The 52947-nt window shown below is 37.7% G+C and overlaps 2 protein-coding genes, 1 long non-coding RNA gene and 1 pseudogene across 4 annotated transcripts; all 4 read left to right on the top strand.

Annotated features, from left to right (window-relative positions):
* The first annotated feature begins 17514 nt into the window (after window positions 1–17514).
* On the top strand, window positions 17515–17943 carry LOC147517239 (uncharacterized). Its single transcript, XM_086593531.1, has one exon. The coding sequence runs from the start codon at window positions 17515–17517 to the stop codon at window positions 17941–17943; it is 429 nt and encodes a 142-aa protein (XP_086449657.1).
* A 1121-nt stretch (window positions 17944–19064) lies between these two features.
* LOC147517238 (uncharacterized) lies at window positions 19065–19559 on the top strand. The gene has a single exon (XM_086593530.1). The coding sequence runs from the start codon at window positions 19065–19067 to the stop codon at window positions 19557–19559; it is 495 nt and encodes a 164-aa protein (XP_086449656.1).
* Window positions 19560–26839: 7280 nt separating this feature from the next.
* On the top strand, window positions 26840–28344 carry LOC147517237 (U-box domain-containing protein 70-like; annotated as a pseudogene).
* Window positions 28345–40964: 12620 nt separating this feature from the next.
* LOC147517236 (uncharacterized) lies at window positions 40965–46080 on the top strand. Of its 2 annotated transcripts, none has more exons than XR_015211392.1 (4): window positions 40965–41389; window positions 41557–41639; window positions 43520–43620; window positions 45439–46080. It is a non-coding gene; the product is annotated as an uncharacterized LOC147517236 (long non-coding RNA). The 2 variants fall into 2 exon arrangements; XR_015211391.1 differs by lacking the exon at window positions 45439–46080 and adding an exon at window positions 43793–44816.
* The last annotated feature ends 6867 nt before the right edge of the window (window positions 46081–52947 follow it).

The raw sequence follows: 52947 nt of genomic DNA, 5'->3' as shown, positions 1-52947 counted from the left end.
ATAACCCCTCTTCTTGGTCTTAGGGGAAGCTTTGGGCAACCTTTCTTTGGGAGGAGGCAGACGGTAGAAGGGGCCTTGGTACTTGCCGAAGTATTTGAGAGATGGGTCCAGAATGAGAGGGGTGCCTTTTTCCAAATCGATACATAGAATGTCGCACTGGTCACTTCCTAGTTCGCGGAGTGATAAGAGCCCAAAACTGTAGTTTTAATCCCTTAATAATCATACTGTTAGACCAATTATGTGAATAATAAGTAAGAGTTAATACTGATTACGTGTTTTTATGCATTTCAGGCTTCAAAGTCCATTATGTGCAGAAATGTGCCACATTAGCGAGATAAAGGAGCAAAAGCCAGCAGAACTTCCGAATGCCATAAGTTAGATTCATTATTGTTCAAATTAAGTAAATCTAAATTTCTTACATTATGTTTAGTTTAGATTCAATGGGAAATGTTAGATTGATGATTCAAGGCTAAACCTCCATTAGAGGGGTTGATGAAGCCTTGATGAAAACTTAGTTGTTTAGTATAGAAACGTTGTAGCATCTATTCCACTCTAGAAGGTCGTGTTTAAGCCATGAGAATGGGTGGGCTTACCTCACATGCTAGTTAGTACTTGGTAGAAATGCCATGAACACTAGGGATTAGACTCGAATTCTTGCCGCGTGAAAACGTAAGAATCGAGATACCACAATCTGTACTAGGTCATTAAGTTGGATTCGAGGTGGATTCGATTCCCTCTATTTCCTTTATCTAGAGTCAAACAATAGTATTTCCATAGCATTTGTAGTTAATTTATAGTAATCATCTTAATTAAGTATCGTAGTATAATATTTAAGTAAAGCTCTCATTGACTTAAGAGCGACTAGTTAGACTTAGAAAACCATCCATGCTAGGGAACTAGGAGTGGAACGAACTTCGTACTCCATTTAGTGCAATTCGCATTGAGAGTAGAAGATTTGATAATTAGACACGTAAAAGAAATAGTTTAGTTTACTTACGTAGTGAATCAATAGTTCATTTCGTAGGATAACTACTCATTTTATATCAATAGCTTTTAACCTAGTATCAAATGTGCCCTTAATTTATATCCTAATTACTGTAGAATACGGTTATCAAGCTATTGTTTTTACGGGTTATCAAATGGCGCCGCTGCCATCTTAATCTCGTTCAAGACAAGAATTCAATTTCTTGAATCCAAGGGGCAATCCCCCATTTTCTACCCACCCACCCTTTTAATTTTTCATTCTTATTTCTTGAATTTTCGGAACTGTTCACTGTTTCAGCTTTAGGGGCTGCGGATTCACAGAGAAAAACACTGCGGTGAAGGTATTTCTAAATTTTCGAAAATTCTGAAAATATTCATACATAATATTTAATGTGTTGTTGATTTACTAGAATATTTTCAGATTTTTCAAAGTTGGTTTACCTTGTGAAAAAATACGATCTTTACAGTGCTGCATTTCAGTTTTCACACCGTATGTTCTTGAAAAACAGACGAATAAGGTTACTTAGGGAGTTCTAAAAATTCTATAATTTTTACAGGAGTATCTATCCTAATCCAGGAGTTTGTAGTAAAAATTTGATGAGTTTTTGATTTGTTTTGACCTCCTAAATAGTAGAGTGTTTCCAGTGTGTTTCTGCAGTGTTGCAAACACTTAATATCTGGAACACCATCCAATAAGGAGAGGTTGTAGACATCCAATTGCTCTAAATTTTTTACAGGAACAACTAGAATCTGTCAGGAGTCTCCAGTAAAAATTTGGAAATTTTTGGATTTGTTTTGATGGGCTAACCATTCGGTTGTTTGTATTGTGTCCGAAAACGGTTTCGCAAACTTTGGAGGGCTGTAGAGGGACTTTCACTGCTCCGATCGATCTGAAATTTTACAGGCTACTTGATAGACGTCTTAGAAAATTACTGTAAAAATTTCAGATTTTTTGGAGTACGATAAAAGGCCTAAAACTTGAAAACCCTGGAGCGCCCCCGCCCATGTTGAGCGCGACCCGCCCTTATTCACTGTAATTTCAACTTACCTTGAGCGCGCCCGCGCCCAACCCGCGCCCTACCCGCGCCCAACAAGGAAAATTCATCCGAACAGTCCAATTTTCATAGGTAAATGCATATTTTTATTCCTTAAAGTTATTAAGTGTTTCTAACTTGTTAAATACACTTAAATCGGCGTATACAAGGCGCTATTCAAACGGCGTAGCAAGGGAGCCATTCAGTACTCCTTCTTCCACTCCTCGCCTCTTACGTGGGAGGAGTTTTAATTCTAGTATAATCGGGCTTGTTTTTCGTAGAAATAAATACAACACGCCTATCTAGAATTTCACACACTACATTTGCATCAATGGCTAAAGAACAAGAGACTCCTCTCTCGATTTTTATAAAGCCCTAAACGATGGCCCTAAGTCGGTGCATCGTTCTTGCAAACTTAGTGGGGATTTTTTGAATCCCCTAATATATTTAACTTGTTACCGGTTTTCATGGTTCAGACCACGAGAAGCCTTACCAAAGACATCGCGTAGGATAGACCAAGTTCTCACTACATTCCATCATCCTAGCGTAAGTCGGATCAAGTTAAACTTAGGGTGTTTCCTTTCACCCTAGCCGACAAAGCGGCGTCTTGGTTAGCTGCCCAAACGCCAAACTCTGTGGACTCATGGGCTCAACTTGTTCAATTGTTCATGGAACAGTTTTACCCACCACTGAAGGCGGATGAAATGCTTCACAAAATTCATTTCTTCACCCCCGAATCCTCATGAATCCTTTCGGAGGCACGGAATCGTTTCAATCGATCTTCTCATTGAATGCCCGATCATAATCTTCTGCGAAAAGACAAGCTTTGTTCGTGCTTTCTTCAAAGGGGGCTTTCACATTATCATAAGGAGGTTCTAGATATCATGTCCGGGGGTAGTTTTCTTAGTAAAGGAGCCTTGGAAGCTTATAAATTCTTAGAAGATCAATCTAAGAGGAACAACAATTGGGGAGGTAACGATTCCTCCCGGCTCCTCTCCTTCTTCTCGTGAGGTTAAACATGATCCCGAGCTTTAAAACTCTTATCGATGCCCTCACTAAAAGGTAGATGCCATCTCTGTTCAACAACAACCCACTCCAATCATGAACATTAACTCTACTTTCGTTGTAATGTCTCGTTCTAGTCTTGAGCATTCCGACTTCTATTGTCCTCTTGTCTATGCACAAACACCACCACAACCATCACACTTCAACCAGGTTAACTTCAATATCAAGGACAAGGGAACTTAGGTGACCAGGAATAGAGGTTTAGTACCCATAACCCGGAACTATCAACATCAAGACATGAACGCCAACAAGCTTTAATTCAATACAACCATCTACGGACAAAGTAGTAGTGACCTTGTTGGAGAAACAAAATCAAATTATGCAACAAAACTCCAACTTGATGAAAGATCGGCATGATCAAAACTCTAATATGATGAAACAAACGATGCAAATGATGCGGTCTTTGTGCCAAAAGGTTATTGACATGTCTTCTAACTAAAATAATAACCAAACCGGCGTGTTTCCAAGTCAAGCGATTACCTAATCCTAAGTCAACAAACACCGCCTTTGAAATAAAACGGTATTTACGGTAATGGTAATATAAACCAAAGGGGGACCTACAGTGGTGATCACTACCCTTCGCTCGAGTTCGAGTAGTTGATAACCAAGTGACTATGCCTAAAGATTACCCGCAAAACTAAAAATGATACCATACCAAATACTATAATAATAAACCGAAGACCCTACAACCGTAGAAGTACCCGGTTAAACCACAACCAAAAGGGAAAACATTACAAGACCCAATAATAGAAAGTGAAGACCCTACACCTGTAGAGGTTCCAATATGGATACCTAGATGGAAAACGGATAGAGATAAAGCAAAGCCTAATAATACTTTTATCCCTTACATTAAAAATAGCGATAAAGCACCATATCCCCAAAGACTAGTTGTGTTTAAAAATGGCGAGAATTTTGATGAGATTAGGGAAGTGTTTAAAAATTTGACTATAAACCTACCTTTTCTAGAAGCTATAAAAGTCTACCTAGACACGCTAAGTTTCTAAAAGAGTTGTGCACCAAGAAGAGGAAAACCAACATACCCCACGAAGCATTCTTAACTGAACAATATCCCTCTTTATCCGAACATAACGAGAATTGTTAAGTACAAGGACCACAGGTCGATCCTCTTGTCAATGCACCTTAGGTGATACCTTCATAACAACTGCTTTTATTAGACACGGGGCGGAGTGTTAACTTACTCCCTTTTTATTTATATAAACAACTAGGTCTAACAAAACTTCAACCAACCAAAATGACTTTGCGGTTAGCCCGATCGTTCTATTAAGTATCCCGAGGGTGTAGTTGAAAATATTCTCGTTAAAGTTCAGGATTTTTTACTATCCAGCCGACTTTGTTATTCTTGACACGAAGTTGCTCATGATTCCATTCCCATCATCTTAGAAATCGTCCTTTCTTGGCAACCGCCAATGCCCAAATCAATTGTCGGGATGGCTCAATGACTCTTTCTTTTGGAAATCTTTACGTAGAAGTTAATATGTTTAGACAAAAACAAGGACAACTAGGTTTGCCTGTAGAAGGGGAAGTGAAGTCCATTGAGAGTTTTGTACCTCACATTAGTCGCGGTGACACTTTAGTCCCCACACTAGTAGATACCCCTCTTATGGAAGAAGACAAGGATCACAATTTCTACTCCCTAGGCGTAGATAACATCAAGGAGGATTTCCTTCCGACTCTTTTGCAACCCTTCTTTGCGCCTCGCGAGTTCTCTCCAATTGACATCCATTCATCTCTTGGCCATGGCGGAAGAAGAATTTTTTGCCCTTTATCCCAGATTCTTCTTACCCACCTATTGAGGAATGTCTTGCATATCTCAAGGCCTCGATGATATAGACTTAAGAACACTAGTTGAACACCATTCACCCACCTCACATCCTCATGTCACTCATTCACCTTCCATCACGAATGTTCCTCGCCGCTTACCTTTTCAAAGAACCATTGAGTTTGTACTTGACCTTGGCGTTTCTCCTATGCTTCATAACTATCTAAAACCAACTGGTGAAGAAGTAACACCCAAGGATAAGCCACGACACTTTTTCATTTTTTCCATTTTCCCATTTTTTCCTTCTCACACTTATCCACATTCCAAGTATTTTCCAAAACCATTCATTTACTCCACGATCATTCACTTGGACACCTTCTCATTCCACTAAGCTACATCATAGGAAATCTTGGTGCTTAATTCTGTTTGATGGTGCATTCCATGTTAATTATTTGTGGAAAGACCCACAACTTTTTAGATTATTGATATATGGGAAACTGCATGTAAATACATATATATCACTTTAAGTCTAGGGAATCTGACTTTAAAAGACCCACGTTTTAAAACAAATTTTTACAAACCTGTTTTCAAAAATTTGTTTGGGGAATAAGTGTTTGGTTTTCCATTCTTGATCACTCAAATTCCTATTCTTACCCCCACCTCACTCCCTTGAAGAGTAGTTAGATTTCTTCTTGTTTGTCGTTTTGATGTTGTTTTTTATTATTTTTAGTAGATAGGATGTTACGTTGTTAAATTCCGTAGTTAACTTTGAATTTGGTAGTTAAATGTTGTTTGAATTTCAATTTTAATATAATGTGGTTCTTTTCAAATTGTGCATAGATTTTATTGTTAATCCCACCTTCCCGAATTGTTTGGGGGTGGTATTATTTATTCTATCATGATTTGTAGAAGATCCTCCATTTTAGAGTTTGTTTTGGAGTGAAGGTTGAGAATATTGTCGTAATTGGCATACCTATAATTAGATGTGGTGGTAGGATGAAATATAAGAGAGTTTAGAAGTTACTAGTCTAAATCCGATTATAAAAGATACTAGGGTTGTTTTAGAATCAAGAATATGAGTTGTTTCCGTTTTGGGTTCGAAATTTTATTGTTTCGGAAATTGCCTTAAAAGTTTTTTTTTTTTTTTTTTTCCTACCGATTCGTTTTAACAATTCAAAACCTATATAAACTTCCTTCTTTCTACACTAACAAACCACAATACATTCCACCATCATCCCGCCCATCCACTCCAAGTTTTACTTTCTTTTTCATCTAAACTCCGGTTTCAGCCCCCGAGGCCAGCCGCCAGCATCGAGCGGCGCTGCGCCCTTCACATTTTGGAAAATTTAGTTAGAAGCCCGGCGCCCACAAAGCCGAGCGACCATACTCATCTCTTCGACCTAGAAGCGCCCAGCTGCAAGCTTGAGCGACCAGCGCTCAAACACTGGAATTCTAAAACTTGAGAAACAGCGCCAAAATTCTATCGAGGCGGCACCGGCTATCGACTTCCGTGGACCAGAAAAATTCCAATTTTCTCTTGGTAGTTTCAGATCATTCACAGCTATTCCAGGCGTAATTTTGAGATGACATCTCCTACATTGATACGGAACAATCTTTTCGAAGATTTGTTTCAAAGCACTACTTATGGTGCTTGGTTTCATGAGGTGATCACACGTAGGCTAGGAACCGCTTATGGTTCTTGCTAGAAATTGTTCTTGGACTTGCCATGCCCACTGAAATACAAGACCCATGATGCTATTGGGTAGATAATATTCATGTCTACACTTATGACTTTTTGCATGAGGCTTATGGGTCCGACAATTTCCGTGTAGAGGACCAAGGGACATATAATGTAGCCCTTGGTAACTTGTCCCTTAATGTGATACGGTAATGTTCTTTATCATGCTAAACATATTAGGGGAGTGACATTTTTCTTCTGCGAATAATGCCACTTGCGATGTTTTCCTTGCTTTAGGCGAGGGAACGCTGCTATATGACCTTCCTAAGACCTTAATGTCTAGTTTAGCACGAGCCCATAGCATGAGGCATAAGTATCTTCTTATGCCTATATTAGTTTGCCGTATTATACTATGTTTCTTCCCTGTTTTTTTGTGCCCCTTTCACGGACTGGGTTGGGGTCGACATTGTGAGACCCACCAATTCTATTATTCGATCTTTCCGTGCAATGACTTGGCAAGGGTGGAGGATACAACCTCATCAGGTTGCACCTTACACCCCATCCGACCAAGTGGCGCTTAACAGGTTGGCATCCGTAGATGATAAATGGCGGCAAGCTTGGCAAATTATAATGGCATGGCAGGATGCGAAGGAACCTCACTTCTTTATAGAAGAGGAGGATGATGAGTAAACGCTGGAGTGGAGGTAAGTTTTTTAGTTTCAGTTAGTAATGCGCTTATGTCCCAAACAATTTAATTACGCTAACCCCATAATGGGTGGAACTCTTTATAGAGTTGCATCGGTTTTTGTATTTCCTATATTAGTATGTTCTAACCTTGTGTTGCGGATGTTCCGAATTTCCGCGCCGTTTCCATGGTATTTTTCTACCCTCTTTATTTAAATGCTTTGAGGACAAAGCATGCTTTTGTTTGGGGGCATAGAAACACGTGTAATTAAGACATCTGTTAGGATATAGATAGGTATAATATGCACTTGTTTTCTAGTTAAAATTTCAAAAACTCAAAAATAAAAATAAAAAAGTATGCTATACACTTAGGAATATTAGTATTGTTTTCTTTCTCTATGCTCTTAACAATCTAGAAGTCTCAATTAGCTTTTGCATCGGAATAATAGTTAGGAACTTAGGTTAATATGTAGGTAATAATCTTTGCATCTATCTATAAATATATTACATGAGTATCTATGATTGTTTGGCGATAAGTTTCAAAATCTAGGCTAGAGTACTTATTCTACAAATCCTGTGAGAATATAGCCTAAAAGCCTTATATGAAGTGAAACATTTGAGAAATGACACAAGGGAGAAGTAAAATCCGATAGAGAAATCACACGCGTCCACTTGCTTGATCACTAAACCATATCCTAAAAGCGAGAATTTAGGCCCTCTTTGGATCGATATAGCCAAATTCAAACCTATGAATTATTGTCCGCTAGTAAGCCCCTCGAGCCTTTCTTTAGCCTTCCATAAACCACAATTCCTTTACCCCTGTTACAAAACAAAAAAAATAATAAAAAAATAATAAATCAACCTACCCAATCTAGAATAAGTCCGAGAATAGAATGAGTGAAGAAAGAAGAAGAGAAAAACACATTGTAAACAAAAAAAGTTAGTTAATTGCTTGAGAAAATAAAGAAAAGAAGTTTCCATCCAAAAAAAAAAAAATAAAATAAAATAAAAAAAAAAAAAAAAAAAAAAAAAAAAAAGAATAAAAAGCCAAAGAAAAAAAAAAAAAAAAAAAAATGGCTAAGGATGGAAACAAAGTGTAGAAAAAAAAGTAAATAACAAGGTTTTCTCTAGTTACATAATATGAAGACTCTATTATCTCAGACTTGTCCTTTTTGAATATCCATTTCCTTCCTTCTTAAACCATCTCCTAATCCCATGACACCTAATAAAGACCTCTAGCTCAATTAGGAATAGGTTAGTGGGATAGTAAGTGGCAGATGTGTTTGATCGACCCCGGCTTCCTTTGTTGTCATTGAGATTGTAAGGTAAAAATGTGCCCACTGCTTGCTTTGGAGTAGCTTAAACTTGAGTGGAAAAATCAGTGGTTTTTGTCTTGACATTTATGTGAGGACCTACTTAAGGGCGCTATTCGAAGTTTTCGAAACGGACCTGCTATTACATTTCATAGTATTACTCATTGTTATATGTTTATTTTAGATGATTGATTATTATGCATATATTAGCTTAGGGTTCTGACTGGGTTATTCTTATGTATTTGCTAGTGAGACGTATAGATAGTTGAGACATGAATGAGAAAACAATAGTTTTATTTCTTAGTCGTTGTAGTATAGATGAAGTTTGTGAGTACCTTCACTCGGAAAACTCTCCGCGAGGCTATAACTTCGTCCACTAGGGAATTCCTAGTGGTTTAAGGCCTTGTTGCATATGGTCAATGCAATCGCACTCAGCGAAACGAGAGTAGTTAGAACTCCATTTTTGGTCACTTATTCTAATTTCTCATCTTTGCTTGAGGACAAGCAAAATGCTGTTTGGGGGTGGTTTGATAAGAGCCCAAAACTGTAGTTTTAACCCCTTAATAATCATACTGTTAGACCAATTATGTGAATAATAAGTAAGAGTTAATACTGATTACGTGTTTTTATGCATTTCAGGCTTCAAAGTCCATTATGTGCAGAAATGTGCCACATTAGCGAGATAAAGGAGCAAAAGCTAGCAGAACTTCCGAATGCCATATCTTTGGACTCAGACCTCGGAATTGGGCCTACCTTATGTCAAAACGACCGGCTCGGAAAGAGCTTTGCAATGGTCCAAGCCTTGACCCAATCATAGGAGCAGAAGTGGACAAAAAGTCTGTGGAAGCCAACTGCAGCTGAAGAGGCCTTTTTGGGCCTGATTCTCTGGCCCAAACCATGGCTCCAAGCCCATGCACGAATTTTGGATCTGGATGTATAAAACTAAAAGCAGTTAGGTTAGGTAGCAAAAGCAATTAGGTTAGGAAGCTAATGTTAATGGAGATTAGGGTTAGAAAAAGATAGATCTAGAATAATTTTTAGATCTAGAATTAAATCTCCATTTTAATTAGTTTTCATTTCCCTTGTTTTAATTTAAAGTATTAAAATATTGTTATTGCTTCATTAGATAAATCAAGTAGTTTATTATTGATCAAATTCGATTTTGTCATTTATCTATTGCTTAGATCTAATTTCATTTCTTGGTTGTTAGTCATTTCGTAGTTATTGATGTTAGATTTTAATTATTGTTTGTTAAAGTTCATAAAGTTAGAATCTTTAGATTTAGTTGTCTTAAATTTATAATTAGTTTTAGTTTAAACACCAAACACATCACTCTCACTGTTCCTTGTGTTTGAATAATTGAATTCTATTTAAGTCTTGAAGGTTTAAGAGTGGAACGAAATCCTTACTCATTATATTGCATGAAGATGTTTGAGAGTAGGAATATTGATATAAACACGTATTTACGTAAATTGATTATTTGTGTTTACGCATAGATAGTTAGAATACGTAAAATCACTGTTATCACGGAGCTTTTGGAAGATCTCTGAGGAGACACCGGCGTATATTTGAGAGTGCGAGTCCGGTCTCTAACCTATACCCAAGAAAGTTACATGGTGTTAGCAATGATAACATTAAGAAGAAACATAGGATGACCGATTACACTTACCGCTCTGGAGAAAATGTAAATGCCTTAGAGAAACTTCAAGAGGTATATCCGCTGACAGAAAGCTCCTGGAGACATACAATGGATAGTGGTGCCACACTTTGTCGGAAGTAGTGATGCGGAGAACAAAGGACTTCTTCTGCAGACGGCTATAGAATGATTGGTAGCCTACACTCCCAAACTTGGTGCTCTTCTTTATGTAATAGTGGGCGATTATGTCACGGAGTTGGATTTTGGGGGAGTTGGTTTTATTATAGAAGTTAGCGACATACATAACACGCCAGAAATTACCAATACCTTGGCATGGCGGAATGTTGAAATGATTGCATACTTCCACATCTAGCAGGGACAAGGGAAAGTGTAGACCGGCCACTATTTGACCTACCATAACGACCAGATTCCCCGGCCGAGGCTTGACCAGGTGAGGGAAGTGAGTAATTCTAGACACATATTCTAAAACCACGTCGTCAGGGATGCCATAAGCCGCTTTGATCGCAGCTAAATTGGGTCTGCGATAATATGAGGGAGGCGGAGGGAGTTTAAACGGTCTCCCAGAGGTGGAGGGGACAGCTATAGGGCCGTCCGAGTCTAAAGCCGCGGACTCAAATCTATCAGCAATGGGGATACTAGACCTAGAGGAGGGGGACCCATATCTAATGGATCTGACGGCGGATGAGCTCGCCGACTCAGAAGCCGACCTAGTGCAAACAGTATGAAAGGTGGAGATCGAAATGGTGAGGGATCTAAAAGTGGCAAGTGTGAGGAACCCAAGGGTCCCCAGAGAACAGAAAACAATGTATGGAAAAGATTTTAGAGAAAAGAAGGAAGAAAACAAACCTAGCTTACGATGCAGCAGCTGGCAAAAGGAAATGAGGCGTTGCAAACTTGGGCGAGAGCAAGGGAGATATCACCGGGAAGAAGGAGAGGAGTGGGAAGAAACTGAACAGAGAAGAATGAAGGAGAGGTTGAGGTTGAAAGAGAATGTATGAAGAAACGAAGTGGAGTTGGAGAGAAAAGGAAGAGTTTGAATGGGATTCGAAGCGCCAGGGGTACCAAGGTAATTTCTAGGGTGCGAATTGAAAGCCGAAGAGTCAGAATTGAGGGCCCAGAGGGTGAGCGACACGTGGAGGGTGAAAAACGAAGAGTTAGGTTCTGCAGGCAATCATGACAGGGGGAGGCGTGTGGAGCACGCGAACAAAGTTAGAGTGACACGTGTCAATCAGGAGAGGACACACGCTGGCATGCTAAGGACACAACGATCATGTACCGCGGATCAAGTTGGCGAAGAGTATCTCAACCCCCGAATAAGATTTCCAGGGGGTCCAAGGGTTGAGAGGGGGAATCTGTATCAGCCTAATTCATGACCATCAAGATGACATGTCTTCTGGACTGAGGCAGCATAATGTAGAAGGGAGAAGGAGCACAGGATCCAGTCCAGGAAATACAAAAGGGCCACAGAATTTGGAAGGGCATAGGGGTCAACAGAGCGTCAGTTGTCACACCCTAAATTTCGACAGAATTCGGAAAAACAATATTTGTTCCCGACTCTTCGATTTTCGAGGTGTGATGCACTCTCCACTTCCAAAAACCCATAATCAGTTTAAATACGCGGATAATTAAAAACCAATAAAAATTTCAAATTAAACAAAAGTCTTCTTCGTTACAAAAAATTCACAAATCTGATTAAGTTACAAATCTCCTTTCAACCCTCTTTAGTTATAATTACAACTGAAAATATAAAACAACGTTTGTCTTAACTAAAATCTATTACACCTTAAGGGAAAACAAAACATATCCCGAATCACGGCGCTAATGCAAACCACAAGCAAAGAACCAACCTTCTTCAACATTAAACCTGTCAAGACTTATCAACTATGTTCATTTAATGAACACACCCGATAAGCAAACATGCAAATCGGGTCAGCATTATAAACAATGCTGGTGTGAGTAGCCCTAAAATACAAAATATACTTATACATATATATACACAGTCCATAAGGCAGTTAGTTCCTCCACCGAGGTGCCTTAACTTCCAACGACTAATACAACATTCTTAATTACAAAACTTAAGGCAGGTAATTCCTCCACTGAGGGACCTTAACTTCCCACTAACCACACAACAAACCATACGCATAATAAATAAGGCATGTAGTTCCTCCATTGAGGCGCCTTAGCTTCCCAACAATAATACAAAGACATTTAGTTCCTCCACCGGGGCGCCTTAGGTTCTAACTAAACTAATAACCAGCCAAACATATTCTATACTTACCGCATTTCACGCTCAATTACAGAGTGGGTCGTCTCTGCACAAGTAATTAGTTTGACCCACCCTTCTGCAAAACTATATACAATCATATATTTAAAGATATATTATTAACCAACATATTACCATAATTATATTATTTAAGGCTTTCTTAGCGTGTCCCTAAAATCACGTTATATCTATGTCTTACCTAGTTTCCCTGGCTACCACAATCGCTACCCAACGCCGAACATATACATCCACATGCCTCCCCTCAAATAATGAACCACTCCGTGCGTAGCTACCCTAAGCGGGATATCGCATACCAGGTAACCCTCACACGAAAGCCATTATGTGAGTACTGCCACTATTCGGCATAAAAATATCGCGCGTCTCGTTCTAATTTTGCGAACGGAATAATCAAGCCACTATTCGGTTATGCCAGAAGGGCCATTTAGATTCACTGAAACGCTAGAAGGGCCAAATCAAATTCCTTACGCCCGAAGGGCCATTCAGATTCACTGAAACACCAGAAGGGCCAATCATATCACATACGCCCATCACTAGGGCCAAATCACATGAGTTGTGGTAGCTAGGTTCTTGGATTTTCGTTACGTAATTTATTTAGGTGTCATACATATATATCTCATAATCATTTCACTCTATCACGTGCCAAATAAATTATTGCACTAAGCCACAATATTTAGAAATGTCTCAATACATCTCAAAACTACTTTCATTATTTCACGTGCCAATATATTATTGCACAAAGCCACAATCCGGTTGGAAATATCTACAAATACTATACTACCTCATAGTAGCATCTCACAGATATAATAATAGAGCATTTATCTATTTCTCCAAAAATATTGCATTTAATAAATATCCTAACATATGATATCATTTAACATAACAACAATTTCAACTTACCACATAACGTCACAATAGCTCCAAACGTACCGCATAACATTTTTATAGTGTTTTAGGAATATTATGTCTCCTAACATTTCAATCTCGTCACGTGTCAAAAATACATAACCTCAACGTCAAATCTTTCTTAGATAATGACTAACCAATTATGCAGGCTTCCGCACCATTTTAACATTTGATTTGTCCATACAATTTACAACATAAAATGTAGCACAATTAAATAGTCAATAATCCACAATCAAAGCCCAAAACCGAAACCCAAAAGTCTAAACATTTACTTGGATCTATGTTTAATTCCTATGGGCCACCCCAAAACAAACTTGAAACTGGCCCAAAAAAAGCTAATAGGTTTCGGCCCAAGCCAACTAAAAAAATTAAACTTAAACTGGCCCAAAATTTTACTTGGTTCGGCCCAAAGAAATAAAGGAAAATTGGCACAAAGACTAAAATGGAAATGGCCCAAAACAACTAAAATAGAATCCGGCCCAACAACTAACTAATGTTAGGCCCAAGAACTAAAATCTAAACCCAAAAACTGAAACCGGCCCAAATCAAATGGATTTCGGCCCAAGACCCACGAACCAAACAGTCGTCTTCCTCCCTCACCAGCAACTCCTTCCCCCACGTTCCAGCCACCATCAACCACCCACCGGCACTCCAAAACAACCCAAACTAGTTCGGTTTTGGACCCCCTGAAAAACCCCACATGCCGATACCACTCAATTGAATTTTCATTACTCTTCCAAAATCGCATTTTTGCGCCATTAATGGACCTCCAAGCTTCAACAGCACCTTACCACCCATCGAAATAGTTGGGTTTTGATCCCCAACAAAACCCAACACTATACTATACTAAAAAAACTTGATTCCTTACCTCATTCACCACTTACAGAAAAACTCGACCTCCATTGACGAGTCTTCAAGCTCCCAACAGCCCTCCTCCCAACGTCAAAACACATATCCGACACTTCCCAACAACAACCAAGCCTAAATCCATCTTAACCACGGCAATAAGAGTTCAAACCCCATTAATTCGGGCAGGCAATGCCATGAAAAACCTGTTTCACAGCTTCGACATCCCCCACAAAACTTTAATCCTGACAGCACCCAATCCAACCTCAACAACTAATAATATATCCAACTAACACACCACATATTAAACACAATACAAGTTTAAAAAGTATACAAAGACGATCTCTCTGTTTTGCGCCGACATTAATGCTTCTTCGAGCTTCGCCAGCACAATAACTTTTTTTCAATAATTAAGAACAACGAACCATATATAACAGAAACCAGTTTAACAATAACGACACAGGACGATCGAGGAAGAATGAACAGTAAAAATGAGTGAAAACATTGATCATTAAGGCTGTTTCCTTATACAGGTGAAGTAGAAAAACTAACTACTCACCTGTATTAAAAACTCGACGAATCCCTCATCGTTCGAATTGTCGCGCTCCAACGCTCTAGCAATCAAGCTTTTATCTCCGCCTCCATTTTTATTTTATTTTTATCTAAAAACCCTATTCTCTAGAAAAATATGTATATATACCTGGGTTTGAAACCTAAGCCCAACACAGACTCGGGCCCAGAAATCAGGCCCACATATCCCAAATCCAATCCAACAAATTTTAAATAAATAAATAAATAAATACGTATTTTAAATACAGGCGTTACATCAGTGACCCAAAAGGAGGCAGAATAGTGAAAGAGGGAGCGGGAGCATGGTAGCAAGGCCCCGATACCTAAAGAGATGGTTGGACAAGTAGTAATCGTGGGATGAGATAGGAGATCATGGGATAGGAGAGCGGTTGGAGAAAAGGGAGCGGTTGGAAGATATATAAAGAGGAGGTGAGGAAAAAATAAAGAGGATGAGAAGGAGAGAAAAACATGAGTAATCTTTAACTTTGTAATATCAGATAATACACATCACACTGTAAAAACATTGTCTTTTAGTTTTTGTATTTGGTTATAGCCTTATAGGTCAATGTCTGGATCATTATTTACAATGGAGTGCGAGAATTGCTCATTAATGCTAATATGCATAGGACCAGATCAATTGGCCTCTCACTAGCAATAATTGTTCCACTTGGGTTGGGGTTGTTCCGGCCCCCACAAATGTGGCCCAATAAAAGCCCAATTCAATACAAGCCCACGCTCATAGCCCATGCTCAGAGTTTATCTATAAAAAAGCCCACGCTCAGAGCTTATCTACAAAAAAGCCCAAGCTCAGACCTTATCTACCATAAAGCCCACGCTCAGAGCCCATGCTCAGAGCTTATCTACCATAAAGCCCACGCTCAAAGCCTACATACCTACATATAAAATCAATATCAATTGCGCACATGTTTTACGAGTCAAACAACTTCCACCAACTTCATCCCACGATTGGACAATTCTCCCGACAGTTCTCCAATTTCATCCCACTTGGACAGTTCTCCTGCCAGTTCTCCAACTTCATCCCACGATTGGACAGTTCTCCTGCCAGTTCTCCAACTTCATCCCACGAGTGGACAGTTCTTTCGTAAGTTCTCCAACTTCATCCCACGAGTGGACAGTTCTCCCGCCAGTTCTCCAACTTCATCCTATGATTGGACAGTACTTCCGCCAGTTCTCCAACTTTATCCCACGATTGGAATATTGGAGAACGAGGAAGTAACTATCACCAATCCTACCTATAAAATCCAACATTTGTCATTTTTCCAGAACTATGGAATCGAGACTTAATCCCAAGCAACAACTTTGGGTACATAGGCAACTTCACATTGAAGTCCAGTCTCATCTTTCCCCAACAACCATCTCCTTCACCATCTCCAAAAACATTACTTCCGACCCTCAACTGGTGTGTTTTGGCAAATCTTGCTGAAACATATTTGGCGCCGTCTGTGCTCCTACCCTCAACCACAAAACAAAAGTTACGTCAATGACTTCTCGAAAAATAAACAACGGTGAAAGTATCCCTTTTATCGCACAAGTTCAGCACTCCCCTTATGATGGGAATTCCCTTTCCAAGTCCGATGGTCCTTGGCCATCTGCGACTAAGAGAGTGGGTATCCATGTATCCGATCCATCAACTCAAGTCGATCGTCTTCTCCGACAATTGGAGAGCAAGAATAACAATCTGAAGAAACAGTTGCGTCAACTTCTCGAAGATGATTCAGGGTCCACGGCAAAAAGTGTTTGGGATGGTTTGATCACTGAAGCATCTTTGTCAAAGACTCCAAGTACAAACTCCCGCACCAAGAGAAACTGTGCGAGTCGCTTACGAAAGGCTTCGCACAAACAGAATGTGCAACGCCGAAAGCCAATACTTTCCAGTGTAATCGTAAGCGAATCCACAAACTCCTCTGCCGACCACCCTTTGAGGGATCACCAACTCACAAAAGATCTCATGACGAAAATCGGTTTAGCCGATTCGAACCGTACTAAGGGAGATCGGCAAAATATCCATATAGGTCGGCAAGGTAGACTACCAAACCAATGAAAAACACATGAAGTTCCTACCCCAAGCTCTAGGAGGGGTAGGCAAGCCACTGCAAGTCCTCGTCACAATAGCAGTATGTGTCGATCTCGACAGTAGCACTATTCACCAAGCAATTCCAGTTCACAACCTAGTCGCTCAAGTTGTAGTCCTAATCCAAGAGCTTATTGTTGGCCAAAGTATGTTGACAATGGTAGCCATGGAGATGGAGACTCACTTGCATCAGGTCAAGAAAATGGTTGTGACAGTCCAGCACTCCATCCGTATTCTCCCGATGTTCACCATAGGAGACGAAGGAACCGATCTTCACTACTAGCTCGATCACCTTCACCTGCATGGACAGGTCGACGAGAACTCACTCCACCTCCTCCGAAGAAATCTTGGCCAAAACGTCCACAGTTCGGTCGTGACCATCGTCGAGAGAATGTTCTATTTTTTGAACGACGTCTCCATGAAATGATACTGAAGGTTGTTAATGATAAGGAGTCACGAGAAAACAAAATACAAAATCTCGCTATAGAGAGTGGTATCAATTCTCCCTTCTCTCTCCGAATCCAAACAACCGTTCATCACAAGGACTTCAAGCAGCCATAATTCGAAAAGTATGATGAGATTGATGGAGATCCTTTGATGCATCTTGTTAATTACAGAAACAAGATGATCTTATGGACTTTCGACGATGCTCTTCTTTACAAGTTATTTCCGTCCACACTCATTGGAATTGAGTCGATGAGATGGTTTAACATGCTTCCAGAAAGATCCATCTACAATTTTACTGATCTTGCATATAAGTTTGCCGAGCATTTTCCTCACAATTGGAAAGAACTGAAAAATATTGATTCTCTATTCAGTATTAAACAACAAAAGGATGAAAAGCTCAGTAAATTTGTTGTGAGATTTCGGAAAGCGGCTGTTGAAATTCCAGATGCATCTGATATTCTTGTCATTTATGCTTTTAAGGAAGGCATTAATTATGATAGGGATGACATTTACAACTCTATAGTAAAAGACGTCCCAACAACTCGTTATGAACTTTTTGCTCAAACTCAACAATTTATTCGAGTTGAAGATGATGTATCGGCATGAGTTCACAGAGATAGGGATCGGATAAGCAAGCCACAAGAACAAAGTCAAAAACCGAAGTTTCAACAAACAACTGATCAAAAGTCCAAGAGTGATGGTAGGCCACAACAATGGAACGACAAAGAACAAAAGAAACTTCCTGAGTTAAAGCTTACCACCCTCAACGAGAAGTATGTTGTTATCTATGAGAAGATTAAGGGAAAGAATATCTTAGCTCCACTTTTTCCTCTCTCCGAAGATACCGAGGCGACACGTGACAAATCACTGTGGTGCAAATTCCACGATGATTTTGGTCATGAAACTGAACAATGCCGATCTCTAAGGGGTAGAATCCAAGGTTTGATCGAGAAGGGTATGCTTCAGGATTACGTGCCGGGTAAAACGAAACAAGCTTTAGTCGTGACCGCACACAATGTAATCAAAGTTGGTCATGTCAGAGTTGATTCAATGTCTAACACCCAGCGCAAGAATTTTCATCACTCTAAGATCACTGATCTCAGGCACCACTATGTTTATAGTGAATACGATTTTCTCCACGGTATGTGTACTGAGACTTATGAGGAAGGACCTCTCTGTTGGACTGATAATGATCTGATAGGAGTGCACCATCCTCATTATGATGCTATTGTAATACAAGCTTTTGTTGGAATTCATCGTGTGCAGAAAATCATGATCGATATAGGTAGTTCGGCAAGTGTTATCTACAAGTGTTGCTACAAAGGACTCAATCTCCCCGAGAAAATGATAGTTCCCGATCCAAATCCTATCATTGGCTTTGATGGGACAACAACAAAATCAATTGGTAGATGCTCTCTTCCGGTGACATTAATGAACAAGGAAGTTACAATTGATTTTCTTCTCATGGATTGTAACTCCTCCTACAATGTCATTCTGGGAAGAGATTGGATCCACTCAATGGGAGCTGTCGTTTCTACTTTCCATCAGGCTATCAAGTTCTGGTGTGATGGTATGGTATGCAAAGTTCAAAATAATCAGATAGCAGCTTTGAAGTGCCATGAGTATGTACTTGAAGATTTTAAAGATTCGGAAGTCAAGGGCAACACCATCCTAAATGTCGATGGGGGAAAATAGCAATTACAGAATTTCATTGGCCGGGTAATGCTATGGAGCAGCGTTTAGGTGGCCCCCCGACCATCGACAGGCTCCTCGAAGTACAGATTGGCAACAAGGAAGAAGATACCACTTTTATTTCTGCGGAAATTTCCAAGAAGGAACAGGTTGAACTCATTGAGCTTTTGAAGAAAAATTGCACAGTGTTTGCGTGGACGATCAAACAAATGCCTGGGATTGATCATTCACTTGCATGTCACAGGCTAGATATCGACAAAACACAAAAGCCAATACGTCAGAAGCCTCGCCGAATGGCTCCCGATCGAAAGCTCAAAATGAAAGAAGATATCGACAAACTTCTAAGTGTTAATTTTATTAGGCATGTACTATATCTAAAATGGATATCCAATGTAGTAGCAGTCCCTAAGAAAAATGGGAAACTTAGAATTTGTGTTGATTTTACTGATGTCAATAAAAAATGTCCTATTCACCTGTATCCCTTGCCTCGTATTTCTGAAATGGTTAATGCCACTTCAGGGTTTAAATGAATTTCTTTTATGGATGCCTCAATGGGATTTTATCAAATTGCATTAGCCAAAGATGAACAAGAACTTACAACTTTCATAACAGACCAAGGCTTATTTTGCTATAAGGTAATGTCTTTCGGTCTAAAAAATGCACCGGCAACATATCAGAAATTCATAAATACATCATTTTCAGACTTCTTAGGCAAGTTTATGGAAGCTTATATTGACGATATGGTCATCAAGTCGCATGAAGAGTCTTCACACCTTCATCACTTGCAAAAATTCTTTGATCGCCTGGTGCATATTCTAATGCGTCTAAATCCATCAAAATGCACATTTGGGTTAGCATCGGGTAAATTTCTTGGATATCTTATGACCAAACGAGGCATTGAAGCTAATCCTGATCAAATTTGTGCTATTACAGAAATGCCCTCGCCAAAAACTAAGAAGCAAATCTAGCAATTTACGGGTAGGATAGCCGCTTTGGGTAGATTTATCTCAAAATATTCAGATCGGATCTACCCATTTTTTCAAGCCATTAAGGGATCCCCACAATGGACAGATGAGTGTGAAGTAGCTTTTCAAAAAATGAAAGAATACTTAGTACAGCCACCAATTCTTGCTAGTCCGACCACTGGACAAACAATTGGCATCTATTTGGCAGCATCAGAAATAGCTATGAGTGCCATCTTATTCATTGATGATGAAAATGAACAACCAATTTTCTTCATAAGTAAGACCCTTACAGCTCCAGAAGCAAGGTATTCACAGATTGAGAAAATAACTCTCTCACTTGTACATAGTGCACGAAGATTGAAGCCTTATTTCCAAGGGTGTATCATCAATGTCTATACTGAATACCCCTTGAGAAAAGTTCTTCAAAATGTTGATTCGAGCCGATTAGCAGAATAGGAAACATATTTGAGTGCCTACGAAATTATCTACAAAGCCCGATCATCTGAGAAAGGCCACGCAATGGCATCACTTATGGCCGATTTTCCTGTCGATGACATACCAACCATGGAAGAACAGTTTGAAGAACCTCCTCCTAATCCACAACAAGGATCGGCCGATCCATCCACAAGTGTCGACCCTTCTTTATGGATTCTACACACGAACAGTTCCAAGAACAAATCAGGTTCAGGCCTTGGTTGTGTTTTAATCTGACCTGATGGCGAGAAAATTGAAAAATCTGTTCGCCTCGGATTTTACGCATCAAACAATGAAGCTAAATATGAAGCGGTTCTTTATGCAATGCGAACAACACTTGACCTGGAGGCGACAAAGATCGAGTTATTCACTGACTTAAAGCTTGTTGCGAATCAATTTAGCGGATCTTTTGTTGTTCGAAATGATAGGATGGCTGCATATGTCCAAAAAATGCATGAGCTATCCATTCGTTTCAAATCCATTGCAGTTCACCAGTGCTCTCACAATGATAATCGTCACGCCGATGCCTTAGCCTATCTCTCTGCCGCAGTTGATGTTAACAATGAAAGAAAAATCTATATTGATTTCCAACCTTTTCCAAGCATAACTGTTATAGAAGAACATGTTCAAAACTTATATATTGCTCATCTATGCAAAATAGGGCTTGGATATTGTGGGACTCTTACCAAAGGCTCTTGGAAGTGTACGATTCTTATTGGTTGCGACTGATTATTTCACTAAATGGGTAGAAGCTCAACCGCTTGTCAACATCTCAGCAACAGATGTACATCGTTTCTTATGGAAAGACATTGTTTGTCGCTTTGGAATTCCATCTAACATCGTCTCTGACAACGGTAAACAATTTGATGCGGAAGACATTCACAAATTTTGCGCCTCACTAAAAATTCAGCATAATTTTTCCGCTCCATATTATCCACAAACAAATGGATAAGTAGAAGCAACCAATAAGACGATTCTCTCGACTTTGAAGAAGAAGCTTAATGAAGCAAAAGGAAATTGGGTTAAAGAGTTGCCAGCAGTGCTTTGGGCTTATCGCACCACTCTAAAGCATTCTACCAATCTTTCCCCTTTCAACCTAGCTTATGGCATGGATGTTGTCCTCCCGACAGAATTAATTGCACCAACTACAAGGACAGAAGCGGTACAAACTGGAAACAATGATGCTGCTCTAACTTTGGTGGCAGACTCAATCGATAAAACTCGAGAAGAAGCTTTACAATGTCTAATAAAATATCAGGTAGACATGAAATGCAAATATGATAGAAAGCTTCGCCTCAAGAGTTTTGAGCCAGAAGATTGGGTACTTAGCCGAAAATAGAAGCTCATTGAATTTGGGAAGTGATAAGGTTGTTATATACTAAAAACATTACTTTTGTATTAACTCTAATTCTTTATTTTTTGAATGAGAATCATATGGGCAAATGTTATGCATATTATATATGTTATTAGTTATATGCATGTGTCTAATACTTTATATTGTAGATGATATAGTGTGAACACACAGAAGATCATATCATCAGTACCTTATAAAGTATAAGTAATCGTTCACAACTTAGATGGATTTGGACAAACCATTAGTACGGTTGTAGTATAATCTGGTATTAGTCTATCTTGACTATAGGATTACACTAGTCCACTTTGTGTGTATTGAACATGACCAAGTGAGGTTGTTTCTCATTATACCGACTATATAAGAGAACAAACACCTCTGTTATTATGGATGCTTGTCCTCCTAATCCGGATATAATAATGGGCACTTACATGCATTGTACATTGCTTTAAATCATCAATGAGTGAGATTCATTTGTGAATCAACAAACTCGATGGATTGGGTAATGACATTGTATGTAAGGTGTGCTGTTGATTATAAAAGGAATCCGTGTCCCGCAAGAAGTCGGGTTGATAATGTCCCCTTGAGGAGCTCAAAAAGATTGTCATGTAAACCTTGCAGGTGGATTTATTCCGACATGACAATGAGCTTGAGTGGTACTACTCAAGGACATAAGAAGTTGATTAATGTAGTTGTCAGTAACTTGACTTAATCAACGGACATTCGATATCTTAAACACGGGGAGATCAACGAGCATATAATATGGAGCCCATAAACGCTGACACATAATTTGGGATTAGGGCGGTAGTGCAACAATGGCCTTTAGTGGAATAAGCCATTTGTTGATGGACTTGGGCCGTGTGTTCTGGGCGAACATGGGAAGCCCAAGCCCGTCAGGAGGTCCAACCCTAATTTCTCCTTATGGTCCCTGTTGTAGCCTATAAATAGAATACTCTCTCTCTGGCTGAAATTCACTATTCACTAGATTAGAAAAAGAGGCAAGGAAAGATAGATCCAAAATTGGATCTAGCTTTGTGAGAAAGAAGGGGATTGGTAGATCGTTGCCCACACAACGACCAATCTGTTCTAAAGGAATACAACAGAAGATCAAGGGGTTGATTTCGGATTTGATAAAGCTTTGATTCTCAGAGATTACATTTTAGCCGATTCTAAAAGGTATGTTCTCTAATCCAAAATCGTGAGAACCCCATTGATTCCGCTGCGCGTGGGTTCTCACGGTTTGTAGAAATATTTGCATTCTGAATAACGGTTCCTATAGGAAGCTGTTAGAGAATTGGGAAGGACCGTTCATCATTGATAGGCTAGCATCTAAAGGGTCTTATTTCCTTCGTAGAATCACTGGAGAAAAATTTGCCAAGCCATGGAATGCTTTTCATTTGAAAGAGTTTTATCGTTGAATGTTTTGTTTTTCATTCATTGTAATCATTTCATAATTCAATAAAATTTGATTCATCTTTCGTTTTAACTAGGAATCAAACACCCCAAATTTCATTACGATATCATTACACTATGGGGGCGGCGACACCCCAAATTTTATTACGTTATCATTACACTTACACTGTGGGGGCGACGACACCCCAAATTTAATTACGTTATCATTACACTATGGGGGCGGTGACACCCCAAATTTCATTACGTTATCATTACACTATAGGGGCGGCGACATCCCAAATTTCATTACATTATCATTAAACTATGGGGGCGGCGACACCCTAAATTTCATTACGTTATTATTACACTATGGGGGCGGCGACACCCCAAATGTCATTATGTTATCATTAAACTATGAGGGGCGGCGACACCCCAAATTTCATTATGTTATCATTACACTATAGGGGCGGCGACACTTCAAATTTTATTATGTTATCATTAAACTATGGGGGCGGCGACACCCTAAATTTCATTATGTTATCATTACACTTTGGGGGCGGCGACACCCCAAATTTCATTACGTTATCATTATATTATGGGGGCGGTGACACCCTAATTACGTTATCCTTAATACTTATATCTATTTTGCCGACCTACCTCAAGGCCAGATTACCCAACTCTTATATATTTTGACTGACCTATTCTGATTACCAATCTAATAAAAAATATATAAAATCCGAACATCATGAATACAGTGGAAAAAATAAACATAATCGAGAAAGGAAAAATTGTAACCTAACCTCACATCATCCTAACAATAAAAAACAAAAACTTCACTCAAGAAGTTGCGGCATAATGCTATCCTCCACTGGAACTGGAACACCTTTTAGATCCGACGGTGATACATCTTCTAACTTCCTATAACACATAGTATAATAATCTGATAGCTATTGCAATTTTTCCCATTTCTCAGAATCTCTCGATTTCAAAAGTCCAACACTTGCTGATGCTTCACGCAACAACGCCCCAGATTTCTTAGTTTCAACTACATGCTTCTCAATCATATCATCCTTCTCTTCACACCCAATCCTAAAATATTCCACCCTCTCATGATATTCATCTAACTCCTTCTTAAAAAATGCATTCTCTTCCAATAGTACCTTGTAGTCTCTTCTAATCCCCTCAGCCTCGCAAACTCGTTTAGCTAATTCCAATTTCTCACATTTTAAAATCTCAACTTCATTACTCAAAACCTTCTGCTCCTTGAGAACAACAATTTCTTGATTTTGTTTTGACAATTCAGCTTTCATGATATTCATTTTCATTTAATAGTCGTGTAAAACTACTTTATTTCTCGTAAGTACTCCTCTCATACGTTCATTCTCCTGAAAGATGAGCTCTCTCTCCTTCCAAATATTTCTCAATCTCGCATATTCACTGGTTTTAATCTTATAATTTTCTTTTGCTTCTAAGATTTCTTTAGCACAATCCCCAAGCTTCGATGCCTAAGAGAACAAAAATAATGTGTTACAAAAAAAAAAAAAAAAAAAAAAAAACACACACACACACACACACACGCACACACACACACACAAAATTACCTATGCAAGCTTTGAATTCAACATATTAACGGTTTTTACAAAATCTACACTTCATTGATAATCCAAACACAATAACTCTGGATCTAAAATATTAGACAAAATGATTTAAAATAATAATATATAATAATAAGTAAATACTATAAAAAATAACTATTCAACATCTAACTTTCAATTGGCAAGGCTTGCACGTCTGGAGTGATGAGCACAGGCGTTGTAGAACTGCCGCTCATCCCTGGCTGCAATGAAGAAGGTACAGTTGAGCCAACAATGATGTTGGTACTAACCACAGTAGACACTTCTGTTGACACACTTGCATCGGTGTCAACAGCAGAAATCGGCAATCCAGCACTAGTGCAAACAACAGTTGATACTAAACTCGACACACCAGCAATGATGCCATCGGCAGAAGTTGCTACACTAGCATTGGTGCCAATAACAGGTGTTGGAACTCTAAAACTACTTCCACCAAAAGGAGTTGGCACTCCAAAATTGATCCTGACAATAGAAGTTGAACCCATTGTATCTCCACCATCGTCAACTTTTTTCATCTACATTACCAAAAGAACCATTAAACAATCAATAACGAATATTATTCTAAATCACAGAAGCAAGATCAACACTAACATCAAGTCCAGATATACTGTTAGTCATCGCTTCCCCACCGATATCATCATCATCATCAATATCATGCACATCAGTAGTTTTTTGTGCCGGAAGACAAAAAACCTGTCATAATGAAACATCATTCCAAAACATATTATAGGTATTACATATATGATATTTTAAAAGAAATATTATATACATACCATTTCTCGACTCTTAATCCCTTCCTCAATTTTAGTTGAGTTATCCCCAGTTTTCTTTTCCTTCTTTTTTGGACGTACGCTTCTTTTCTTCTTTCTAATATTTTCTTGTCCACTATCCTCAGAGTCATCTCCTTCTACTTCTTCGTCATCTTCACTGCTATCATCTACAATAACATTCTTTTTCTTCTTTGAGCCACAGTAAGGTGCTAATTCCCTAGGCTCATTAAGCAGTCCAGTTTCTATATCATGATAATAATCTACAATATCGTCTGGAAACGACAGATCATAGACATCTGCATTATGACTAAACAAACTAACAAATTTCTTTTTTATCATCTCGCTGCTAAACAATGATATATTTGGAAACTTCAGAATATCCCCTATAAAAAAAGAACAAGATAATCATAATGTGATGCTAACTATTTAAAATAATTATAAGAATATTGAGTTAACATCTTACCTGATATATTGTTAGGATAATCAATATTTTCGAACCTCCAATTGCCTTTGATCTTAAAACCATACAATTTCGCATTCTTGTAGTTCGAAGGCATCCCATAAAACTGATAATTTTGGTTGTGATGGTTATGATATCCCAACGCATAACTTTTATAAGAAGCCTTGTTTTGCCGCAGGGGCTTCAATAACTCAAACAAAAGGTCTGAAGACATACTCCTTTGATAAACCTTACAAATCCTCGCTACACGGGCAAAGATAGCCCAATAGCCAGGAGATATTGTAAAGGATGTAATCTCCATCGAGCTAATAACTTGAAAACTAATTTTCGAAATGGAACACTACAACCAAGCCAAAAATGTGAAAACAATAAAATTATCTAGTCATTTTCACACTTTTGGTTGATATCGCTACCAATAGACTCAATAGATACATCATCACCAATATCATACTTTGCTTTCAAATTATCTGCATCAATACCCTTTGCCACCCTATTCATATTAAAATCCCCCTTATCACCCCATCTCCTATTCAAGTTATAATTCCTCTCCATTAAACAAATATTTTCAATACTATAAAAAAAATAGAATAGTATCAAATTAACCCTTCTCTAAAAAACAAAGATGAATTTCTTTGCAGGATTATAAGATCTAAACATGGTTTACTGTCTCGCGATCACTTACAAAAATCCAAATCCTAATATACATTCCTAAAAAAAAAAACCCTTACTATTCATAACATGGCAACCGACTTTTTGTGATAAGCATGAAGAAAACAAAAAAAAGGTGTGAACGTGAATAGAAACATACCTTACTGCACAAGTAAAATGAGAACATGAAGAAGAAAATTGGAACTTTTATTTCATCTCTTCTCAAACCTAACTATTTTTATTTTTTAAGTCTGATAATTATTCTGCTACCACAAGTTCTCCTTTTATAGATATTCTAACTCCAGAGCCGTATACCAATAGGACTAGATTTTCAACACTGACCCAACAATTACTTTCCTAATTCGCTTAAGCTTCGCCCTTCTATTAGTTTATCTTCAATAGACCTTGTTATATATGTTACTTTTTTTAGATCTTTTCATTTTATCCACTACTAATTTGAACCAAGTTCCCAACCTATTCTAATGTGTCCAACCCAATCAATTAACAACCCAACAATTACATAGCATTTGCCGACCCTATTCAACAAAAAAAATAAAAATAAACAAGAAAATATGTTCTAGCCTTTGAATTACCGCTGGAAAGAATTGCCGCTCGAGTTGCCGATCATTTGAATTTGAATTGCCGTTTGAGTTGCCGATCGCAATCCCATAAATGCCGCTTGCATTGCCGATCCCATAATGCCGCTCGCATTGTTGATCCCATAGAAGCTGCTCACATCGCTTGCATTGTCGATCCCATCGAATTGAAACGCCGTTGCTTGGTTAATTTCCGCTGTTACTTTCGATCCCATTGAATTGATTTGCCACTGCCAAATTTTTACTGTGAACAACCTATTAGTACCCTGTCAGCACCTGTTATTGAAAATTCATTACCTTCAGTGAAGCTTTTGATTGAGGCTGGTGCAGACCTTAACGTTAGTACATGTGGCATAGTGCCTATAGTTGTTGCAGCAACTCAAGTCGAAACTGAAATGATCAAGTGCTTGTTGAAAGCACAAGCTGATCCAAATGTGTACAATCATGAAGGGTTGACACCACTAGAGATTGCAGTTATTAATGAAAACCACCAAGATGTCCAGATTCTTTATCCTGTTACATCACCTATTCCTACATACTCAGACTGGAGCATTGGTGGAATATCAAGGCATTAGAGTCAAAAGAAGTAACGGAAAAGAGAAAGGTCAAAGCTAAGGAAAATTTTAAAGAGGCAAAATCTCAGGGAGAAATTGCTTTCCCGAAGAAGGAATATCTCTTGGCAACAAAATGGTACTCTATGGCCACAACTTTGGACCCCAAACGTATACTCCAATAGGAGCCTTTGTTATGCCTTTCTAAAAGAAGGAGAAGTTGCTTTAGCGGATGCCAACGCTTGCATTAATCTGAAGCCTGAATGGCCCAAGGGATATTACAGGGCTGGTGCGGTGTGAAATGTACTTAACGATTTTGACCAACCAGCTGCTGCATTCTCCAATGCTTTGGAGATAGATCGTGGAAACAAAGAGCTTCAGAACCGACATAAACTATATAGCCGGGTCCTCTTTGTCGCACCTGCTACTTTTGGTTACTGGCCAACTGACCTCTGTTGACGACACAATTCAACCTTTGATCAACAATTGCCAATCAAACAATATACTATTTGTTTTCAAAACCGATACTGGTGTCAATTTTGTCGACCTATCTGTTGGCCAAACCGAAGCCAATCAAATCTTCAGTTGAAGAAACCAAAATCAACCGATCAAAACTGACTCTTTTCTTTCTTTCTTTTTAGCCACTTGCAATCCCAGTCAAGTAGCCACTGTTGAGAACCTCTTTGACGTTCCTACTTTCGAATTAGACCAAAATATTGGTTTAACAATCCTTGTTATTTGTTTTTTAGTTACCCGGACCATTATATCTAAAAGCCTAGATCAAACCCATTATACTGATCCATATATTTAAGTTTGATCTCCATAACAACCTTCAAAAAGCCCGTGGCCATATATTTAAGTCTATAGCCTTTCATCTTTAACCATTCTAACACAATTATATTTACCAAACTGCCATTATATATTTTCACCATTATACAATTGATAAGAGCCCAAAACTGTAGTTTTAACCCTTTAACAATAATATTTTTAGACCAATTATGTGAGTAATAAATAAAAGTTAATGCTGATTACGTGCTTTTATGTATTTTAGGCATTGGAGTCAATTATGTGCAGAAATGTGCCACTTTGGCGAGATAAAGGAGCAAGGGTTGGTTGCTAAGAAGTTCTGTGATTAAAGGCCAAGATTCAAGGAGAAAGCCTTTGTAAAGCCTGGTCAAAAGCTGAAAAGTCAAAGTCAACACGGGCAGAAACATCACACAAAAGTTAGCAGAACTTCGGAAGACCGTATCTTTGGACTCAGGCCTCGGAATTAGGCCTACCTTATGTCAAAACGACCGGCTCGGAAAGCGATTTCCAATTGTCTAAACCTTGAACTAATCAGAGGAGCAAAAGTGGACGAAAAGTCTGCTGAAGTCAGATCCAGCTGAAAAGGGCCCTGTGGACTGAAGAGATTGGGTTTTGGGCTCGATTTTTCGGCCCAAAACATGACTCCTCAGCCCATGCACGAAAATGTGTATCTGGTCTCCTCCATTCCACACACAAGACTTAACTCTTAAGCAAGAGAAAATTAGGTAGCCATTAGCATAGATTTCTAGATCTAGTTTTCTCTCCATTAATTAGTTTTCATATTTTGTTGTAGATCTAGTTTTATTTCATTCAGTTAATTAGTTTTTCAATTCCAATATATTAGTTAGAACAAGTTGATTGTTATTTTAGAATCGAATTTAGTTTATAATAAAATATTATTTTTTCTATTCAATTTCATTTCAATAAATCATTGTAGTTTCAATTCATAGACTTAGTTATTTATTATTGTTAGTTTCAATTAAACTTGCATGAGTACATTTCCATTTAATTCAAATAAGCAAATTTCGAATCTTTATATTATGTCTTGTTTGAATTCGATTGGAAATAATAGTTTGATGAATCAAGGCTAAACCTCCATTAGAAGGGTTTGATGAAGCCTTGATGAAAACTTGATTGTGTAGTGTAGAACTAGTTGTAAGAGTCTATTCCACTCTAGAAGGTAGTTGATTCGTCATGAGAATGAGTTGAACTTCCTCACATGCTAGTCATTATTTGGTAGAGATTGCCATGATTGATTAGGGATTAGAACGACCAATTCTTTTTGGAAGAACGTAAGAATTGGATTACAACAATCTATACTAGTTTATTAAGTTGGATTCAAGGTGGATTCAATCCCTCCTAATTCTTTATCTAGATTCACACCTTAGTATTTCTGTCATTTCGTTATTCGTATCTTGTTTAGTATTTGAATTGACATCGTAGTATAATTCCCACATTACTCTCATTAACTTTGGATAGACCGATAACCTTTGAAAACGCCAATACTAAAGAACTAGGAGTGGAACGAATCTTTTTACTCCAACTCTATTGCGATAGCATCGAGAGTAGAAATCTTTGATAAATATCACACGTAAAGTTTAGTTTTAGTTTTACTTGCGTTTGAGTCTTGTTGTTTATTCGTAGGTAAAACTATCGTTTTCCCTTTTATCAACAATCAATTCAACAATATCAAATTCCAAATTTATACGAACTCTATATAAATTATATCAAGAAAAAAATATCTATTTGCCTTCAACTCCCATCATTTTTATTTTTACTGATTTACTAACCTACCAAATACCATAAATATTATTACTTCTTTGCCACACGGGCCTTGCCCATGTAACAAAGAGAGGGCGATGTTCTGCCCCCCACAAATGTGGCCCAATAAAAGCCCAATTCAATACAATCCCACGCTCAAAGCCTACATACCTACACGTAAAATCAATATCAGTTGCACACATGTTTTGCGAGTCAAACAACTTCCACCAACTTCATCCTACGATTGGACAGTTCTCCCGATAGTTCTCCAATTTCATCTCACTTGGACAGTTCTCCCGCCAGTTCTCCAACTTCATCCCACGAGTGGACAGTTCTCCCGCCAGTTCTCCAACTTCATACCACGAGTGGACAATTCTCCCGTCAGTTCTCCAACTTCATCCCACGATTGGAATATTGGATAACGAGGAAATAACTATCACCAATCTTACCTATAAAATCCAACATTCGTCATTTTTCTAGAATTATGCAATCGAGACTTGATCCCAAGCAATAACTTTGGGTATGTAGGCAACCTCACACTGAAGTCCAGTCTCATCTTTCCCCAACAACCATCTCCTTCACCATCTCTAAAAATATTACTTCCGACACTCAACTGGTGTGTTTTGGCAAATCTTGCTGAAACAATGGTCATAAGATTTGGCGGTCGGAGGTGTTCTAGGGTGGTGATGGTGGTGGAGATGGGGGGGGGGGGTGGTGGCTTTTTCAGATGTTAGAGGCGGTGAACTTGCGATTGGTGGGAGTGACAGTAGGGAAGTGTGGAGGTGGTGGTGCTATGTCATTGGGTGTAGATGAGGAAGAGGGTGACGGTTGAAGAAGATGATGTTAAAGAGCAATGGCCGTCGGATTAAAGTGTTTGGTGATACATGCATTATAAATGGGCTGTCATTTGGCCGTTGGATCTATTTCTTTAAATCAAAACAAAATATGTGATTAACTGATTATTAATGGATATTTGTGGGCATTGGATTAAATCCAATAATATGTGGGCATTCGATTAAACACGCGATTACCTGATTAAACACTTGATTAACTGATTATTAAGATCAAAAACTAAAAAATCCAAAAATATTTGTGGGCGTCTGATCAAATGGATAGGGTGGTAAAATGTGTAAATTTGATCTATTTTGGTCCTAGTGAGAGTCAATGGGTATTTTGGTAATTTTATATGGTAAGGGTACACTTGACATTGCATATATACTAACTGGACGGATTCAAGTAAAAGACAGCTAACTTGGTCATGCTGTAAAATTGGGTACGGAATACTAATAATGGAAGAACTGGGGACGGAATACGAAAAAATTGTAAATAAAATTAGTTAAATTAGATAACTATGCTGGGCTTTTCGTGTGCATTTTCTCGCATACCCTTGATTTTCTTTTCTATGTTAATAGATACCTCGTGTACGGATAATAAGTTCGAGGTATCTGACTATCTGTGCACCAGTGGAACTACAGCCCTACTGATGGTATCTTTTTGTTGGAGTTATCCCTCACATGAGGAGAGAAAACAGAGCTGGAGAGAAACGGGCTTAATTCGGCGTTAAATGTCGAGGCCCCCTCGGATGAAAGCGACTTCGCTCGGGGTTCCATGAGACTAGGCTTACCAGCGCTCATAGAGGGGACCAATTCGATCTCGATACATTGGCCTTTCAAAAAAGAGGCGCTCAAGCGCTTCAGTCTAATTTTCGTGGGCTTTGCTACAGTACCCGCGAAATTTGGTTTTTGGAGATAAAACCAAAAATCAAGGTTTTGGAAAACCTAACCTAACAAGTCGGAAAGGATTGGAATCGGACTAAAACAAAAGAGAGAGAACCTTTACAGAGATACAACCCTGTAAAGAGATAAGAGTGATCTAGTAAGGTGAGAGACTGAAAGGAGAGATTGTAATCTTCCTTCCCACTTTATTAAGAACTGGCTCTTGTGGAAGTAGGCATCATTGGCCGAACCACGGTAAATCTTTGTGTTGTGGTTTGCTTTTACTGCTTTACATTATTATCTTTTGTTAATAGTTGTTTAGAGTTGGGCATGTTAGTATAGGTTGTAGTTGATATTTAGATTTTGTCCGGAGTTGAATTGTGTTCAAATACAAGTTATCTGTGTAGTGGGGGAATCGATTGGTATTGATATAATCCCCAACAAGTGGTATCAGAGCCTTGGTTAGAATAGCCTAGGGTGTTATCCGAATCTTGGTCGGGCGTGTTTGTGAAATTCCTGAGAGAAGATTTGAGGTTAAATAACTTGTAGAGATGGACCATTCCGTGAACACTCGTATGATGAGTCTGAATAGGAAGAACTACACCATCTGGAAAGCCAAGATGGAAGACTTGCTATATTGCAAGGACTTGGCACTTCCCATTGAGAATGAGGGAGTAAAACCAGAAAAGACTGATGAGGCTGAGTGGAAAAAGCTTGACAGAAAAGCGATTGGATACATTCGACAGTGGATTGACGACAGTGTCTTTCACCATGTGGCCCAAGAGACTACAGCCTTCAGTCTATGGAAGAAACTCGAAGACCTTTATGAGAGGAAGTCGGGTGGAAACAAAGTGCTAGTCGTTAAGAAGTTTGCAGACACGAAGTACCAAGAAGGTTCTTCAATGTCTGAGCATCTTAATGAAGTACAGAATATCATCAATCAGATGCATTTGATGAAGATCAATTTGGGAGACGAAGTTGAGGCTTTGTTTCTATTAGGCTCTCTACCCGAAAGTTGGGAGACATTAGCAGTTTCTCTACATGGAGCAGCCAAGGATGGAATTGTTACCATGGAGATGGCTACCACGTCTTTGTTGAATGAGGAGACTAGAAGGAGTGCAAGAAGCAGCTCTTCTCACTCAGAGATCCTTTTCACGCAGAAACGGGGAGAGGTCAAAACAGAAAACCATCTCGTTCTAGAGGGTGATGACGAAGTAAATCTAGGGGTGAAGCTAGAACTCCTAAGGCGGAGAGGCAATGTTACTATTGTGCCACAAAAAGGCCACTTCAGATATGAGTCACGAACAATCAAGAGGGATGAGAAGAATAACCGTGTACATGAAGACATGGTGCGAGGAACGCGGAAACATAGGCAGAGATACTACCGCACTAGTCGGCGACCTAGTGGGAATTGTGTCGATTGTGGTGTGTGCCTTTGTCTTAGTACCTCATGTCGATATCTGACGAGGGGTGATAGATACGAGGAGCATCCTATCACGTCACACCGCGACGGGATTCTTCACTACCTACACCGTGGTGAATATGGTGAAGTGAGGATGGGTAACATGGCGCCTCAAGATTATAGGCATTGGAGATGTTCATATAGAAACCAATGTCGGCTACACCTTGACACTCAAGGATGTAAGACATGTCCCCGACATACGGTTAAGCCTAATTTCGCGGGGGAAATTAGATGACGATGGCTTTGTAAACTCGTTTGGTAACGGGTATAGAAACCGAGCAGGGTTCCATTGTAGCAGCCGGAGGAAAGAAAACTTGCTCTCTTTACAAAACACAAAGCTAGTTTGTGTAAAGCGAAATCGCGCGTAAGAAGAAAAACTTCATCCGAACCGCGTGGCACAAGAGACCGTGGTCACATGGGCATAAAAGGATGGAAGTTCTTGCTAAGCAAAAGGCCGTGCCAGGACATTAAAGGTACACATTTAAATACATGTACTCATTGTTTGGTAGGAAAGCAACACAGGTGTCTTTCCAAAGATTCCGTCTCACGAAAAGGACAATCGTCCTTGAACTAGTGCACCTGCACTTATGTGGTCCTATGAGAGTAAAGTCCCACCGGGGAGCCGTACTTCTTGACATTCATTGATGATCGTCAAAGAAAGATATGGGCCTATAGTCCAAGACCAAGGATGAAGTACTTGGCGTGTTTGAGAAATTCCACAAAGATGGTGGAAAGAGAGACCGGGAAGTTGTTGAAGTGTATTCGCCGGATAATGGGGGTGAGTACATTGGGCCATTTGAAGAGTATTGCCGTGAGTCATGGGATTCGTCATGAGCGGATCCGTTCCCAAGACACCGCAATGAATGGAATTGCGAGAGAATGAACCGCACCATTGTAGAGAGGATGAGATGCATGCTATCTCACTCTAAGCTACCTAGAAGCTACTGGGTAGAAGCAATGCGTACAGCCGTACATGTGATCAACATGTCGCCGGCAAAGCCTCTGAATAGTGATTATCCAGAGAGAGTATGGTCAGGCAGAGATGTTGATTATGGATACTTGAGGGTATTTGGGTGCAGGGCATTTGTGCATATTCCGAAGGATGAGAGATCCAAGCTTGATGACAAAGCCAAGCAGTGCATTTTTCTGGGTTATGGAGATGAAAAGTTTGGTTACAAACTCTATGATCCGATTAACAAGAAGGTAATCCAAAGTCGAGATGTTGTGTTCTTAGAAGACCAAACCATAGCAGACTTTGAGGAGGGAGAGAAGTTAGGGCTTTCACCAATGATCTTGTTGATTGAACCGTAAGTTCCCTCCGTGGAACGTCGCGTAAGGCATTGAGAATGCAGAGAACCATGAGTTTGAAGCTCATAATGAGAATCCTATTGCTCATGATGGGATAGAACCTATTGGTATAGAAGATGCGGATGAGATGCATGAACCACCACCGAGAGCAAGTAGAAGTGCAACCTCCCCGAGGCACCGAGAGATGGGGCAAGGAGGTCCGACGAGAGGGAGACTAGCTTCAACCAGGTATCCACCACATAATGTGCACGTGCTACTATCGGATGGTGGAGAACCTATGTACTATCAAGAGGCACTTGAAGGTACGCAAAAGAAAAGTGGTTGAAGGCCATGCATGACGAGATGGATTCTTTGCATAAGAATCACACTTATGAAGTTAGTTGAGAAACCCACAGGGAAAAAGTTCTCAAGAATAAGTGGATATACAAAGTCAAGTATGAGGAGAACAATCCTCACCCAAGGCACAAAGCTCGCCTTGTTGTGAAGGGATTCGGTCAAAGGAAAGGGATTGACTTTGATGAGATCTTCTCTCCTGTAGTGAAGATGACTTCTATCCGGTGGTATTGGGTATGACCGCAAAGTATGAACCTAGAGGTTGAAAGCACTAGATGTTAAGACGGCTTTTCTTCATGGAGACCTTGAAGAAGATGTCTACATGGACCAGCCCGAGGGTTTGAGGTCAAAGGCAAGGAGCATCTAGTATGCAAGTGATATAAAGAGCTTGTATGGGTTGAAAACAAGCACCGAGACGATGGTACATAAAGTTTGATTCCTTTATGGCGGAGCAAGCAAGGATACAAGAAGTCCGCTTCCGATCATTGTGTGTTTGTTCGAGATTTCCGGATAGGGATTTCATTGTGCTATTCTTTGTGGATGGATGATATGTTGATAGTTGGCCCAAACATCAACAAGATATCCAAGTCTGAAGAAAGACTTGAGTAAGTCCTTTGAGATGAAGGATTTGGGTCAAGCAAAGCAGATACTTGGGATCACGGATCACTCGTGACGTAAAGAGTGGAAAGTTGTGGCTTTCAAGAAAGCTACATTGAGAAGGTGTTGAAGAGATTCAACATGGATCAAGCGGCCATCGGTTGTCCGCTTGGTGGCCAGCCCGCATGACCAAAGAGATGTGTCCTAAGGGTGAGCATGAGCAGAGTCGATGGAAAAGATTCCTTATGCATCCGCAGGGGCAGTGATGTATGCCATGGTGTGTACTAGGATCGATATTGCTTTCGCCGTTGGGGTTGTAAGCAGATTTCTGTCAAATCCGGGTAAAGAACATTGGGAAGGTGTTAAGTGGATATTGAGATATCTCAAAGGCACTTCCAAATCATGTTTGTGCTTTGGTGGAAGTAAGCCCTTACTTGAAGGCTACACCGATGCGCATATGGCGGTGATGTTGACTCGATGAAGTCCACCTCCGGTTATCTGGTTACCTTTGCAGGGGGAGCAGTTTCTTGGCAATCTAAGTTGCAAAAGTGTGTTGCCCTCTCCACTACACTGGCTTTGGTATATTGCAGCCACCGAAAGTGTTGCAAAGAGTTGCTATGGATGAAGAGGTTCTTCGACGAACTAGGGCTAAAGCGTAAACAGTTTGTAGTTCTATGTGATAAATCGAGGCCCATTCACTTGAGCAAGAATCCGAAGTTTTCATTCTAGATCCAAGCACATACACGTGCGTTATCATTGGATTAGAGAAATAATCGAAGACAAGCATTTGTGTATCGAGAAGATCCATACCGACAAGAACGGGTCGGATATGATGACCAAAGTCTTACCGAAAGGTAAGTTTGATGTTTGTTGTGCTATTGCCGAATGGCGACACACTCCCTCCCTGATTTGGCAATTGCATGGAGGTATCCCCTCACCGCTCGAGGGGGAGATTGTTGGAGTTATCCCTCACATGAGGAGAAAAACAGAGCCGAGAGAAATGGGCTTAATTCGGGCGTTGGAAATGTCGAGCGCCGCCAAGGCCGATGGATGATGGCCGCGGGTTCCAAGACTAGTTCGATAACTAGAGGCGACCAGCCATATAGAGGGGCGACCAGCCGATCTCCAAGATACATTGAAGCCTCAATAAAGAAAGAGGCCTTCCAAGCTCCAGTCCAATTTTCGTGGGCTTTGCTACAAGATTCGAAATTTGGTTTTGGAGATAAAACCAAAATCAAGGTTTTGGAAAACCTAACCTAACAAGTCGAAGGATTGGAATCCGGACTAAAACAAAAGAGAGAACCTTTTGACGAGATACAACCCCAGAAAGAGATAAGAGTGATCTAGTAAGGTGAGAGACTGAAAAGGAGAGATTGTAATCTTCCTTCCCACTTTATTAAGAACTGGCTCTTGTGGAAGTAGGCATCATTGGCCGAACCACGGTAAATCTTTGTGTTGTGGTTTGCTTTTACTGCTTTACATTATTATCTGTTGTTAATAGTTGTTTAGCGAGTTGGGCATGTTAGTATAGGTTGTAGTTGATATTTAGATTTTGTCCGGAGTTGAATTGTGTTCAAATACAAGTTATCTGTGTAGTGGGGGAATCGATTGGTATTGATATAATCCCCAACACTTTTTGCATAACAAAAATTTATGAACAGGGAGGTAATGAAATACACCAAAAATGGTCTGCATGCAACGTTTAAATTGAAACCTGATCCAACCCTTACAAGGAAAATACCTATTACTGTTAATCAGTTCTCTAACGTTATCACAACAATACTATTATGTATATTTTCCAATAAGATACACTGGTAATATTTGAATTACTATCATGTGCATCATTTTGTTTTACAGCGCACCACCCACCTGTTGTATGTATGGTAGTTTTCAAATCAGTTAGTGACAGAAATAAATATATATCGGTTCATCACCTTTGACATTCAAAGTGGTATGTGGAGCCACTTTCCTGGACCACATTATAGATCACGCAATAATACTAATCATACATTTCTTTCATTTAAAAAGATTTTGATGAAGATGGCTAGTGGCATGAGATTGGGCATAGAAAACCAGTGCTCCGGAGAGTGAGATATAACGGAGATTTAACCAAAAGTATTATATGTGTGTGAGTGTGTCGGTGATAGGAAATGGCAGTACCTGGCAAACCCAAAAGTTTCGTTGAGGGTATTCAACATGCAATTCACATGTGAGAACCGACTTGGATTGAGAAATTTTCAACCAGCCCAGCTCTTAATGCTTCGAAAGATCGATAAGCTAGAACTTATCGTGAGCATTGAAATTTTACTGTTAAAAATATGAAAAACTAAATTAGAAGATGTGATTATTTATTTATTTTATTATTATTATTATTATTATTATTATTTTGTCGATAATGTGAATATGTGAATTTTCTAGATTACAAGTAGTAACACGGGTTTTCAAAATAGAAAAAGATGCATAGGCTTATTAGTTATAATTTTTATGTATGTTGGATATGGTATATTGGATATTGAACACTATATAATTTACATTTTTTTTTTGGTAACTATATTTATTTATTTATTTATCAACTTAACAAAATAGCTCGCTTTTCTGACTCGCGGCTGGGATTCACTTTGAAGGGTATAAATCTAGGGTCACTAATGCGCCACGATATGAGAGAGATTGTTAGAAATTAATTGGGACTTAAATAGCCGAAAATCTTTTGGTTCTCCAGCCGTTCTCTCTCCAAACTCATTCTCAATATCTAATTTCCATTCGAGTTCTCCATTGAAGCACAATAAAACTCTCCACCTTCTTACGTAACTTTCTCACTTGCAATTTTCAATCTCTCTCTTTTCTATCTCACTCCTTTTTCACCTTCTAAAATTAACCCACATAACACCAGTCACCAAGCACTCTCCCTCTCTAATTTTATCTTCTTCTTCTTAGGTATGCCGCTTTATTTTGATAATTTTCTTTTCTTTTTTTTTTATTATTTTTTTACATTTTCCCATTTGCATAAAAAACATGCAAACCATAAAATTATTAGACCTGTAAAAAAATGTAAAAAAAAACTGGAGGAATGTTTTCTAGGATGGTTCGTCTTTTGGAAGCTGGATTAAAACCCGTGTAATACATTGTTATTCATTTAAATTTGACTCATTAGTTATTTAGAAGCTCCCCACATTTGTGTTATTTCTTATTTTGATGCAAATTGCAGGTATGTATTTGATGGGAAGCCATTGGACATGAAGAAGCAAGAGTTGGCAAAACGGTCGTCTTCTTTTAGAGTTCACGTCTTGTTTGGGTATCTTGCTTATATTGTCATTTCTGACGTGACATATATATTTTATTAATTGAACTATACTTGGTATGTGAAAGGATGGACGAATCGGAGATTTGGCAGTTGCAATTGAGGTGTGAGCAATGAGAACATAATTATATTTTTGACCAAGGTCTTTTTCTTATGTGTTATGATTTAATATGTTTGTATTGTAGAGCCGGAGTTAAAGAAGACATTGAGAAGTACAGAAATGTACCGCTGAAGGTGCGCTTTTGCCTAATGTTTCTATGTCCTATATATGCATATTATTAACGTTATGATATTTATTAGCTCAGTCAGTTAACCCCATATATGTAGAGAATGCCATGTAGATGATGACGAGTTGAACTTTATATCTAGGTTTATTCTCATATCAGCATGTTGTACGTATAATTCATGAACCTGCAAAACATTTGGTCCTAGTGCATCTGCATTGTATACAATTATATTTTGCAATTTGTGTTTGGTTGGTTACTGAGAATTGTACGAAGCTTCTCTTCTCTTCGCAAGCTGTTTCCTAACTCGCGGCTGGGATGCGTTTTCAGGAGGTATAAATCGAGGGTCCGCAATCCGCCACGTTGTATTAGAAATTAATTAGGAGTTTTAATTGTGAAATTAAAAACAAAAAATACCCTTCGTTCTCTCCAAACTTACCAAAAGAAATCAGTGTTGTTTGGGATTAGAAAAGAAATTAATTGGGAGTCATAATTAATTGTGAAACCTTCGAGCAGTAGAAACCTTTCGCTTTCCCCCAGATTAAAAAGCCTCTCCAATTCCTCCTTCTCTCTCAAATTAACCATTCGTTTTTCTTCGTTTTGTATTGAAGTCGCGTTCTCACTTCTCAACTGTTCAACAGGTAATCAACAAACGCTTTCTCTATTATCTTTCTCATCTGTTGAACCAGGTACCTGCTCCGTCTCTCTTTGCCGTCATCAATAGGCGTGTATCTCCCGCCTCATTTTATTCCCAGATGTTTCCATTGATGATAAGTTTCATTTTGGAAATCAGATTTTCTTTTGTGTTTTTTTTCAATGCTTCTTTCTTTAATTGCAATTTTTATAGTTAAACAAAATCAGTGAAAAAATAAAACAAAGTCAAACAATATATATCGAAAACTATTGGTAGACATGTATGCAAAGTGTGGTGATCGACATAGACCGAGCAAGATGGATTTTCAACAAATCTCCTGTTAGAGACATTTGCATGTGGAATGCTATGTTGTGTGGATTAGCAATGCATGGTTGTGGTGAGGAAGCCCTAGATATCACTTTCATTGGAGTCCTACATGCCTGTAGTCATGTGAAGTTGGTGACAAAGGGACATACACTTTTTAGTTGAATGTAACATGAGTTTGGCGTGGTACCAAAGGTTGAACACTACGGATATATGGTGGATCTTCTTGGTCGAAATGGCCCGATTGATATGGCACATGAGATAATCGAACAATACCCATCGGGCGAACACTATTGTGTGCGGGCTCTTCTCGCCGCCTGCAAGCTTCACAAAAATATGAGATTGGGGAAGTAGCAACAAAGCAGCTTCTTGAGATGGAGCACCACAACCGTCGTTATAGTGAAATGATGTCAAACATATAAGCAAAATGCACATAGATGAATGATGTGCACGCGTGAGTTTTTATTTTGTTAGTGAATGCAGGTGTGAGTAAAACTATGAAGGATACAGGAATAAAGAAGGCACTAGATATTAGCTCAATTGAAGTGAATGGCTCATTACACAAGTTCATTATGGGAGGCCGCTCTCACCCACGCACAAAAAAAGAAACATCCGAAATGCTAAATTTTGACAACGAAGAAAAAAGGAAATTGCACCTACACATCACGTGAGAGATTAACAATTGCCTCCGGACTCATAAGTACGGCTCCAAGCATTCCAATACGTATTGTCAAAAACCTCCGAGTTTGTGATGACTGCCACTCTGCAAGAAAGCTTCTATCAAAGATCTTTGGAAGAGTAATAATTGTCAGGGATCATAACCGCTCCCACCATTTCTGTGAAGGAGTAATAATTGTCAGGGATCATAACCGCTCCCAGCATTTCCATCTGTTCATTTGTTGTTGTGCAGGAACTCTCAACCCAAGTTCTCCCTCTCATCTCTCATGCTCTCTAAACTATCCAAGGCTCTTTATCACATGAAACTATTCATGCCCTGACGCAGCTCTACAACAGTTTTTCACCATCAAATCCGAAATCGTGTTTAAGTTTCTAACTGTAAGTGTGAAAAGTTCTTCTCTCTATCATGAATTTATCGATTAATGTTTATTCACATGAAAACATTTGCATGTCATAATTTTTTTCAATCTTTTGGAGTCGTAAAAATTGATTACTAAATTATTGATTCTGATATTTGTTTGTTGTTGTTTGCTTTCGGGTATAAGTGTTTATGATCTTTTGCAATTTTTGATGGTAGCGAATAAACCTTCAAATTCAACTACCCGACTTCCTCTCTCAAGGTATCAAGGTAAAGTTTTTAACAGCCTTTACATTTTTAGTTTAATCCAATTTGGTTATTAGCATTGATTTGTTTTGTTTTGATTTAATTATATTAGCTGCGTCCAATTGGTTTTAGTGGATCTAATTGCATTTTCTGTTGTAAATTGGTGTTATTTTGGGTACAACAGTTTTCTTTTTATTGTGAATAGCCTCACCGTTTTCTCGGAGTGTTTGTTGAAGTGCATAATAGAAGAAATATTGTTTGTTAAAGTGCCTCAATGAAGTAATTTTTTTGTTCTTAACTCAAGTCCAGTGATCAAAAATCGACTTTGACCATTAATTGAAAATGGTACAAACAACTAAATCATATAAACTAAGAAGCGCTACTTTAATCATGTTTTTCTATTTTCCTAAAGCTTTGGCAGGTTACACTATTTTACTATTATTATTATTATTATTATTATTATTATTAATTCTTCTTTTCTCCAATTTTTTGAATATCCAATTTCCTATCCGTAGTAGGCCTTTGAAAAAGACACTTCTCCTGAACATGTCAAATATCATTATTAAATAATTTCCCTGTGCCAAAATTAATAGAGCTAATTACAACATTGGGGTAATTTAATTGGATTTTAGATCGAATTAGTTTGTGATTTTTAGTAACTGCTTGCGAGTGAAGTTGTAAAAGATTGAATTGGTTGTTGCAAGCGGAAAACAACATCAACTTACAACACATGATATTTTACTTAAACGGCTCTTTTACATATACATTTGTTAGAATATGAGTTTTAGAAATTAAATGTAGCTATGTTTTATACATGTCAATATGTGACACAAAGGGGGAGTTGCATTTTCAGACGTGCCCTTCCTTTGCGACTTTTAGCTTAAGTAAAAAATTGCCAAATTTTCATTGTAGGCAACCAAATTATTTGGATGACTTTTTTTTTTGTTACTATTAGTATTTTTTTTTTCATTTTTTATTTCTTTATCTTCATGGATACAACTTTCATCTGTAATATGTAATACCTTTTGTGTGTTAGCTAATTCTATAGTTAGTAGTTTGTAATGCATATTTTCATATCTAAATTGTCGGGTTTGGGTATTGCTAATGTCAGTTGTTCCTACCCAATGAGCAAGTGAGGTGGAGCTATGAGAACCCAAAACACAAGATTACTGCTTGCTCAACAAAGGACAAAGAGAACTGGTATACAACATTTTTAGGTCACAAGATCATTTATTAATCAAATCTTATATCCAATATTGTTGGTTTCTATTGAAAAGAATATAAGCTGCAAAAACCAATTGTAGATCAGTTTTATTAGCATCAAAATTTATGCATGATATACCACAGTATTCATGATATTATCTAACTTTTTTAGCTATATTGAAGTGTAAGTTGTGTTGGATCTTTCCTAATTAGTACTTTGTAATATTATTTAGTATAAATTATTTGTACATAGGCATATATCTTTGGGGCAATTGATGGAACTACTATACCCAATAACATGTGTTCGCTTTATTGTTTCTTCAAGCATTAATGAGATAGGTAGCTTAAAGAGTGTTATGAATAGTGAGAATTTATTGTTTAAAGAAAGACTAGTTCTTACGGTAAGTTAGCTAACCCTATCAAATCCAAGTACATGTTTTCTACCTAGAACTATGCAATGTGTGTTGGGATAGTTCATAGTTGAAAGGAGCTTGGATTCTCTATCTCTTGGTAACTAATATGTCCATTGCAATTTGCTTTTTTCTTTTGTTATTTGGTTATTTTCAAAGATTGTTTACCAAGTCATCCAAGTGACACGTTATTATCATAGAGTCCGTGGTTCTTGCTTTCTTTTGTTACCATTTTTATTAAGATAGTAGCAATATATGTTTTACTTATTCCTATATCCTTCTTATTTTCAGTTATTTCAATTTTGTTTTGCGCAACACTACATTACAAGGAAAATGATCGAACTTCAGCTCATTGCACCTGTTTGAGGCAAAAATAACCTATCTACACGCAGGTAACTTCCTTTTAACTTACTATATATTAGTAAATAATTTTATAGTTTCATTTCTTTGCCTTCTACTACCTTCATGGAATTGAAAAGGGGGAAAGACCCACAATGTGTGTAACCTGCAAGACTTGCAAGAATTACACGAAAGTACTTTCTATTTCGCTCTCTGTTTTTCCAGATTTTGTTTTGGCTTGGTGGAAGTGATATTTAGCTTGGACCAAACTATCTTACTTTGCTTATGTATGTGTTGTCTCTTCCCTACTCTTTGTTTTATTGTCGTTTGGACAGACAAAAAGTCCCTCCATATAAGAATTCAATTACCAGTTTAAGTGAGTGACTCATTTAGTCAAATAGTTACTCAATTTTTTGTGTAGGCTCTGACTTGCTTTTTCTTTGGCTGTGATATGATGTTCTGTTCACCTTGAGATTGTTTGTCCCAGTCTTTTTTTGCCACAAAATCTAAAGATTTTTTTCTGGCATGAAAGAAATGTAACTTACGTCACCATGACTAATGCGCTTTTCATCAGACTATTTGAATGCAAAGTTAGACGCATGTGTGACAATACATATATTTTACTTTCCATTAATCTCATTGAAAAAGTGAGCGAATTTGGATACTCGCTCCATTGTAGTGGAAGAAATGTCTTTGGCATTGGTACATTTAATAAAAGTTGATTCATTCTTAACTAATATGAAGACTCATGTTGTTGTCATTGACATGGTTTACATGGTATTTGAGCTACACATAAAGTGGCTATACGAATCTATGGATTGGTAATGTCTCCTATATAGGAAAAAAATGTAATATTGGAACGTTATGGTGAAACCTTTTGGGATTGTTTTTGTTTCTCGCAACGGTTATTACAAGGCAATAGTTGAGTACCAAGTTGTATTCACCTGAGCCTTCGGGGTGTATTTTCTCAAGGTTTGGTTGAGTAAGCTCTTGGAGATTGCATTGTAGATTTGAAATTGATGTCTTATTGTAGCAATTTTTTTTACTCATACCTAACAGGCTTTAGTGGAAACAAGTCCTTGCTATGAATATGATATAGATAATAAACTGTAATTTTGTGCTTATATTCAATTTTTCCGTTCTTATAACTTAAATGTATTATTATATCATATGAGATTAGGTATGATAACATTTGCATGCATTAAGTTAAATTTAGTGTGTTCTTCTTTAACATGTATAATCAATTGGTTGCATTACAGAAACACTGCACAATATGGAGGTCGATTTCATACCACCCACTATGTTGCCAAGACAGATGCATTTTTGGTAGTTCTTCATGAAACATAGTTAGATTGCATTGGCACATTATAAACCCGAACATTTATACTAGATGCAGCAGTTGCAAACACAATTGTATAGCTATGTTTGGAGGATGCTCGGTGACAATTGAGGTCTATGGATAAGTTTAGAGGATGCTAAGTAGTAGTAGAGGTTTTACTCTCAACTCCAATCTCTCCATCTCGAGCCATTTAGAATACTCTACGGATAAACAATCTCTCGATGAAAAGCAAAAGGTCCAGACATTCACTCCTTTACCTATTTTTCAGGTCACCACTTAGAGTGACCAAAGATAGCTTCCCATTATCCCCACAATAGGTTGTCATATTGACAATTAGAGTCTTAAATTGTAACCCATCCGCCATGTGTTCCCCACCTATCAATATAGCAATGCCTATATATTGTTTTTCAGGTTTTAAAGAACAAAACTATGTTGAATTTTTGTTTTATTGGTATTCTATAATATGATTATTGCTACTTGCATTGAAGTGGATTCATCGACTCAGGTTGGATGGTGTATGTTTGTTTAACAGAGAATGGATTTGTGCTCTAAAGACTACCAACTCCAGTCAAGTACATCAGCTCATGTGTTACTCTCACAGTTTCACTTACATCTACACCCTTTGTATTATGTCTTTGGTTAAGAATTTGCTTTATTCTCTAGGGTGGGATAAAGGAACTAATGTATATCTTGCCTTTTTAGGGCCTGTTGGGAGGAGCAGGTCCTAAAAATGGAGCATACTCTTTTGGATGAGTTAGATTTTTTTTTTTGTGCTTTTCGAGTCATTTACAAACTCAATTTTTGCTATCTCATGGTGAGCTATTGTAGTGAGGATGGGCTTCTGTGTTAGACAACAAACTTGGTGCAAGGGCAGGTCAAGGAACATGCAAGGATGCAACAGAGATTGCATTGAAGACAACATAGTAGAAATACAATAACATGCGAATGGAGTACGTGGTAAAGACTTTTGGTACTAGAAATACTATTGTAGAAGTTTTTTTTTTTGTTTTTTTTAGACTTACTACTATAAAGTTGGCAGTTAGAGAAGGTGCCAAAAATTTATGTATGTGGAGTGTGGACTAGGAGCCAGGGAGTGGTAAACCTATTGTATTTTATTAGTGGAATTTCAACTGATCAAAAAATAAATAAAAGAATGCTGGTGATGACCACATTAGTGAGTACAAGTTAAATTTTTTATGTCATAGGTAATAAGGACTTAAAAAATGAATGTTGCCATTTAACTTTGGCAAATCAATGCAAAACATACATATTAGTGACATACATCACTAATAAAGGAGGGCTTAAGGTATATCGATATTAAGATCTCTATCTTGGTCTCTTTTAAAACCGACTTGGTCAAGGTAATTAAATTCTTTACTTTCAGATATTAGTTCTTTTTCAATATGTAGAATGAAGTCAACACCAAATGTTTTCACCATTGAGTTATGTGATTAATTCTACTTGCTGCTAGACATTAGATGAACGGTATAAGAATACCTATACAATTTGGTAGCATACAAACCTATTTAGTAACAACATGGGAACATTAGTACAAGGCAACTATATGTTGATTGCAGATAACCAGAGCCATATGCAAGAAATGGCAATGGAGAACTGATAATAGTTCACATTGCTGATGGTCATCTGAGGAAAGGTTGTACTATTTCAAGAGCTTAAAGCAATTGTAGTAACAATGCGGGGTTGCAAGTACTTGGGATAATAGTTCATGTTACAATGGTCGAACGAGGCAGGTTGTCTTGTTTCAAGAGTTTAAAGCAATTGCAGAATAATGCGGGTTTGCAAGTACTTTCGAGGATTTAATAAAGCGCTGGATTTATTCCAACTCTGTTAGAAATCATTATGGCATAGGAGCTTATGGTACTGCCTGAATACATTTTCCTTTATCCTCTTCGTGACACAGGACTATTACTATAAAAGAGTCACAAATTTTACTTATCCTTTTCATTGTAGTCTTATGCTCATATTGTAAAGGATGACAAAATTGGAAAGTGGTCCTTCAACTGTTAAATATGAATACATGTTTTAGTCTCCCTGAGACAATTTATTATTATTATTATTATTATTTTAATTTTTTAAATTCTATTAATACACTTTACCAATCATTTCAGTTATTGCATCCCAATCTACTGCTCTTTTTAACTACCCATATACACCAAGATGATAGTATTGCTATATAGATTATACTGGACCACGTTCTATAAAACTCACATTTATTTTCTTTTTTGGTCGGTGTCTCAAGGATGTGGAATTTGGTTTTATGTGTTGTGGGATATGGATTTCAACATTTAGACTTTTTCAGGGAAGTCAAATATATGAAAAGGCTACAAACTCATGATACTTTGGATGTGAGGCATGGAGTGGTGTTTATCGGGAAAAAAAAAATGTTACAAGGAACTTTAATTTTTGTTTGAATAAATTCTGTAATACTAAAATTTTCTGGAGTGAAGACAATTAACACAATTTTCATAAAATGCATGAGGAAGCAAAATTGTTACAAGGAACGGCCATGACTAGCTTATTTGGCATTAAATAATTACACTGAATAAATTTCGATATGTGCATTTTTAGTATATCTTAATTAGTTAACTTTTGAAATATCAAGTCAATAGGAAGGATCAAAAAATTTGTGTGAAATTGATGTTTTTTGTTAAGTTCTTTTTCAAATACTCTCACGAATAAACTTTCGGCCTTCGATCTCCGTCGACACGAATAAAATGTATGTATTTTCCTACTTTACCCTACCTTACTTCTTCCTCTCTCTACGGTCTAGGGATTTCATTTAACTAATCAAGTCATTGATCTTATCTAATCAAGTCAATTTCTATGTTTCCTATATCCAAAAGCTTTTCTATATCTATTTCTGCACTTACGATTTTAAAAGATTTTCATGCTACATACTTGAAGTAATAGCTGGAGTTTAAGATTCAACTACGTACATATTCTCATCATGTTGTATACAGATTAAGTAGCACGACCATCATGACATAAGCAATTTCGCAGGCATACAATTTCGAAATTTTGTATCTTTAGTCTAGCTTCTAGGAGTTTGCAATTTCATTGAATGTACCCACATTAGAACTATAAGCTATCTTGGTTTGAAACTGTTTTGTCTTTCCAATTCTTTCCTTTACCTTGCAATTACTATGCACGCCTTAGAGAATGTCCCATATCCGTATCAGTTTGGAATTTCACTCAGACCTGAGTTCCCTATTGTTCAATGTGACTCTATACCGTTAGGGGGTTTTGGGCTTTTTTAGTGTATCTTAATTAGTTAACTTTTGAAATATTAAGTCAATAGCTAGGATCAAATACATTTGTGTGAAACTAATGTTTTTTGTTAAGTTCTTTTTCAAATACTCTCAAGAATAAATTTTCGGCCTTTTCTATCGATAGGTGTTTCGACCCCCACCTACGTGGCAAACATCCATTAATAGGAGTCTCTATTTTATTCATTTAATCGACAGAGCTAAAGCCCAATTTGCAATACCATGGATCAATGTACAGGCCTATTAACTCATGTGTCTACGGTTGAACGATAGCCACATGACTTGCCACTAATGTACGTTAATTTATGTCCATATTCGTTTCTTATCAAAGAAATAATTATCAATTGAGAGTTATATTCAATCACAATTACTTAAGCTACAAGAATACTTGAGATACAAGGAGTCTTTACTCTACCTATATAAATACCAAACTATTTTTCATACAGAACTACGTTCTTGAGACTTGATCCCATCGATAATTTGGGTACGTAAGCAACCGCAAGGTACAGTCTCATCATTCTCCCGATCACCATCACTTTTCTAACTACTTTTCTACGTTCTTCGTCTCTTTCGTCATAACTTAGTATTTTGATCATATTTGGTCGAAACATAATTGGCGCCGTCTGTGGGGATCAAACCCACGACCACGTTCTTATCTACTCCACATTCTTATCTACTCCGAAACTTTTGAGTCCAATTAGTATTTAACTTCCTTTTATTTCTATTATTACTAAACTGCCCCTACGTTTAATTTCAACGGTCTAATCCTAATATCGCTATTCCGCTGGCATGCGTTGTCGAAATCAACTTTCGTATTGTTACGTGAAGCCGGTACAGTTTTCGGCAATCAATTTTTTTTGTAATTTTTTTTTTCTGTGCATCTTTTATTTTTTTCTGTGCATTTTCAACCATCTTTTATTTAACTACATTGCGTCCCGTATATGTTAGTTTGACATTATTTCGTTCCCGATAATTCACGAATTTTTCCCGACTGCCCATTTTCTTATCGTTTACATTCACACGACATTTTGTTATACATTCCGCTCACTCTTTTCTTATTCCATTTTTTCCTTGATTTTTCTTCTCTTCTTTGCCATATGAACTTTGTTCGTATGCCAAAGAGGGGGCGGTGTTTCGACCCCCACCTACGTGGCAAACGTCCATTAGTAGGGGTCTCTATTTTATTCATTTAATAGACAGGGATAAAACCCAATTTGCAATACCATGGATCAATGTACATGCCCATTAACTCATGTGTCTAAGGCTGAACCTTAGCCATATGGCTTGCCACTAATGTACGTTAATTTATGTCCAGATTCGTTTCTTATCAAAGAGATAATTATCAGTTGAGAGTTATATTCAATCACAATTACTTAAGCTACAAGAATACTTGAGCTACAAGGAGTCTCTACTCTACCTATATAAATACCAAACTATTTTTCATACAGAACTACGTTCTTGAGACTTGATCCCATCGATAATTTGGATACGTAGGCAACCGCAAGATACAGTTTCATCATTCTCCCGATCACCATCACTTTTCTAACTACTTTTCTACATTCTACATTCTTCGTCTCTTTCGTCATCACTTAGTGTTTTGATCATATTTGGTCGAAACAACAGGCATAAATTAAAGGTACGTATTTCCCTACCTTACCCTACCTTACTTCCTCCTCTCTCTACGATCTCGGGATTTTATTTAATTCACTTATTGATTACGTTAAACTCATTGATCTTATCTAATCAAGTTAATTTTTATGTTTCCGGTAACCAAAAGTTTTTCTATATCTTTATGACTACATCTACAAGGCACACCTAAAACCAAAACCCACAATTGGAGAAAACCCTGAAAAAAGGTGGCTACTGAATTATATTCAAACTGTATAGACGATATAGATTAAGTTGTTGTACATCACGAGTTAAAAACCCCTTGATAGTCTCTTACCACAATTCCTATAAGAATAATTTTGTAATTATTACGTTTTCCAATAATTTTGTATCGTGCATTTCCTTTTTCGAAATGTTCTACGTACTATCCTACTTCAAAATGTTTTCCATTAATTTGGCACAAAAATTATCAAAGTAAACTAATCTACATCATTGAATAATTTTTTTTAGCACACTAATTAGACTTTTCATTGAGCTGCCTACTTTTAAATTTTTTTTCCATCATAATAAATAGTAACTACATGTGGAATTTTAAATCACATTATCAATGATGCTTCTTTATGGAATCCGTGCCGAAAACCCTAGAGTCTAGGATTTTTAACAATGTATTAGGATTTTTTATGCTCCTAATTTGCTTCTTTGTTTCTTTAGGGACTCCTTTGGCAAACTTCGAGTATTGATCATGAACCGATAAGGAAAGAGACAAAGGTAGGGTTGTCAGCAGTTCAATTGTGTAAGCAAATTTTTTTTTATTATTGGCTTGGTGCTTTTTCTCAAACATTTTTTTTCCAGCATGTGTTGTGAAATTTGTTCTAATTTTGCTCCTACAAGAACATCTATTGGGAAATTGTCATTGCACCCATCTGTTGGTAGAGAACAGCTCGAATTTATATTCTATTCGTAAGTCTCTATTTATCATGTTTTGGCCGAACTACTTATCCGAAACACAGAAGGGGATCTTTTGATTCACATGAAGACGTATGTTTCACTGATTTTTTTCTTCTTGATTTACTACTTTAATTTGATACACCTAATTAGTTAGAAGTTTAGAGCTAAGGAACAAAGCTTATTCAATGACCAGCTGTCCAGAGCATTGGTCTTTTACCTAAGATATATTATTTTTTTTGTATCACAAATTTAATGAGTTAATATAACGAATGTCCAGGATTGATTGTGATGCATTTGCCAAGTATTTTTTTTAACAGTTCGTTTTTTACGACTATATAACTTTTGTGGTTTATTGTCTCTGTGTATTTTTGCTTTTTCTTTTTCCTTCTTGGATCAAATTTTCCTTTACATCTTTTGGCAAATTGTTATGGTTTGGGTTTAAAGAACTATATCCTTGGGGTTGGTTATCTTATTATAGCAGTTGCGTTTGCATATTGAATAAGTTTGTATACTTCAGTGTCCTTTCTTCTAGCTGAATGTTTAAGAAAATTGCTACTTTCAGCTGGGCATTTATGACTTTTTAAAGAAAATAGCTACTACCTCTTCCATTTGAATATAAAAATGAAAAAAAAAATCAAAATAACCAAATAACTGACCTCTATCAACTTGAACCTTAGGTCTCACGCTGACCGACCGAACTGAGTTCTAGCTTGAAGACAACCTACAGATAGGGATGAGTCTTGCACTTTTGACTTCTATCACGATTGGCTTTCTGGTAAATATCTTCTCCTGGCTTTTTTGTTCGTTTTGGTTATCAAATTTTATTGGATGTTGTAGAATTAATTTAATGCAATTTCTATTATACTTATTTGGTCTGTGAGGCACAATAGTTTTCTTACAATTTTGTGCAACTGTGTACACGAACTTGCCCAACCAGGATGAAGATATGGTTACTTACAAGAGATAAGAAAGAGACTACAATAATCTATATAGGGTACGAATTGTTTTCTTGTAGAGTTCATTTCTGATTGTTATTTGTGTGGTACTACACTTACCTTCAGAAAGAGCTGAACACGCTACACTTTTCTTTGCTCCAATCTAATGGCTAAACGGATGGAAATTGTCGTTACTTAATAATAAATGTATATTCATAGTGACATATATGATGTTTTAATTTTTTTTTAAATATGTTTGTGATTGACAGATCCATGTTGCATTTTTTTTTTACTTTCTAAATAACTTTTCTATTGATAAATGGAAGAGGACCGACAAAAAAAACTGAGGGAGAGACAAAGAAAAATAATAGGAAAATATTGTGGAGAAGTTTTGAAGGTAAATATTGTCGTGAAGGTGTATAATTTGGGTTGCTCATATAGGGATAAGTTTGTTGGACTTGGCTCTTTATCAATTTATTTATCCCAAGCAGACCTAGGGTGATAAATCATAAAAATTGAAAATAATGTTGATTGGTTATGCAAGTTCATCCATCAAGACCGCAAGTAAAACATGAAATTGAAAGTTCGCAAAAGTAATTATCTCTTTTAAACTGCCTAGAGATTTGTCAAGATAATAAAATGCTTTAGAATCCTTAAATGTTAATTTTCCTTGCTTAATTTCTTTTCTCTTAGGTATTTTTCAGAACTTATTTGGCAAGTGAGGTGGTATTGAACATGGATAGGGAATGATGCAATATTGTCATGTTTTTATCATTCATTTGTTTATTTTTATGGAATCATAGGGTGTGGTTTTGAATATTATGATTACCGTATGTAACACATTGCTTCTTTTAGTATTGGTTATGCTGCTTCTTGAAATGATCATAGTTTTATGTGGCTCACCAATCACAACCTGTGCAATACCAAATCCCAGGTAATTATATTCTTCATGACTACTCTACTATCTTTTCTATTTTACCATTTACTTTAGGGAGTTTTGATCTCGAGATGATGATTTATTCGCTATTCGATTCAATCCTCGATCCCACCTACTGTATGTCAGTTGGTATATTCTCCAAAAAAATTAATCACCCATTTGTGAGTCTGTGCGATGTGGCTAAGGACCATCCATATAGCCGATTTGTGAGTCTTTCAATTGCAACTGTTTGAACTTTGAAGTATTTAAAGGTATATAGGAACTGCTTCATCAGCCTTGACTATCTCTGTGTATTATCTTACCATTATTTGGACTTTTTATAGTTG

The sequence above is a fragment of the Coptis chinensis genome, chromosome 2 (genome assembly GCF_015680905.1).
Source record: "Coptis chinensis isolate HL-2020 chromosome 2, ASM1568090v1, whole genome shotgun sequence".
NCBI classification, from domain to species: Eukaryota; Viridiplantae; Streptophyta; class Magnoliopsida; order Ranunculales; family Ranunculaceae; genus Coptis; species Coptis chinensis.
Note: the sequence above shows the minus strand (reverse complement) of the source record. Positions and strands in the feature narration are given on the sequence as shown.

Bases quoted from the DNA above. Each gene is read 5' to 3' on its own strand.
- LOC147517238 (XM_086593530.1), top strand. From the start codon at position 19,065: ATGGAGCAGCGTTTAGGTGGCCCCCCGACCATCGACAGGCTCCTCGAA.
- LOC147517239 (XM_086593531.1), top strand. From the start codon at position 17,515: ATGATCTTATGGACTTTCGACGATGCTCTTCTTTACAAGTTATTTCCG.